Below are 72089 nucleotides of genomic sequence, written 5' to 3'. Positions count from 1 at the left end.
TCTCAAAGTGCTGTACAGAAACCCAGCCTAAAACCCCAAACAGCAAACAATGCAGGTGTAAAAGCACGGTGGCTAGGAAAAACTCCCTAGAAAGGCCAAAACCTAGGAAGAAACCTAGAGAGGAACCGGGCTATGTGGGGTGGCCAGTCCTCTTCTGGCTGTGCCGGGTAGAGATTATAACAGAACGTGGCCAAGATGTTCAAATGTTCATAAATGACGAGCATGGTTGAATAATAGTAAGGCAGAACAGTTGAAACTGGAGCAGGAGCATGGCCAGGTGGACTGGGGACAGCAAGGAGTCCTCATGTCAGGCAGTCCTGGGACATGGTCCTAGGGCCCGGGCCAGTTGAAACTGGAGCAGCAGCATGGCCAGTTGAAACTGGAGCAGCAGCATGGCCAGGTGGACTGGGGACAGCAAGGAGTCATCATGTCAGGTAGTCCTGGGGCATGGTCCTAGGGCTCAGGTCCTCCGAGAGAGAGAAAGAAAGAGAGGAGATAATTAGAGAATGCACACTTAGATTTACACAGGACACCGAATAGGACAGGAGAAGTACTCCAGATAAACAAACTGACCCTAGCCCCCCGACACATAAACTACTGCAGCATAAATACTGGAGGCTGAGACAGGAGGGGTCAGGAGACACTGTGGCCCCATCCGAGGACACCCCCGGACAGGGCCAAACAGGAAGGATATAACCCCACCCACTTTGCCAAAGCACAGCCCCCACACCACTAGAGGGAAATCTTCAACCACCAACTTACCATCCTGAGACAAGGCCGAGTATAGCCCACAAAGATCTCCGACACGGTACAACCCAAGGGGGGGGAGGAAACCCAGACAGGCCGACCACAACAGTGAATCAACCCACCCAGGTGACGCACCCCCCCCAGGGACGGCACGAGAGAGCCCCAGCAAGCCAGTGACTCAGCCCCCGTAACAGGGTTAGAGGCAGAGAATCCCAGTGGAAAAAGGGGAACCGGCCAGGCAGAGACAGCAAGGGCGGTTCGTTGCTCCAGAGCCTTTCCGTTCACCTTCCCACTCCTGGGCCAGACTACACTCAATCATATGACCCACTGAAGAGATGAGTCTTCAGTAAAGACTTAAAGGTTGAGACCGAGTTTGCGTCTCTGACATGGGTAGGCAGACCGTTCCATAAAATGGAGCTCTATAGGAGAAAGCCCTGCCTCCAGCTGTTTGCTTAGAAATTCTAGGGACAATTAGGAGGCCTGCGTCTTGTGACCGTAGCGTACGTGTAGGTATGTACGGCAGGACCAAATCAGAGAGGTAGGTAGGAGCAAGCCCATGTAATGCTTTGTAGGTTAGCAGTAAAACCTTGAAATCAGCCCTTGCTTTGACAGGAAGCCAGTGTAGTGAGGCTAGCACTGGAGTAATATGATCAAATTTTTTGGTTCTAGTCAGGATTCTAGCAGCCGTATTTAGCACTAACTGAAGTTTATTTAGTGCTTTATCCGGGTAGCCGGAAAATAGAGCATTGCAGTAGTCTAACCTAGAAGTGACAAAAGCATGGATTAATTTTTCTGCATCATTTTTGGACAGAAAGTTTCTGATTTTTGCAATGTTACGTAGATGGAAAAAGCTGTCCTCGAAATGGTCTTGATATGTTCTTCAAAAGAGAGATCAGGGTCCAGAGTAACGCCGAGGTCCTTCACAGTTTTATTTGAGACGACTGTACAACCATTAAGATTAATTGTCAGATTCAACAGAAGATCTCTTTGTTTCTTGGGACCTAGAACAAGCATCTCTGTTTTGTCCGAGTTTAATAGTAGAAAGTTTGCAGCCATCCACTTCCTTATGTCTGAAACACATGCTTCTAGCGAGGGCAATTTTGGTGCTTCACCATGTTTCATTGAAATGTACAGCTGTGTGTCATCCGCATAGCAGTGAAAGTTTACATTATGTTTTCGAATAACATCCCCAAGAGGTAAAATATATAGTGAAAACAATAGTGGTCCTAAAACAGAACCTTGAGGAACACCGAAATGTACAGTTGATTTGTCAGAGGACAAACCATTCACAGAGACAAACTGATATCTTTCCGACAGATAAGACCTAAACCAGGCCAGAACATGTCCGTGTAGACCAATTTGGGTTTCCAATCTCTCCAAAAGAATGTGGTGATCGATGGTATCAAAAGCAGCACTAAGGTCTAGGAGCACGAGGACAGATGCAGAGCCTCGGTCCGATGCCATCAAAATGTCATTTACCACCTTCACAAGTGCCGTCTCAGTGCTATGATGGGGTCTAAAACCAGACTGAAGCATTTCGTATACATTGTTTGTCTTCAGGAAGGCAGTGAGTTGCTGCGCAACAGCCTTCTCTAAAATCTTTGAGAGGAATGGAAGATTCGATATAGGCCGATAGTTTTTTATATTTTCTGGGTCAAGGTTTGGCTTTTTCAAGAGAGGCTTTATTACTGCCACTTTTAGTGAGTTTGGTACACATCCAGTGGATAGAGAGCCGTTTATTATGTTCAACATAGGAGGGCCAATATCTTTCCAGGATACCCGGGCCAGATCGATTCGAAAGGCCTGCTCACAGAAACGATCTTCTTCTTACTTAGATGAGGCTCTGGCTGTTAGTTTTTATATGTTTGGGACTGGAATGGGACTAATGTTTTACATATTGTATATCTATGAGTGGGACTGGGACTGGGACTAATGTTTACATATTGTATATCTATGAGTGGGACTGGGACTGGGACTAATGTTTACATATTGTATATATGTGAGTGGGACTGGGAATGGGACTAATGCTTTACATAGTGTATATCTATGATTGGGACTGGGACTAATGTTTTACATATTGTATATCTATGAGTGGGGCTGGGACTGGGACTAATGTTTACATATTGTATATCTATGAGTGGGACTGGGAATGGGACTAATGTTTACATATTGTATATCTATGAGTGGGACAGGGACTAATGTTTACATATTGTATATCTATGAGTGGGAATGGGACTAATGTTTACATATTGTATATCTATGAGTGGGACTGGGAATGGGAATAATGTTTACATATTGTATATCTATGAGTGGGACAGGGACTAATGTTTACATATTGTATATCTATGAGTGGGAATGGGACTAATGTTTACCATATTGTATATCTCCAGGCTCTGAGTGGGACTGGGACTGGGACTAATGTTTACATATTGTATATCTATGGTGGAGTGGGACTGGGACTGGGACTAATGTTTAAGGAACATATTGTATATCTATTGAGTGGGACTGGGAATGGGACTAATGCTTTACATATTGTATATCTATGAGTGGTACTGGGAATGGGACTAATGTTTACATATTGTATATCTATGAGTGGGACTGGAATGGGACTAATGTTTTACATATTGTATATCTATGAGTGGACTGGGAATGGGACTAATGTTTACATATTGTATATCTATGAGTGGGACTGGGAATGGGACTAATGCTTTACATATTGTATATCTATGATTGGGACTGGGAATGGGACTAATGCTTTACTGGGATATTGTATATCTATGAGTGGGAATGGGACTAATGTTTACATATTGTATATTACATATTGTATATCTATGAGTGGGACTGGGGGACTAATGTTTACATATTGTATATCTATGAGTGGGAATGGGACTAATGTTTACATATTGTATATCTATGAGTGGGACTGGGACTAATGTTTACATATTGTATATCTATGAGTGGGAATGGGACTAATGTTTACATATTGTATATCTATGAGTGGGACTCACCCTCTGTGCCATCTGGCTCAGCCTGCTCCTCACGCTGCTTCTGCTTGAATTTCAAGTTGCCATGGTGAAGTACAGCTCCTGTCAGCTTGTAGATGCTCATCTTCTCATCATTAGTGAAGCCCAGGATTGTAATGGCATCCTGGCATCCTGGCATTAGACAGGAAGTACAACAGTGATGAACTGAATGGTAGTTTGCTCACATACAGAACACTGCAGTTCTGTTCTCTCAGCAGAACAAATGGGATGGACATTTGACTGGCTTCTCAGATCCAAGTGATTACACTTGACCAACACAGGTAGATGACAGCACGAAATACATTTGACACAGTTCTACAGGGACTTAGTGACACTCTCTTGTGGATGTCTTACATGTACAGTATGGGCCTCAAGGTGAAGTGTGAAGGCATGTAGAGTTCATTGAGGCACATGCCTAACTAACAACAAGGCAGAATAAAACAAAACCAAATACATGAAAATTCCCAGCTGCCACCAAGTTGGAATTGCACAGTGTGGTCCTACCCATTGAGTGTGATGACGGTGGTCCTACCCATTCCATATATAGAATATGATGATGGTCCTACCCATTCCATATAGAATATGAGACTCAGTGTGTACGGTGGTCCTACCCATTCCATATATAGAATATGATGACTCAGTGTGTACGGTGGTCCTACCCATTCCATATATAGAATATGATGACTCAGTGTGTACGGTGGTCCTACCCATTCCATATATAGAATAGAATATGAATATGATGAGTCAGTGTGTACGGTGGTCCTACCCATTACCCATTCCATATATAGAATATGATGATGATTCCATATATAGAATATGTGTGTATGGTGGTCCTACCCATTCCATATATAGAATATGATGAACCCTTTGTTTGACTCACGTCTGTGGCATCCAGCTCTTCCTTGTCGTTGATGCTGGCCACAGTGATCTGACCCTGACTGCACATGGGGAAGTCGTAGGGGTTGGTGGTGATGAGTGACATTTCTATGGACAACAGAGGATGTCTTGTCAGTTAAATCTCTTAGAATTCTACTGTCCTACCTTTACAGTATCTCTCCTTTACTCAATAGATGGACTCAAGTATCTTATATCACTGTTAGGGTTTCAAAGCTATCGGCTGTAATTTACCAAAGTTTACCGTAAATCTTCAGTAATTTTGTCAAGTAACAGAAAATCTATGGCAACAATATTGTAACTTCGGTAATTAATTTTCTAATAACTTTTAAAAAATGTATTCATATATACAATTCTTCAAAATATTTACTTTTGTTTAACAACTTCCACCAGCTTGATGCCCAAACATTGACAACAAATACATCTTTTTTATTTATTTATTTTATTTCACCTTTATTTAAACAGGTAGGCAAGTTGAGAACAAGTTCTCATTTACAATTGTGACCTGGCCAAGATAAAGCAAAGCAGTTCGACACATACAACGACACAGAGTTACACATGGAGTAAAACAAACATACAGTCAATAATACAGTATAAACAAGTGTATATACAATGTGAGCAAATAAGGTGAGAAGGGAGGTAAAGGCAAAAAAGGCCATGGTGGCAAAGTAAATACAATATAGCAAGTAAAACACTGGAATGGTAGTTTAGATTTGCAGTGGAAGAATGTGCAAAGTAAAAATTAAAATAATGGGGTGCAAAGGAGCAAAATAAATAAAATAAATAGAGTAGAGAAAGAGGTAGTTGTTTAGGCTAAATTATAGATGTAAAGGTGCAGTAATCTGAGCTGGTGCTTAAAGCCCCACATATAATCAAATCAAATGTGTATAATAATAAAATAAATGATATTTCATGCTGAAACCCTCATATTAAACACCAATGCTAATCATTAAGTGTATGTTTTATGTCTAGGATACTGTTTTACAGATTTGTCTATAATCTACTTTACATTTTTAAATCATAGTATTACGTTATTTAATATATTTGACATGTGATAATGCCACACAGTAGGTCAGAGATAATTACAGACCCCTGGGATCATCTGAAATACCCCCAACGGGCCACTGGATGTCGTGTGATAGATTACATCAAATCCTTGAAAGATACATTCGCAACACTTGTCACAGTCCATTACTTGATAGATATTTCCCAAAGACCTGACCCATATCTAGATGCCTTGTTACCATGGATGTACTCATTGTAATAGTATTTATAATGGAGGAAGGAAACATTCCCCCTGAATCTCTACTTTGACTCACCAATAATGTCAGGTTTGTGATTGGTCATCATCTGGAAGAAGATGTGGTAACCTCTCTCATCGGGAAGCTGGAAGGACACTCTGGACTTCTCTAGCAGGTCTGAGAGAGAGAGAGCGAGAGAGAGAGAGAGAGAGAGAATATGAGATAAAATGATATGATATGATGATATGCTCTCCGAATAAGAATATGTGTGAATTTAGGAAATCATTGAGAAACAATGAAAATTAACTCACAGGTCTCAATGTCAGCTTTAGCCAGTTTGCTACCTTGGAAGTGAATCCTAATGAATTTACCCTAAAGTAGAGCATGGGGGTTAGAAAGAGGTTAACTAAATACATCTAACATTTTACTTTGATAGACCCCTTTAAATGTTACAGTTTGTTGGACATCTATTGTATTGATCGTGTGGACGATGATTTCCACAGACGGGGATCAGTTATCCTGTACCTCTATCCTGAACCTCTATCTATACCTCTATCCCGTACCTCTATCCTTTCTGCCTCCTCAACCCTCCTCTCCTCCCTTTCTGCATCCTTTGACTCTCTATGCCCCCTATCTTCCAGGCCGGCTCGGTCCTCCCCTCCCGCTCCGTGGCTCGACGACTCATTGCGAGCTCACAGAACAGGGCTCCGGGCAGCCGAGCGGAAATGGAGGAAAACTCGCCTCCCTGCGGACCTGGCATCCTTTCACTCCCTCCTCTCTACATTTTCATCTTCTGTCTCTGCTGCTAAAGCCACTTTCTACCACTCTAAATTCCAAGCATCTGCCTCTAACCCTAGGAAGCTCTTTGCCACCTTCTCCTCCCTCCTGAATCCTCCTCCCCCTCCCCCCTCCTCCCTCTCTGCAGATGACTTCGTCAACCATTTTGAAAAGAAGGTCGACGACATCCGATCCTCGTTTGCTAAGTCAAACGACACCGCTGGTTCTGCTCACACTGCCCTACCCTGTGCTCTGACCTCTTTCTCCCCTCTCTCTCCAGATGAAATCTTGCGTCTTGTGACGGCCGGCCGCCCAACAACCTGCCCGCTTGACCCTATCCCCTCCTCTCTTCTCCAGACCATTTCCGGAGACCTTCTCCCTTACCTCACCTCGCTCATCAACTCATCCCTGACCGCTGGCTACGTCCCTTCCGTCTTCAAGAGAGCGAGAGTTGCACCCCTTCTGAAAAAACCTACACTCGATCCCTCCGATGTCAACAACTACAACTTTCTTTTCTCTCCAAAACTCTTGAACGTGCCGTCCTTGGCCAGCTCTCCCGCTATCTCTCTCAGAATGACCTTCTTGATCCAAATCAGTCAGGTTTCAAGACTAGTCATTCAACTGAGACTGCTCTCCTCTGTATCACGGAGGCGCTCCGCACTGCTAAAGCTAACTCTCTCTCCTCTGCTCTCATCCTTCTAGACCTATCGGCTGCCTCCGATACTGTGAACCATCAGATCCTCCTCTCCACCCTCTCCGAGTTGGGCATCTCCGGCGCGGCCCACGCTTGGATTGCGTCCTACCTGACAGGTCGCTCCTACCAGGTGGCGTGGCGAGAATCTGTCTCCTCACCACGCGCTCTCACCACTGGTGTCCCCCAGGGCTCTGTTCTAGGCCCTCTCCTATTCTCGCTATACACCAAGTCACTTGGCTCTGTCATAACCTCACATGGTCTCTCCTATCATTGCTATGCCGACGACACACAATTAATCTTCTCCTTTCCCCCTTCTGATGACCAGGTGGCGAATCGCATCTCTGCATGTCTGGCAAACATATCAGTGTGGATGACGGATCACCACCTCAAGCTGAACCTCGGCAAGACGGAGCTGCTCTTCCTCCCGGGGAAGGACTGCCCGTTCCATGATCTCGCCATCACGGTTGACAACTCCATTGTGTACTCCTCCCAGAGCGCTAAGAACCTTGGCGTGATCCTGGACAACACCCTGTCGTTCTCAACTAACATCAAGGCGGTGGCCCGTTCCTGTAGGTTCATGCTCTACAACATCCGCAGAGTACGACCCTGCCTCAAACAGGAAGCGGCGCAGGTCCTAATCCAGGCACTTGTCATCTCCCGTCTGGATTACTGCAACTCGCTGTTGGCTGGGCTTCCTGCCTGTGCCATTAAACCCCTACAACTCATCCAGAACGCCGCAGCCCGTCTGGTGTTCAACCTTCCCAAGTTCTCTCACGTCACCCCGCTCCTCCGCTCTTTCCACTGGCTTCCAGTTGAAGCTCGCATCCGCTACAAGACCATGGTGCTTGCCTACGGAGCTGTGAGGGGAACGGCACCTCAGTACCTCCAGGCTCTGATCAGGCCCTACACCCAAACAAGGGCACTGCGTTCATCCACCTCTGGCCTGCTCGCCTCCCTACCACTGAGGAAGTACAGTTCCCGCTCAGCCCAGTCAAAACTGTTCGCTGCTCTGGCCCCCCAATGGTGGAACAAACGCCCTCACGACGCCAGGACAGCGGAGTCAATCACCACCTTCCGGAGACACCTGAAACCCCACCTCTTTAAGGAATACCTAGGATAGGATAAAGTAATCCTTCTCACCGCCCCCCTTAAAAGATTTAGATGCACTATTGTAAAGTGGCTGTTCCACTGGATGTCATAAGGTGAATGCACCAATTTGTAAGTCGCTCTGGATAAGAGCGTCTGCTAAATGACTTAAATGTAAATGTAAATGTATCCTGAACCTCTATCTGTACCTCTATCCTATACCTCTATCCTGTACCTCTATCCTGTACCTCTATCCGGTACCTCTATCCTGTACCTCTATCCCGTACCTCTATCCCGTACCTCTATCCTGAACCTCTATCCTGTACCTCTATCCTGTACCTCTATCCTCTATCCTGAACCTCTATTCTGTACCTCTATCCTGTACCCTTTATCCCATACCTCTATCCTGTACCTCCATCCTGTACCTCTATCCTGAACCTCTATTCTGTACCTCTATCCTGTACCTCTATCCTGTACCTCTCTCCTGTACCTCTATCCTGTACCTCTATCCTGTACCTCTCTCCTGTACATTTACATTTACATTTAAGTCATTTAGCAGACGCTCTTATCCAGAGCGACTTACAAATTGGTGCATTCACCTTATGACATCCAGTGGAACAGCCACTTTACAATAGTGCAACTAAATCGTATCTCTATCCTGTACCTCTATCCTGTACCTCTATCCTGTACCTCTATCCTGTACCTCTATCCTGTACCTCTATCCTGTACCTCTATCCTGTACCTCTATCCTGTAACTCTATCCTGTACCTCTATCCTGTACCTCTATCCTGTACCTCTATCCTGTACCTCTATCCTGTACCTCTATCCTGTACCTCTATCCTGTACCTCTCTCATTAACAAATATCCCCGCTCATCGACTCATTCCTATGCGGAGCCTAATCCATTCATAATGTAATATATCACATCAAAGTGACACAACATATTGCAGTGGAAACATTTTCTCAAGTGAGGTTTTAGTAAACAACTTACGTAATCAGGACGGACTGGTTCTCCTGGTCTGCAACAAAACAACATATTGATTATCATACTCAAGCAACATTATGGGGACATTATTGAATTCATAGCATCATCATGGTTCCAGCTATATTAATGTTCAATAGGGTGACGTTCAGACAGAAATGTATTGTGTAGAACATATATGATGACTGTCTGTCAGGTAGAATAGAGAATCACGTCAGCTCTATTCAATACATTTCTATCAGCAATGTTCAGAACATTTCACCTGAATACCTCCTGTTTGTTCAGTGTCCACCCAGCACATCAGTACAAGAAGCCCCATAGAGGGGAGCTGCTGGATGCACTAGTTGAGCAGATGCCACTAGACACAAGATATTTACTTGGTGTGTTTGTGGGTGGAGAGAACATCAACACCATGCAGACTAAGAGTTTATGACTTTCAAAGTTATTTTAATGTGCAAAGATCTGGCATGATATTCGACCTGTGTTTTGGTATCCGAGGGACATAGTGCTGGGGTGGAATAAGAACCTGCACACCATGTGGATGGGGGCTGTCCAGAACAGGAGTTTCTGGCTTCTGACACACTGTTAACTGGCAGATGTCATTAAACCATTGAGTAAACTGTCATTATAAAACTGTCATTGTACATAGTTAACATATTTTGGCAGGACCTTGGGAGGATCAGACAGTAACTCTTCATCCAATACATTTTAATGTCTCAGCCTCCAGTATTTATGCTGCAGTAGTTTATGTGTCGGGGGGCTAGGGTCAGTTTGTTTATCTGGAGTACTTCTCCTGTCCTATTCGGTGTCCTGTGTAAATCTAAGTGTGCGTTCTCTAATTCTCTCCTTCTCTCTTTCTTTCTCTCTCTCGGAGGACCTGAGCCCTAGAACCATGCCCCAGGACTACCTGACATGATGACTCCTTGCTGTCCCCAGTCCACCTGGCCATGCTGCTGCTCCAGTTTCAACTGGCCTGGGCCCTAGGACCATGTCCCAGGACTACCTGACATGAGGACTCCTTGCTGTCCCCAGTCCACCTGGCCATGCTCCTGCTCCAGTTTCAACTGACCTGAGCCCTAGGACCGTGCCCCAGGACTACCTGACATGATGGCTCCTTGCTGTCCCCAGTCCACCTGACTGTGCTGCTGCTCCAGTTTCAACTGTTCTGCCTTATTATTATTTGACCATGCTGGTCATTTATGAACATTTGAACATCTTGGTCATGTTCTGTTATAATCTCTACCCGGCACAGCCAGAAGAGGACTGGCCACCCCACATAGCCCGGTTCCTCTCTAGGTTTCTTCCTAGGTTTTGGCCTTTCTAGGGAGTTTTTCCTAGCCACCGTGCTTTTACACCTGCATTGTTTGCTGTTTGGGGTTTTAGGCTGGGTTTCTGTACAGCACTTTGAGATATCAGCTGATGTACGAAGGGCTATATAAATAAATTTGATTTGATTTGATTTGATTTGATTTAATGGTGCCTTCAACGACTTAGGCTCGCAAAGTAGTCGCAAAGTAATCACCACAGACAGGAGTTTGCCTGAGACAACTGAGACACCCAAGAGGCTCTGGCACTTTTAACATGATTCAGTCCATTAAAATGTCACAGTCAAAATGTACATCTGGATATGACATGTCACATGCTGTGGCGTCGATCCACAGAACAACCAAGCTGCATTCCTTCAGCTCTTATTCACATCTCAATTATCTCACTGTCCATCTGTTATGGTGGCCAGGACGTGGTCGACTAATAAGTCTAGATAATGACAGGACTCTCTGTGATCCACATTACAGGTTATGAGGTCTAGATAAGGTCTGAAGATCTCTCTGTGGTACATTACAGGTGTCTGATAATGTGCTGTTCTGAACCGGATCTCTCTGTGGTCCACATTACAGGTTATGAGGTCTAAATAATGTGCTGTTCTGAACCGGATCTCTCTGTGGTCCACATTACAGGTTATGAGGTCTAAATAATGCTGCTGTCTCTGAACCAGGGAGGTCTAGATAATGTCTGTTCTGTGATCCACATTACAGGTTATGAGGTCTTTTCAGCACGCAGTGTGAAGTCAATGGAGGGGAAAATGTAATATTCAACTCAGACATTTACAAGGAGAAACACATGGATCAATTAGCCGTTGTGTTTTTCTATCAAGCTTTACAGATCTTTAGACAAACATACAACATGTTACAAGAAGTTGTCCCCATGGTGACCCCCCCCTGTCAGTGTAGTTCCCATGGTGACCCCCCTGTCAGTGTAGTTCCCATGGTGACCCCCCCTGTCAGTGTAGTTCCCATGGTGACCCCCCCTGTCAGTGTAGTTCCCATGGTGACCCCCCCTGTCAGTGTAGTCCCCATGGTGACCCCCCCTGTCAGTGAACTTCTCCAGCCAATGGCCACGTTCTGAAACTGGGTGTCAGAATGACATGCAGACTAAAGTTGTTTTGGAATGTTACCCGCTGACACAGAGATGTCAAAGTATCAAACCCCAACTGCTGAGCTGTTGTTGACACTCAATTTCATCCCATACAGTCGACAGCAGAGTCACAAGAAGTAGAGTCTACCAAAGCAACAGATGAGTTTGAGCCCAATATGGCCATGTTTAGTGGTCAGAAATACATCCAGCTTCCACAGCAATCTCTAAGGTAATTTAGCATTGCTTCGTTGCTTTGTTGGCAGATCTGCTGCTATTTGAGCCGTGTTCCAGAGGATATGGCCTCCTTCTTCATGGACTGCCTTATTTTTAGACTCACCAACTTGTTCATGGAATTAGGATCAGTCCACACCGTCCCCTCTCTCATCCTCCCAGAGCAGGTCAACCTGTACACAGACACAGGGAAAATACTGCCCATTTAATGGTAAAATCCTGTCTGACTCTAACATCTAGCACCTGGAAATAATCACAGTAGGTGACCATGTCACACAGAGAACATACTTAAAACTGGGAATCCCCACACATAAGTGTCTGGGGGAGCAGGGGACTCGTCCTAGCCAAGCCTTTAGTAGAGTCTGGGGGAGTAGGGGACTCGTCCTAGCCAAGCCTTTAGTAGAGTCTGGGGGAGCAGGGGACTCGTCCTAGCCAAGCTTTTAGTAGAGTCTGGGGGAGCAGGGGACTCGTCCCAGCCAAGCCTTTAGTAGAGTCTGGGGGAGCAGGGGACTCGTCCTAGCCAAGCCTTTAGTAGAGTCTGGGGGAGCAGGGGACTCGTCCTAGCCAAGCCTTTAGTAGAGTCTGGGGGAGCAGGGGACTCGTCCTAGCCAAGCCTTTAGTAGAGTCTGGGGGAGCAGGGGACTCGTCCAAGCCAAGCCTTTAGTAGAGTCTGGGGGAGCAGGGGACTCGTCCTAGCCAAGCCTTTAGTAGAGTCTGGGGGAGCAGGGGACTCGTCCTAGCCAAGCCAATTGGTAGAGTCTGGGGGAGCAGGGGACTTGTCCTAGCCAAGCCTTTAGTAGAGTCTGGGGGAGCAGGGGACTCATCCTAGCCAAGCCTTTAGTAGAGTCTGGGGGAGCAGGGGACTCGTCCAAGCCAAGCCTTTAGTAGAGTCTGGGGGAGCAGGCGACTCGTCCTAGCGAAGCCTTTAGTAGAGTCTGGGGGAGCAGGGGACTCGTCCTAGCCAAGCCTTTAGTAGAGTCTGGGGGAGCAGGGGACTCGTCCAAGCCAAGCCTTTGGTAGAGTCTGGGGGAGCAGGGGACTCGTTCTAGCCAAGCCTTTAGTAGAGTCTGGGGGAGCAGGGGACTCGTCCTAGCCAAGACTTTAGTAGAGTCTGGGGGAGCAGGGGACTCGTCCTAGCCAAGCCTTTAGTAGAGTCTGGGGGAGCAGGGACTCGTCCTAGCCAAGCCTTTAGTAGAGTCTGGGGGAGCAGGGGACTCGTCCTAGCCAAGCCTTTAGTAGAGTCTGGGGGAGCAGGGGACTCGTCCTAGCCAAGCCTTTAGTAGAGTCTGGGGGAGCAGGGGACTCGTCCTAGCCAAGCCTTTAGTAGAGTCTGGGGGAGCAGGAGACTCGTCCTAGCCAAGCCTTTAGTAGAGTCTGGGGGAGCAGGGGACTCGTCCAAGCCAAGCCTTTAGTAGAGTCTGGGGGAGCAGGGGACTCGTCCTAGCCAAGCCTTTAGTAGAGTCTGGGGGAGCAGGGGACTCGTCCTAGCCAAGCCTTTAGTAGAGTCTGGGAGAGCAGGGGACTCGTCCAAGCCAAGCCTTTGGTAGAGTCTGGGGGAGCAGGGGGCTCGTTCTAGCCAAGCCTTTAGTAGAGTCTGGGGGAGCAGGGGACTCGTCCTAGCCAAGCCTTTAGTAGAGTCTGGGGGAGCAGGGGACTCGTCCTAGCCAAGCCTTTAGTAGAGTCTGGGGGAGCAGGGACTCGTCCTAGCCAAGCTTTTAGTAGAGTCTGGGGGAGCAGGGGACTCGTCCGAGCCAAGCCTTTGGTAGAGTCAGTGACAACCCAATCCACTAGATGGCCCGAGGCCAATGATCAATGTTTACAAGTGAAACACTTCACATCCAGTCACACTATTTGGAAGACTGATTTAAATAATGGGGGAAATGGAAAGTGTTCCTGTCTGCCTGTGAATGAGTTGAACAGAAGGAGTTGAACAGAAGGAGTTGAATAGAAGGAGTTGAACAGAAGGAGTTGAACAGAATGAGTTGAATAGAAGGAGTTGAACAGAAGGAGTTGAATAGAAGGAGTTGAATAAAAGGAGTTGAACAGAAGGAATCCCACAACACTATTTGGAAGTCTGATTTAAATAATGGGGGAAATGGAAACTTTTGACTGGTGCTGTATATCTTAAATGAGCACATTTTCATGAATAAGTCGATATAATCATCAAGCCCATTTAAAAGACAGGACCCGGAAGTATGACGCAGGACGACACCACTTGCACATCGTATTAAGAGCAGCTGTAATGGGGCTTGGGAGTCATGGGGCTTGGGCGTCATGGGGCTTGGGAGTCATGGGGCTTGGGCGTCATGGGGTTGGGCGTCATGGGGCTTGGGCGTCATGGGGCTTGGGCGTCATGGGGGGGTTGGGCGTCATGGGGCTTGGGAGTCATGGGGCTTGGGAGTCATGGGGCTTGGGAGTCATGGGGCTTGGGCGTCATGGGGCTTGGGAGTCATGGGGCTTGGGCGTCATGGGGCTTGGGAGTCATGGGGCTTGGGTGTCATGGGGCTTGGGAGTCATGGGGCTTGGGCGGGTGTCATGGGGCTTGGGCGTCATGGGGCTTGGGAGTCATGGGGCTTGGGCGTCATGGGGCTTGGGAGTCATGGGGCTTGGGAGTCATGGGGCTTGGGAGTCATGGGGCTTGGGCGTCATGGGGCTTGGGAGTCATGGGGCTTGGGCGTCATGGGGCTTGGGTGCAATGGGGCTTGGGAGTCATGGGGCTTGGGTGTCATGGAGCTTGGGTGTCATGGTGCTTGGGAGTCATGGGGCTTGGGTGTCATGGGGCTTGGGTGTCATGGGGCTTGGGTGTCATGGGGCTTGGGTGTCATGGGGCTTGGGCGTCATGGGGCTTGGGCGTCATGGCGGTGCTGAAGGGACGTCATGAATAGGTCTCGCATCGCCATCAGCACCCCCAAGAAATAATGTGTTTTTCACGCACAAACTCCATATACTGGAAACACCCAACGACTAAACCCTCAGTTACCCTGCTGCCGCCACTTCCTCACACACTCTCTGATCCTTTTAAAACACCAATGGTAATGTCTACAAATATTATCTGACCAAATGTAAATATGCACCGCCTTGTAACCAGAAGGTGTTGTTTACATAGCTAGCTCGTCTACTGGTGTGAAAACCTGACTGCAGGGTGTTAGCAAAGATACACATGTTTCCCCTATTCATCTGTGGTGAATGGTGTAGTCAAGAATCAATATCATGCTAGTTCATTTAAACACTGATTCATTCATTTAAACACTGAGTAATGCTATGCATTTCATGAAATATAGAGTTTCTCGTGCTGGTACAAATGTGCACTGCTCATGCTATTTAAGATACAAACATTTTGAAATATTTTTGATTGTGTTTCCTTCTCCACACACACCTGGGTCTACTGTGGAGATCCCCTGCCAGTTTCCTATAGAGCACACACACACACAGAAACACACACACACCACCGTAGTCTAGCCAGCCCATGGAGAAGCCTTTGCTGAGTCCTGCATTGATCCCTGTTTCCTAAAACACTAACACACTTTGTCTATAAATAGACTGGCCAACCACCTGTCAGGGGAAGCATTCCCTACATGTTGACTCACGGAGGTCAGGGTGGAGAGGTTAACTGTGTTGAATAGTTATACTACATGTTGACTCACAGAGGTCAGGGTGGAAAGGTTAACTGTGGTTATTTATCTGATTGTTTTGGACATTCTTCAGGCTCCTCCCATTTCCCTCCAGAATCTCTTTCAGGGATTCTACTAAGCTAACATATGGAATTGTTTTAATACGATGGTCATACTGTGGCTAATTTAGCTATTTCATTTTGAATTTTAGGAACCCTTTAGCTATACAAAATATATTTAAAAGTTGGCATCTACTACAGTACTACAGCCCATAGATGTGGAAGTGAGACATAGTCTGATGTTGTCCTCTACTACAGTACTACAGCCCATAGATGTGGAAGTGGGACATAGTCTGATGTTGTCCTCTACTACAGTACTACAGCCCATAGATGTGGAAGTGAGACATCGTCGGATGTTGTCCTCTACTACAGTACTACAGCCCATAGATGAGGAAGTGGGACATCGTCGGATGCGGAGGATTGAGACACGTCCAATGCAAAGAACCGGATATTTCTAGATTCAATTGACAGATTTTTATGGGTAGTTTTTGAATTATGCTAATTATATTTAATGTTGGGCAGGGACATCGACCTTAGGGTGTAAACAATCTAGTTCGCTAGCACATTTTCTTGCCAAACTGTCAACTGAGTAGCTAGCGCCCAACACGTAAGAGACACAAAACAAATGTTTGTTTTTTTTACATCAAGTTTAACCGTTCATGACCATGAATTTGATTTGTTCCTGATTTCAAACCACCTATGAATGTGGTTCAAATCTGATTTGAAAATGGTCTGTGATATCCAGCATCCTTGGGATGTCCCTAATCCCATTGAAGTTTACATTTGAAATGGTTTAAGTTAAGGGTTAAGGTTAGGGCTAGGTTTAGGGTAAGGATAAGGGTTAGGGTTAGGGTTAGAGTTTTAGGGTAAGGATAAGGGTTAGGGTTAGGGGTTAGGGGTTTGGGTTAGGGTTAAAGTTTAGGGTAAGGATAATGGTAGGGGTTAGAGTTAGGGTTAGGGGTTTGGGTTTGGGTTTGGGTTAGAGTTTAGGGTAAGGGTAGGGGTTAGGGTTAGGGTTAGAGTTTAGGGTAAGGATAAGGGTTAGGGTTAGGGTTTAGGGTAAGGATAAGGGTTAGGGTTAGGGGTTTGGGTTAGGGTTAGAGTTTAGGGTAAGGATAAGGGTAGGGGTTAGAGTTTAGGGTAAGGATAAGGGTAGGGGTTAGAGTTTAGTTTAGGGGTTAGGGTTAGGGTTGGAGTTTAGGATAAGGGTAGGGGTTAGGGTTAGGGTTAGGGTTGGAGTTTAGGGTAAGGATAAGGGTAGGGGTTAGAGTTAGGGTTAGAGTTTAGGGTAGGGTTAAGTGCCAGGGATCAATGCATGACTCAGCAAGTGCTTCTCCATGGGCTGGCTAGACTACGGGGGTGTGTGTGTGTGTGTGTGTGTGTGTGTGTGTGTGTGTGTGTGTGTGTATATCTGTGTGTGTGTGTGTGTGTGTGTATATCTGTGTGTGTGTGTGTGTGTGTGTGTGTGTGTGTGTGTGTGTGTGTGTGTGTGTGTGTGTGTGTGTGTGTGTGTGTGTGTGTGTGTGCTCTATTGGAAACTGGCAGGGGATCTCCACAGTAGACCCAGGTGTGTGTAGAAGGAAACACAATCAAAAATATTTCAAAATGTTTGTATCTTAAATAGCATGAGCAGTGCACATTTGTACCAGCACGAGAAACTCTATATTTCATGAAATGCATAGCATTACTCAGTGTTTAAATGAATGAATCAGTGTTTAAATGAACTAGCATGATATTGATTCTTGACTACACCATTAACCACAGATGAATAGGGGAAACATGTGTATCTTTGCTAACACCCTGCAGTCAGGTTTTCACACCAGTAGACGAGCTAGCTATGTAAACAACACCTTCTGGTTACAAGGCGGTGCATATTTACATTTGGTAAGATAATATTTTGTAGACATTACCATTGGTGTTTTAAAAGGATCAGAGAGTGTGTGAGGAAGTGGCGGCAGCAGGGTAACTGAGGGTTTAGTCGTTGGGTGTTTCCAGTATATGGAGTTTGTGCGTGAAAAACACATTATTTCTTGGGGGTGCTGATGGTGATGCGAGACCTATTCATGACGTCCCTTCAGCACCGCCATGACACCCAAGCCCCATGACACCCAAGCCCCATGACACCCAAGCCCCATGACACCCAAGCCCCATGACACCCAAGCCCCATGACACCCAAGCCCCATCAAATCAAATCAAATTTATTTATATAGCCCTTCGTACATCAGCTGATATCTCAAAGTGCTGTACAGAAACCCAGCCTAAAACCCCAAATCAAATCAAATCAAATCAGCCCTTCGTACATCCTGATATCTCAAACCCCAAACAGCAAACAATGCAGGTGTAAAAGCACGGTGGCTAGGAAAAACTCCCTAGAAAGGCCAAAACCTAGGAAGAAACCTAGAGAGGAACCGGGCTATGTGGGGTGGCCAGTCCTCTTCTGGCTGTGCCGGGTAGAGATTATAACAGAACATGACCAAGATGTTCAAATGTTCATAAATGACCAGCATGGTCAAATAATAATAAGGCAGAACAGTTGAAACTGGAGCAGCAGCACAGTCAGGTGGACTGGGGACAGCAAGGAGCTATCATGTCAGGTAGTCCTGGGGCACGGTCCTAGGGCTCAGGTCCTCCGAGAGAGAGAAAGAAAGAGAGAATTAGAGAGAGCATATGTGGGGTGGCCAGTCCTCTTCTGGCTGTGCCGGGTGGAGATTATAACATAACGTGGCCAAGATGTTCAAATGTTCATAAATGACCAGCATGGTTGAATAATAGTAAGGCAGAACAGTTGAAACTGGAGCAGGAGCATGGCCAGGTGGACTGGGGACAGCAAGGAGTCCTCATGTCAGGTAGTCCTGGGACATGGTCCTAGGGCCCAGGCCAGTTGAAACTGGAGCAGCAGCATGGCCAGGTGGACTGGGGACAGCAAGGAGTCATCATGTCAGGTAGTCCTGGGGCATGGTCCTAGGGCTCAGGTCCTCCGAGAGAGAAAAAGAAAGAGAGAAGGAGAGAATTAGAGAACACACACTTAGTTTCACACAGGACACCGAATAGGACAGGAGAAGTACTCCAGATAAACAAACTGACCCTAGCCCCCCGACACATAAACTACTGCAGCATAAATACTGGAGGCTGAGACAGGAGGGGTCAGGAGACACTGTGGCCCCATCCGAGGACACCCCCGGACAGGGCCAAACAGGAAGGATATAACCCCACCCACTTTGCCAAAGCACAGCCCCCACACCACTAGAGGGAAATCTTCAACCACCAACTTACCATCCTGAGACAAGGCCGAGTATAGCCCACAAAGATCCCCGACACGATCCCCATGACTCCCAAGCCCCATGACTCCCAAGCCCCATGACACCCAAGCCCCATTACACCCAAGCCCCATTACCCCCAAGCCCCATTACCCCCAAGCCCCATTACACCCAAGCCCCATTACACCCAAGCCCCATTACACCCAAGCCCTATGACTCCCAAACCCCATTACACCCAAGCCCCATTACACCCAAGCCCCATGACTCCCAAGCCCCATGACTCCCAAGCCCCATGACTCCCAAGCCCCATGACACCCAAGCCCCATTACACCCAGGCCCCATTACACCCAAGCCCCATTACTCCCAAGCCCCATGACTCCCAAGCCCCATGACACCCAAGCCCCATTACACCCAGGCCCCATTACACCCAAGCCCCATTAGCCCCACCCAAGCCCCATGACTCTCAAGCCCCATGACTCCCAAGCCCCATTACACCCAAGCCCCATTGACTCCCAGCCCCCCAAGCCCCATTGACACCCAACGCCCCATTACGCCCAAGCCCCATGACTCCCAAGCCCCATGACTCCCAAGCCCCATGACTCCCAAGCCCCATGACTCCCAAGCCCCATGACTCCCAAGCCCCATTACTCCCAAGCCCCATACACCCAAGCCCCACACCCAAAGCCCCATTACACCCAAGCCCCATGACTCCCAAGCCCCATGACTCCCAAGCCCCATGACGCCCAAGCCCCATGACTCCCAAGCCCCATTACACCCAAGCCCCATTACACCCAAGCCCCATTACACCCAAGCCCCATGACGCCCAAGCCCCATGACCCCAAGCCCCATGACTCCCAAGCCCCCTCCCAAGCCCCATGACTCCCAAGCCCCATTACACCCAAGCCCCATGACACCCAAGCCCCATGACACCCAAGCCCCATGACGCCCAAGCCCCATGACGCCCAAGCCCCAAGCCACCCAAGCCCCATGACACCCAAGCCCCATGACGCCCAAGCCCCATGACTCCCAAGCCCCATGACTCCCAAGCCCCATGACGCCCAAGCCCCATGACACCAAAAGCCCAAGCCCCATGACGCCCAAGCCCCAAGCCCCAAGCCCCATGACGCCCAAGCCCCACGCCCAAGCCCCATGACTCCCAAGCCCCACGACGCCCAAGCCCCACGCCCCACGACCCAAGCCCCACGACGCCCAAGCCCCACGACGCCCAAGCCCCACGACGCCCAAGCCGCACGACGCCCAAGCCCCACGACGCCCAAGCCCCACGACGCCCAAGCCCCATGACGCCCAAGCCCCATGCCGCCCAAGCCCCATGACACCCAAGCCCCATGACACCCAAGCCCCATGACACCCAAGCCCCATGACACCCAAGCCCCATGACTCCCAAGCCCCATGACTCCCAAGCCCCATTACAGCTGCTCTTAATACGATGTGCAAGTGGTGTCGTCCTGCGTCATACTTCCGGGTCCTGTCTTTTAAATGGGCTTGATGATTATATCGACTTATTCATGAAAATGTACTCATTTAAGATATACAGCACCAGTCAAAAGTTTCCATTTCCCCCATTATTTAAATCAGTCTTCCAAATAGTGTGTTTGGGATTCCTTCTATTCAACTCCTTCTAATCAACTCCTTCTATTCAACTCCTTCTATTCAACTCCTTCTATTCAACTCCTTCTATTCAACTCCTTCTATTCAACTCCTTCTATTCAACTCCTTCTATTCAACTCCTTCTATTCAACTCCTTCTATTCAACTCCTTCTATTCAACTCCTTCTATTCAACTCCTTCTGTTCAACTCCTTCTATTCAACTCATTCACAGGCAGACAGAGACACTAACCATTTCCCCCATTATTTAAATCGGTCTTCCAAATAGTGTGACTGGATGTGAAGTGTTTCACTTGAAAACATTTACATTTACATTTAAGTCATTTAGCAGACACTCTTATCCAGAGCGACTTACAAATTGGTGCATGCACCTTATGACATCCAGTAGAACAGTCACTTTACAATAATGCATCTAAATCTTAAAGGGGGGGGGTGAGAAGGATTACTTTATCCTATCCTAGGTATTCCTTAAAGAGGTGGGGTTTCAGGTGTCTCCGGAAGGTGGTGATTGACTCCGCTGTCCTGGCGTCGTGAGGGAGTTTGTTCCACCATTGGGGGGCCAGAGCAGCGAACAGTTTTGACTGGGCTGAGCGGGAACTGTACTTCCTCAGTGGTAGGGAGGCGAGCAGGCCAGAGGTGGATGAACGCAGTGCAGGGTGTAGGGCCTGATCAGAGCCTGGAGGTACTGAGGTGCCGTTCCCCTCACAGCTCCGTAGGCAAGCACCATGGTCTTGTAGCGGATGCGAGCTTCAACTGGAAGCTCAACTGGAAGTAAACATTGATCATTGGCCTCGGGCCATCTAGTGGATTGGGTTGTCACTGACTCTACTAAAGGCTTGGCTCGGACGAGTCCCCTGCTCCCCCAGACTCTACTAAATGCTTGGCTAGGACGAGTCCCCTGCTCCCCCAGACTCTACTAAAGGCTTGGCTAGAACGAGTACCCTGCTCCCCCAGACTCTACTAAAGGCTTGGCTAGGACGAGTCCCCTGCTCCCCCAGACTCTACTAAATGCTTGGCTAGGACGAGTCCCCTGCTCCCCCAGACTCTACTAAAGGCTTGGCTAGGACGAGTCCCCTGCTCCCCCAGACTCTACCAAAGGCTTGGCTAGGACGAGTCCCCTGCTCCCCCAGACTCTACTAAAGGCTTGGCTAGGACGAGTCCCCTGCTCCCCCAGACTCTACTAAAGGCTTGGCTAGGCCTGGCTAGGGCCAGAGTACCCTGCTCCCCCAGACTCTACCAAAGGCTTGGCTTGGACGAGTGTCCTGCTCCCCCAGACTCTACTAAAGGCTTGGCTAGGACGAGTCCCCTGCTCCCCCAGACTCTACTAAAGGCTTGGCTGGGACGAGTCCCCTGCTCCCCAGACTCTACTAAAGGCTTGGCTGGGACGAGTCCCCTGCTCCCCCAGACTCTACTAAAGGCTTGGCTAGGACGAGTCCCCTGCTCCCCCAGACTCTACTAAAGGCTTGGCTGGGACGAGTCCCCTGCTCCCCCAGACTCTACTAAAGGCTTGGCTGGGACGAGTCCCCTGCTCCCCCAGACCCTGCTCCAATTCCCCTGCTCCCCCAGACTCTACTAAAGGCTTGGCTAGGATGATTCCCCTGCTCCCCCAGACTCTACGAAAGGCTTGGCTAGGACGATTCCCCTGCTCCCCCAGACTCTACTAAAGGCTTGGCTAGGGATGAGTCCCCTGCTCCCCCAGACTCTACCAAAGGCTTGGCTAGGATGAGTCCCATGCTGCCCCAGACTCTACTAAAGGCTTGGCTAGGACGAGTCCCATGCTCCCCCAGACACTACTAAAGGCTTGGCTAGGACTGCTCCCCCAGTCCCCTGCTCCCCCAGACTCTTATGTGTGTGGGATTCCCAGTTTTATGTATGTTTGCTGTGTGACATGCGTCACCTACTGTGATTATTTCCAGGTGCTAGATGTTAGAGTCAGACAGGGTTTTACCATTAAATGGGCAGTATTTTCCCTGTGTCTCTGTACAGGTTGACCTGCTCTGGGAGGATGAGAGAGGGGACAGTGTGGACTGATCCTAATTCCATGAACAAGTTGGTGAGTCTAAAAATAAGGCAGTCCATGAAGAAGGAGGCCATATCCTCTGGAACACGGCTCAAATAGCAGCAGATCTGCCAACAAAGCAACGAAGCAATGCTAAATTACCTTAGAGATTGCTGTGGAAGCTGGATGTATTTCTGACCACTGAACATGGCCATATTGGGCTCGTAACTCATCTGTTGCTTTGGTAGACTCTACTTCTTGTGACTCTGCTGTGGACTGTATGGGATGAAATTGGAGTGTCAACAACAGCTCAGCAGTTGGGGTTTGATACTTTGACATTTCTGTGTCAGCGGGTAACATTCCAAAACAACTTTAGTCTGCATGTCATTCTGACACCCAGTTTCAGAACGTGGCCATTGGCTGGAGAAGTTCACTGACAGGGGGGGTCACCATGGGAACTACACTGACAGGGGGGGTCACCATGGGAACTACACTGACAGGGGGGTCACCATGGGAACTGGGTCACCATGGGAACTACACTGACAGGGGGTCACCATGGGAACTACACTGACAGGGGGGGTCATCATGGGAGCTACACTGACAGGGGGGGGGTCACCATGGGAACTACACTGACAGGGGGGGGTCACCATGGGGACAACTTCTTGTAACATGTTGTATGTTTGTCTAAAGATCTGTAAAGCTTGATAGAAAAACACAACGGCTAATTGATCCATGTGTTTCTCCTTGTAAATGTCTGAGTTGAATATTACATTCAGCCCTCCATTGACTTCACACTGCGTGCTGAAAAGACTTCATAACCTGTAATGTGGACCACAGAGAGTTCCGGTTCAGAACAGCACATTATCTAGACCTCATAACCTGTAATGTGGACCACAGAGAGATCCGGTTCAGAACAGCACATTATTTAGACCTCATAACCTGTAATGGATCACAGAGAGATCCGGTTCAGAACAGCACATTATCTAGACCTCATAACCTGTAATGTGGACCACAGAGAGATCCGGTTCAGAACAGCACATTATCTAGACCTCATAACCTGTAATGTGGACCACAGAGAGATCCGGTTCAGAACAGCACATTATCTAGACCTCATAACCTGTAATGTGGACCACAGAGAGATCCGGTTCAGAACAGCACATTATCTAGACCTCATAACCTGTAATGTGGACCACAGAGAGATCCGGTTCAGAACAGCACATTATCTAGACCTCATAACCTGTAATGTGGACCACAGAGAGATCCGGTTCAGAACAGCACATTATCTAGACCTTATTAGTCGACCACGAGGTCCTGTCATTGCTGACGTTGGCCACCATAACAGATGGACAGTGAGATAATTGAGATGTGAATAAGAGCTGAAGGAATGCAGCTTGGTTGTTCTGTGGATCGACGCCACAGCATGTGACATGTCATATCCAGATGTACATTTTGACTGTGACATTTTACTGGACTGAATCATGTTAAAAGTGCCAGAGCCTCTTGGGTGTCTCAGTTGTCTCAGGCAAACTCCTGTCTGTGGTGATTACTTTGCGACTACTTTGCGAGCCTAAGTCGTTGAAGGCACCATTAAAATGTCTTGGATCAAGAGTTACTGTCTGATCCTCCCAAGGTCCTGCCAAAATATGTTAACTATGTACAATGACAGTTTTATAATGCCAGTTTACTCAATGGTTTAATGACATCTGGCAGTTAACAGTGTGTCAGAAGCCAGAAACTCCTGTTCTGGACAGCCCCCATCCACATGGTGTGCAGGTTCTTATTCCACCCCAGCACTATGTCCCTCGGATACCAAAACACAGGTCGAATATCATGCCAGATCTTTGCACATTAAAATAACTTTGAAAGTCATAAACTCTTAGTCTGCATGGTGTTGATGTTCTCTCCACCCACATTCACGCCAAGTAAATATCTTGTGTCTAATAACAGTGGCATCTGCTCAACTAGTGCATCCAGCAGCTGCCCTCTATGGGGCTTCTTGTACTGATGTGCTGGGTGGACACTGAACAAACAGGAGGTATTCAGGTGAAATGTTCTGAACATTGCTGATAGAAATGTATTGAATAGAGCTGACGTGATTCTCTATTCTACCTGACAGGCAGTCATATCTGTTCTACACAATACATTTCTGTCTGAACGTCACCCTATTGAACATTAATATAGCTGGAACCACATTAGACACAAAGAACATTTAAACGACTATTAAATGCAGAGGTTTTGAAACACAAAAGATTTGATAGAGTTTGAAGAATGTCAAATGCCTGTCCATAAAGAAGACCTTGATCAAATACATGTACCAAAAATGATTTAAAGCAATGCCTCTGCTGATGGTGTCTCCTTCACAAGTTGCATTGAGGTATATGTTGTCAAATTGTTAGATATTACTTGTTAGATATTGTTGCACTGTCGGAACTAGAAGCACAAGCATTTCGCTACACCAGCAACAACACCATCTGTTAACTCCATCTGTTGAATACGTGTACAGTATATGACCAATACAATTGGATTTGCTAGAGCTGTCTGTTAGAAAGATATTAAAACTGTATTGTAAAGGATTCATTAAAATGTCATAGAAATGGAAAGGAATCTGTTACTTTATAGTAACTACATAGTCATTTTAAAGCAGTTTTAAAGAAGCCAGCTGCTAAACGGTTTACCTCAGAGTGTAATAAAAGTTTGAGGCAGCTACTTGGCTGTCAGAAATATGAGTGGATAAGATGATTTAAATACTGTACTGATGTTATGTAAGCCTGAAGAATCCTCCTGGACCGTTTTAGACAACTGACATGTGAGACAAAAAAAAAGCTCCTGCAGCATCTTCAATAGATCATACTGTAAATAAATAACTACACCGTTGATTTAACACTTTTATAGCTTTTAAATATGTATTTTATAAATAAATAATAAATAATAATAATAAATAATAATAATAAATATTTTAATATGATAGATCACAAGTATGAGGTGACTGAGGAGACAGTTCAGATTTGTTTGCAAGCAAAATATAAAACAATTGGTCAAAAAACACATTATGTTGCTGATAAAGATGAATGTAACTAAAATTGAATGAAATAAGGTCAGATTATTGTGAAATGTTTTTATTGGTATTGGGTTAACAGGAACTCCATTTCAGTACTTGAGGTGCTATGGTAGAAACATTGGAGTCAATCTGATACCGCAAACTTTTGATACTGTCATAATTATTATTCATTATTAACTATTATTATCTCTTATTGATGTTAACTCAATTCAATTTGGAGACTCATATTACATTAAAAAACTAATGTAATGGGAGTGTGGCGCTCCTGGGAGTTGGTGGCGCTAGTGAGACACAGAAATACAGAGGTCTCTCAGTCAATCCATGTCCTTTACCAGAGTGGTCCATAATTAACTTTTGCCTGGTTGTCAGTTCCAACCAGATATAAACAGGCTGAGACCCCAGCATCCATAAGACAGACACCTTCTTCCTCTGTGGTAAGACTCTCTCCACCTCTTCACATGTTTACATTTGTGTCATCTTAGCACTCAGCATGTGAGGCAGTGAGGCAGTGAGGCAGTGAGGCAGTGAGGCAGTGAGGCAGTGAGGCAGTGAGGCAGTGAGGCAGTGGCTAAATGGCCTGTTTCAGTTTACTTCTGCATTTAGTTATTTACATTATTTCTGCATTGTCAGATTTTACAATATGCAATCAACTGGAATTAATTTTAAATGTTTTTACATTAAATGTGTTTAACTTGAAACATGTAGCTTTTATTTACTGCCAAACATGGTTCTCCTGCTGTTTATAAATGGAAGGGTTGGTTTATAATGTAACTGGGTTTTCAGGGGTATTTATTTGAATTCTTGTCAGAATGTGTAGTTAAGTGAGTTGTCACCAGGACAATGAAAGTTACCAGTTGCACCTGTAGTTTAATTGGACAAGGTTGTCATGATTGAGTTGAATGAAGGTTGTAATGTGTTGAATTACACCGTTCTAAATGTTTTCTACCTCTTCGGGGGGCTAAATGATTATGCTTTAGACTTGTGCGTGTTTACAACAACCTAATGTTTCCCAGGGTTCTCCAAGAAGTACACATTCATCTGTAGAAGGGGGAAAAGAAGGTGAGACATAGTTTGAGTCTTCATAAGAAAAGTGACAAATGTTCTGTGAGAGAAACCACTCACAACTCTGTTGACTGTGGAGGAAGCACCACAGAGTCAATCATGTTTCTTGTTTCGCCTCTTTCCTAGTGATCCGTCACCATGAGTACGGACGCGGAGATGCAAATCTACGGCAAGGCTGCCATATACCTCCGTAAGCCTGAGAAGGAGAGGATGGAGGCACAAACCGCACCCTTTGATTCAAAGAACGCCTGCTATGTCGCAGACACCAAGGAGCTTTACCTTAAGGGTTTGGTCACTGCCAGGGCTGAAGGAAAGTGTACTGTGACAGTCGCGCATCCGGACGGCACTAAGGAGGTAAAAGCCTGATTTGAAAACTATTCAAATTACTCCATATCTTGAAATAAACATCAACATGATCAAAACATGCCAATAGACTAAACGAAATAAGTAACAACAGCAGAATATAACCTTCAAACACTTTTTATCGCTGCTATTTAAAAATTAGCATGACATTTTCTGTGCTGACTAGTTACTAATCACCATGTGTGTCAGTGGTTGATGACAAAGTCGTTGGATTGGATGGGCTTGTGCAGATTTTCTTTTTAAATGTAAAGATTGAACTTGTATTTAATGAGCAAACAGAATTCAGTCCTGTCCAGTTTGATCTGCATATAATCTATATTTCTGACTGTTTCAGGCAGGAAAAGAGTTCAAGGAAGCGGACGTCTACCAGATGAACCCCCCGAAGTACGACAAGATTGAGGACATGGCCATGATGACCTACCTGAATGAAGCCTCTGTGTTGTATAACCTCAAAGAGCGTTATGCAGCATGGATGATCTATGTAAGATACCTGTATAAACATACACACACATACAGTACTACACATAAAGTCATGGTAAAAACCAAAACAGACCAATACAGTAGACCTACATTACTATACCATAGTACACCCACATCCTCACATAAATCCAGGTAAACTTCAATCTGATTGTTCTAATCCCCTAATTGGATTTATTCTCGTTCATCCAGACCTACTCTGGGCTGTTCTGTGCCACGGTGAACCCCTACAAGTGGCTTCCTGTGTACGACATGGAGGTTGTTAACGCCTACAGAGGGAAGAAGAGGATGGAGGCTCCACCCCATATCTTCTCCGTCTCTGACAACGCCTTTCAGTTCATGCAGATTGGTATGACCTCTAATGGATGGATGGATGGATGGATGGATGGATGGATGGATGGATGGATGGATGGATGGATGGATGGATGGATGGATGGATGGATGGATGGATGGGTATATGAATGGATGGATGGGTGGATGGCTGGATGGATGGATGGATGGATGGATGGATGGGTATATGAATGGATGGATGGGTGGATGGCTTGATGGATGGATGGATGGAAGTTAAAATATGCTTTAGAGATGTATCTACTGTTTTCTAGTCTACGTTAGAACAGTTTGCTGGTAATATCTGATTTCACTGGCCTTGAATGGAAAAGGTTCCTAATTTAAATCCATGATGATGCTATGAATTCAATAATGTCCCCATAATGTTGCTTGAGTATGATAATCAATATGTTGTTTTGTTACAGACCAGGAGAACCAGTCCGTCCTGATTACGTAAGTTGTTTACTAAAATCTCACTTGAGAAAATGTTTCCACTGCAATATGTTGCGTCACTTGGGTGTGATATATTACATTATGAATGGATTAGGCTCCGCATAGGAATGAGTCGATGAGCGGGGATATTTGTTAATGAGAGAGGTACAGGATAGAGGTACAGGATAGAGGTACAGGATAGAGGTACAGGATAGAGGTACAGGATAGAGGTACAGGATAGAGGTACAGGATAGAGGTACAGGATAGAGGTACAGGATATTTGTTAATGAGAGAGGTACAGGATAGAGGTACAGGATATTTGTTAATGAGAGAGGTACAGGATAGAGGTACAGGATAGAGATACAGGATATTTGTTAATGAGAGAGGTACAGGATAGAGGTACAGGATATTTGTTAATGAGAGAGGTACAGGATAGAGGTACAGGATAGAGGTACAGGATAGAGGTACAGGATAGAGGTACAGGATAGAGGTACAGGATAGAGGTACAGGATAGAGGTACAGGATATTTGTTAATGAGAGAGGTACAGGATAGAGGTACAGGATATTTGTTAATGAGAGAGGTACAGGATAGAGGTACAGGATATTTGTTAATGAGAGAGGTACAGGATAGAGGTACAGGATAGAGGTACAGGATAGAGGTACAGGATAGAGGTACAGGATAGAGGTACAGGATAGAGGTACAGTATAGAGGTACAGGATATTTGTTAATGAGAGAGGTACAGGATAGAGGTACAGGATATTTGTTAATGAGAGAGGTACAGGATAGAGGTACAGGATATTTGTTAATGAGAGAGGTACAGGATAGAGGTACAGGATATTTGTTAATGAGAGAGGTACAGGATAGAGGTACAGGATATTTGTTAATGAGAGAGGTACAGGATAGAGGTACAGGATATTTGTTAATGAGAGAGGTACAGGATAGAGGTACAGGATAGAGGTACAGGATAGAGGTACAGGATAGAGGTACAGGATAGAGGTACAGGATGGAGGAACAGGATAGAGGTACAGGATAGAGGTACAGGATGGAGGTACAGGATACAGGTACAGGATACAGGTACAGGATAGAGGTACAGGATATTTGTTAATGAGGATACAGGATAGAGGTACAGGATAGAGGTACAGGATATTTGTTAATGAGAGAGGTACAGGATAGAGGTACAGGATATTTGTTAATGAGAGAGGTACAGGATAGAGGTACAGGATAGAGGTACAGGATATTTGTTAATGAGAGAGGTACAGGATAGAGGTACAGGATATTTGTTAATGAGAGAGGTACAGGATAGAGGTACAGGATATTTGTTAATGAGAGAGGTACAGGATAGAGGTACAGGATAGAGGTACAGGATATTTGTTAATGAGAGAGGTACAGGATAGAGGTACAGGATATTTGTTAATGAGAGAGGTACAGGATAGAGGTACAGGATAGAGGTACAGGATATTTGTTAATGAGAGAGGTACAGGATAGAGGTACAGGATATTTGTTAATGAGAGAGGTACAGGATAGAGGTACAGGATATTTGTTAATGAGAGAGGTACAGGATAGAGGTACAGGATAGAGGTACAGGATATTTGTTAATGAGAGAGGTACAGGATAGAGGTACAGGATATTTGTTAATGAGAGAGGTACAGGATAGAGGTACAGGATAGAGGTACAGGATATTTGTTAATGAGAGAGGTACAGGATAGAGGTACAGGATAGAGGTACAGGATATTTGTTAATGAGAGAGGTACAGGATAGAGGTACAGGATAGAGGTACAGGATATTTGTTAATGAGAGAGGTACAGGATAGAGGTACAGGATATTTGTTAATGAGAGAGGTACAGGATATTTGTTAATGAGAGAGGTACAGGATAGAGGTACAGGATATTTGTTAATGAGAGAGGTACAGGATAGAGGTACAGGATATTTGTTAATGAGAGAGGTACAGGATAGAGGTACAGGATATTTGTTAATGAGAGAGGTACAGGATATTTGTTAATGAGAGAGGTACAGGATGGAGGAACAGGATAGAGGTACAGGATAGAGGTACAGGATGGAGGTACAGGATACAGGTACAGGATACAGGTACAGGATAGAGGTACAGGATATTTGTTAATGAGAGAGGTACAGGATAGAGGTACAGGATAGAGGTACAGGATAGAGGTACAGGATATTTGTTAATGAGAGAGGTACAGGATAGAGGTACAGGATATTTGTTAATGAGAGAGGTACAGGATAGAGGTACAGGATAGAGGTACAGGATATTTGTTAATGAGAGAGGTACAGGATAGAGGTACAGGATATTTGTTAATGAGAGAGGTACAGGATAGAGGTACAGGATATTTGTTAATGAGAGAGGTACAGGAGGATGGAGGAACAGGATAGAGGTACAGGATATTTGTTAGGATGGAGGAGGAGGTACAGGATACAGGTACAGGATACAGTACAGGATATTTGTTAATGAGAGAGGTACAGGATAGAGGTACAGGATAGAGGTACAGGATAGAGGTACAGGATATTTGTTAATGAGAGAGGTACAGGATAGAGGTACAGGATATTTGTTAATGAGAGGAGGTACAGGATAGAGGTACAGGTACAGGATATTTGTTAATGAGAGAGGTACAGGATAGAGGTACAGGATATTTGTTAATGAGAGAGGTACAGGATAGAGGTACAGGATATTTGTTAATGAGAGAGGTACAGGATAGAGGTACAGGATAGAGGTACAGGATATTTGTTAATGAGAGAGGTACAGGATAGAGGTACAGGATAGAGGTACAGGATAGAGGTACAGGATAGAGGTACAGGATATTTGTTAATGAGAGAGGTACAGGATAGAGGTACAGGATATTTGTTAATGAGAGAGGTACAGGATAGAGGTACAGGATATTTGTTAATGAGAGAGGTACAGGATAGAGGTACAGGATATTTGTTAATGAGAGAGGTACAGGATAGAGGTACAGGATAGAGGTACAGGATATTTGTTAATGAGAGAGGTACAGGATAGAGGTACAGGATATTTGTTAATGAGAGAGGTACAGGATAGAGGTACAGGATATTTGTTAATGAGAGAGGTACAGGATAGAGGTACAGGATAGAGGTACAGGATATTTGTTAATGAGAGAGGTACAGGATAGAGGTACAGGATATTTGTTAATGAGGTACAGGATAGAGGTACAGGATAGAGGTACAGGATATTTGTTAATGAGAGAGGTACAGGATAGAGGTACAGGATATTTGTTAATGAGAGAGGTACAGGATATTTGTTAATGAGAGAGGTACAGGATAGAGGTACAGGATATTTGTTAATGAGAGAGGTACAGGATAGAGGTACAGGATATTTGTTAATGAGAGAGGTACAGGATAGAGGTACAGGATAGAGGTACAGGATAGAGGTACAGGATAGAGGTACAGGATGGAGGAACAGGATAGAGGTACAGGATAGAGGTACAGGATGGAGGTACAGGATACAGGTACAGGATACAGGTACAGGATAGAGGTACAGGATATTTGTTAATGAGAGAGGTACAGGATAGAGGTACAGGATAGAGGTACAGGATATTTGTTAATGAGAGAGGTACAGGATAGAGGTACAGGATATTTGTTAATGAGAGAGGTACAGGATAGAGGTACAGGATAGAGGTACAGGATATTTGTTAATGAGAGAGGTACAGGATAGAGGTACAGGATATTTGTTAATGAGAGAGGTACAGGATAGAGGTACAGGATATTTGTTAATGAGAGAGGTACAGGATAGAGGTACAGGATAGAGGTACAGGATATTTGTTAATGAGAGAGGTACAGGATAGAGGTACAGGATATTTGTTAATGAGAGAGGTACAGGATAGAGGTACAGGATAGAGGTACAGGATATTTGTTAATGAGAGAGGTACAGGATAGAGGTACAGGATATTTGTTAATGAGAGAGGTACAGGATAGAGGTACAGGATATTTGTTAATGAGAGAGGTACAGGATAGAGGTACAGGATAGAGGTACAGGATATTTGTTAATGAGAGAGGTACAGGATAGAGGTACAGGATATTTGTTAATGAGAGAGGTACAGGATAGAGGTACAGGATAGAGGTACAGGATATTTGTTAATGAGAGAGGTACAGGGATACAGGATAGAGGTACAGGATATTTGTTAATGAGAGAGGTACAGGATAGAGGTACAGGATAGAGGTACAGGATATTTGTTAATGAGAGAGGTACAGGATAGAGGTACAGGATATTTGTTAATGAGAGAGGTACAGGATAGAGGTACAGGATATTTGTTAATGAGAGAGGTACAGGATATTTGTTAATGAGAGAGGTACAGGATAGAGGTACAGGATATTTGTTAATGAGAGAGGTACAGGATAGAGGTACAGGATATTTGTTAATGAGAGAGGTACAGGATAGAGGTACAGGATATTTGTTAATGAGAGAGGTACAGGATATTTGTTAATGAGAGAGGTACAGGATGGAGGAACAGGATAGAGGTACAGGATAGAGGTACAGGATACAGGTACAGGATACAGGTACAGGATAGAGGTACAGGATATTTGTTAATGAGAGAGGTACAGGATAGAGGTACAGGATAGAGGTACAGGATAGAGGTACAGGATATTTGTTAATGAGAGAGGTACAGGATAGAGGTACAGGATATTTGTTAATGAGAGAGGTACAGGATAGAGGTACAGGATAGAGGTACAGGATATTTGTTAATGAGAGAGGTACAGGATAGAGGTACAGGATATTTGTTAATGAGAGAGGTACAGGATAGAGGTACAGGATATTTGTTAATGAGAGAGGTACAGGATAGAGGTACAGGATAGAGGTACAGGATATTTGTTAATGAGAGAGGTACAGGATAGAGGTACAGGATATTTGTTAATGAGAGAGGTACAGGATAGAGGTACAGGATAGAGGTACAGGATATTTGTTAATGAGAGAGGTACAGGATAGAGGTACAGGATATTTGTTAATGAGAGAGGTACAGGATAGAGGTACAGGATATTTGTTAATGAGAGAGGTACAGGATAGAGGTACAGGATATTTGTTAATGAGAGAGGTACAGGATAGAGGTACAGGATAGAGGTACAGGATATTTGTTAATGAGAGAGGTACAGGATAGAGGTACAGGATATTTGTTAATGAGAGAGGTACAGGATAGAGGTACAGGATAGAGGTACAGGATATTTGTTAATGAGAGAGGTACAGGATAGAGGTACAGGATATTTGTTAATGAGAGAGGTACAGGATAGAGGTACAGGATAGAGGTACAGGATATTTGTTAATGAGAGAGGTACAGGATAGAGGTACAGGATATTTGTTAATGAGAGAGGTACAGGATTTGTTAAGAGGTACAGGATAGAGGTACAGGATATTTGTTAATGAGAGAGGTACAGGATAGAGGTACAGGATATTTGTTAATGAGAGAGGTACAGGATATTTGTTAATGAGAGAGGTACAGGATAGAGGTACAGGATATTTGTTAATGAGAGAGGTACAGGATAGAGGTACAGGATATTTGTTAATGAGAGAGGTACAGGATAGAGGTACAGGATATTTGTTAATGAGAGAGGTACAGGATAGAGGTACAGGATATTTGTTAATAAGGTACAGGATAGAGGTACAGGATAGAGGTACAGGATATTTGTTAATGAGAGAGGTACAGGATAGAGGTACAGGATATTTGTTAATGAGAGAGGTACAGGATAGAGGTATTTGTTAATGAGAGAGGTACAGGATAGAGGTACAGGATATTTGTTAATGAGAGAGGTACAGGATAGAGGTACAGGATATTTGTTAATGAGAGAGGTACAGGATAGAGGTACAGGATATTTGTTAATGAGAGAGGTACAGGATAGAGGTACAGGATATTTGTTAATGAGAGAGGTACAGGATAGAGGTACAGGATACAGGATATTTGTTAATGAGAGAGGTACAGGATAGAGGTACAGGATATTTGTTAATGAGAGAGGTACAGGATAGAGGTACAGGATATTTGTTAATGAGAGAGGTACAGGATAGAGGTACAGGATAGAGGTACAGGATATTTGTTAATGAGAGAGGTACAGGATATTTGTTAATGAGAGAGGTACAGGATAGAGGTACAGGATATTTGTTAATGAGAGAGGTACAGGATAGAGGTACAGGATATTTGTTAATAATACAGGATAGAGGTACAGGATATTTGTTAATGAGAGAGGTACAGGATAGAGGTACAGGATATTTGTTAATGAGAGAGGTACAGGATAGAGGTACAGGATAGAGGTACAGGATATTTGTTAATGAGAGAGGTACAGGATAGAGGTACAGGATATTTGTTAATGAGAGAGGTACAGGATAGAGGTACAGGATAGAGGTACAGGATATTTGTTAATGAGAGAGGTACAGGATAGAGGTACAGGATAGAGGTACAGGATATTTGTTAATGAGAGAGGTACAGGATAGAGGTACAGGATATTTGTTAATGAGAGAGGTACAGGATAGAGGTACAGGATATTTGTTAATGAGAGAGGTACAGGATAGAGGTACAGGATATTTGTTAATGAGAGAGGTACAGGATAGAGGTACAGGATATTTGTTAATGAGAGAGGTACAGGATAGAGGTACAGGATATTTGTTAATGAGAGAGGTACAGGATAGAGGTACAGGATAGAGGTACAGGATAGAGGTACAGGATATTTGTTAATGAGAGAGGTACAGGATAGAGGTACAGGATATTTGTTAATGAGAGAGGTACAGGATAGAGGTACAGGATAGAGGTACAGGATATTTGTTAATGAGAGAGGTACAGGATAGAGGTACAGGATATTTGTTAATGAGAGAGGTACAGGATAGAGGTACAGGATATTTGTTAATGAGAGAGGTACAGGATAGAGGTACAGGATAGAGGTACAGGATATTTGTTAATGAGAGAGGTACAGGATAGAGGTACAGGATAGAGGTACAGGATAGAGGTACAGGATAGAGGTACAGGATATTTGTTAATGAGAGAGGTACAGGATAGAGGTACAGGATATTTGTTAATGAGAGAGGTACAGGATAGAGGTACAGGATATTTGTTAATGAGAGAGGTACAGGATAGAGGTACAGGATATTTGTTAATGAGAGAGGTACAGGATAGAGGTACAGGATAGAGGTACAGGATATTTGTTAATGAGAGAGGTACAGGATAGAGGTACAGGATATTTGTTAATGAGAGAGGTACAGGATAGAGGTACAGGATAGAGGTACAGGATATTTGTTAATGAGAGAGGTACAGGATAGAGGTACAGGATATTTGTTAATGAGAGAGGTACAGAATAGAGGTACAGGATAGAGGTACAGGATATTTGTTAATGAGAGAGGTACAGGATAGAGGTACAGGATATTTGTTAATGAGAGAGGTACAGGATAGAGGTACAGGATAGAGGTACAGGATATTTGTTAATGAGAGAGGTACAGGATAGAGGTACAGGATATTTGTTAATGAGAGAGGTACAGGATAGAGGTACAGGATATTTGTTAATGAGAGAGGTACAGGATAGAGGTACAGGATAGAGGTACAGGATATTTGTTAATGAGAGAGGTACAGGATAGAGGTACAGGATATTTGTTAATGAGAGAGGTACAGGATAGAGGTACAGGATAGAGGTACAGGATATTTGTTAATGAGAGAGGTACAGGATAGAGGTACAGGATATTTGTTAATGAGAGAGGTACAGGATAGAGGTACAGGATATTTGTTAATGAGAGAGGTACAGGATAGAGGTACAGGATAGAGGTACAGGATATTTGTTAATGAGAGAGGTACAGGATAGAGGTACAGGATATTTGTTAATGAGAGAGGTACAGGATAGAGGTACAGGATATTTGTTAATGAGAGAGGTACAGGATAGAGGTACAGGATATTTGTTAATGAGAGAGGTACAGGATAGAGGTACAGGATAGAGGTACAGGATATTTGTTAATGAGAGAGGTACAGGATAGAGGTACAGGATATTTGTTAATGAGAGAGGTACAGGATATTTGTTAATGAGAGAGGTACAGGATAGAGGTACAGGATATTTGTTAATGAGAGAGGTACAGGATAGAGGTACAGGATATTTGTTAATGAGAGAGGTACAGGATAGAGGTACAGGATATTTGTTAATGAGAGAGGTACAGGATATTTGTTAATGAGAGAGGTACAGGATAGAGGTACAGGATATTTGTTAATGAGAGAGGTACAGGATAGAGGTACAGGATATTTGTTAATGAGAGAGGTACAGGATATTTGTTAATGAGAGAGGTACAGGATAGAGGTACAGGATATTTGTTAATGAGAGAGGTACAGGATAGAGGTACAGGATATTTGTTAATGAGAGAGGTACAGGATAGAGGTACAGGATATTTGTTAATGAGAGAGGTACAGGATATTTGTTAATGAGAGAGGTACAGGATAGAGGTACAGGATATTTGTTAATGAGAGAGGTACAGGATAGAGGTACAGGATATTTGTTAATGAGAGAGGTACAGGATAGAGGTACAGGATATTTGTTAATGAGAGAGGTACAGGATATTTGTTAATGAGAGAGGTACAGGATAGAGGTACAGGATATTTGTTAATGAGAGAGGTACAGGATAGAGGTACAGGATATTTGTTAATGAGAGAGGTACAGGATAGAGGTACAGGATATTTGTTAATGAGAGAGGTACAGGATAGAGGTACAGGATATTTGTTAATGAGAGAGGTACAGGATAGAGGTACAGGATATTTGTTAATGAGAGAGGTACAGGATAGAGGTACAGGATATTTGTTAATGAGAGAGGTACAGGATAGAGGTACAGGATATTTGTTAATGAGAGAGGTACAGGATAGAGGTACAGGATATTTGTTAATGAGAGAGGTACAGGATAGAGGTACAGGATATTTGTTAATGAGAGAGGTACAGGATAGAGGTACAGGATATTTGTTAATGAGAGAGGTACAGGATAGAGGTACAGGATATTTGTTAATGAGAGAGGTACAGGATAGAGGTACAGGATATTTGTTAATGAGAGAGGTACAGGATAGAGGTACAGGATATTTGTTAATGAGAGAGGTACAGGATAGAGGTACAGGATATTTGTTAATGAGAGGTACAGGATAGAGGGACAGGATATTTGTTAATGAGAGAGGTACAGGATAGAGGTACAGGATATTTGTTAATGAGAGAGGTACAGGATAGAGGTACAGGATATTTGTTAATGAGAGAGGTACAGGATAGAGGTACAGGATAGAGGTACAGGATATTTGTTAATGAGAGAGGTACAGGATAGAGGTACAGGATATTTGTTAATGAGAGAGGTACAGGATAGAGGTACAGGATATTTGTTAATGAGAGAGGTACAGGATAGAGGTATAGGATATTTGTTAATGAGAGAGGTACAGGATAGAGGTACAGGATATTTGTTAATGAGAGAGGTACAGGATAGAGGTACAGGATATTTGTTAATGAGAGAGGTACAGGATAGAGGTACAGGATATTTGTTAATGAGAGAGGTACAGGATACAGGTACAGGATAGAGGTACAGGATGGAGGTACAGGATATTTGTTAATGAGAGAGGTACAGGATATTTGTTAATGAGAGAGGTACAGGATAGAGGTATAGGATATTTGTTAATGAGACAGGTACAGGATAGAGGTACAGGATATTTGTTAATGAGAGAGGTACAGGATAGAGGTACAGGATATTTGTTAATGAGAGAGGTACAGGATAGAGGTACAGGATATTTGTTAATGAGAGAGGTACAGGATAGAGGTACAGGATAGAGGTACAGGATAGAGGTACAGGATATTTGTTAATGAGAGAGGTACAGGATAGAGGTACAGGATATTTGTTAATGATTTACTTATGAATTAAAACACGTCAACAGTGTATTTTTCAATGTTATTTCTTAGTTAAAGCCAATCTGACATTCAAACATGTGACTAAAACCCCTGTTTCTCTGTCATATTAACCAGCGGAGAATCCGGTGCAGGAAAGACTGTCAACACCAAGCGTGTCATCCAGTACTTTGCCACCATTGCAGTGTCTGGTGCCAAGAAGGAAGCAGAACCAGGCAAAATGCAGGTAGGTTGAACCTTTCTAACACATTTCAGTTTGGTGGGCTGTGATCAAGCAATTGAGAATAACTAATTTAACCAGTTTCTGAGCAACTTGTGTTTGTCTCAATCAGGGATCTCTTGAGGATCAGATCATTGCTGCTAACCCTCTGCTGGAGGCTTACGGTAATGCCAAGACAGTGAGGAACGACAACTCGTCTCGCTTCGTAAGTATGAAGGGCACACTGGGAAAGTGATCTAATATTGGACCAATGTATTTCAGTATTTCCCTTCTGACATCAATAGATGTCCAACAAACTGTAACATTTAAAGGGGTCTATCAAAGTAAAATGTTAGATGTATTTAGTTAACCTCTTTCTAACCCCCATGCTCTACTTTAGGGTAAATTCATTAGGATTCACTTCCAAGGTAGCAAACTGGCTAAAGCTGACATTGAGACCTGTGAGTTGATATGGATTATTTCTCAATGATTTCCTAAATTCACACAGACTTTTTGGGGAGATAAGCTTTATCCAATGCTCTCTCTCTCCTCTCTTCTCTCTTCTCTCTTTTGCTCTCTCTCTCAGACCTGCTAGAGAAGTCCAGAGTGTCCTTCCAGCTTCCCGATGAGAGAGGTTACCACATCTTCTTCCAGATGATGACCAATCACAAACCTGACATTATTGGTGAGGCAAAGTAGAGGTTCAGGGGGAATGTTTCCTACCTCTATTATAAATACTATTACAATGAGTACATCCATGGTAACAAGGCATCTAGATATGGGTCAGGTCTTTGGGAAATATCTATCAAGTAATGGACTGTGATGCACTAGTCCACGAGTCTCAGTTGATGCTATTTATTTTATACTACATCCTTGAGTCCATCTATTGAGTAAAGGAGAGATACTGTAAAGGTAGGACAGTAGAATTCTAAGAGATTTAACTGACAAGACATCCTCTGTTGTCCATAGAAATGTCACTCATCACCACCAACCCCTACGACTTCCCCATGTGCAGTCAGGGTCAGATCACTGTGGCCAGCATCAACGACAAGGAAGAGCTGGATGCCACAGACGTGAGTCAAACAAAGGGTTCATCATATTCTATATATGGAATGGATAGGACCACCATACACACTGAATGCACTGTGCAATTCCAACCTGGTGGCTGCTGGGAATTTTAATGTATTTGTTTGTTTGATTCTAAATGCCTTGAGTTCGTGTTAGGAATTGTATGAATAATGACTAAACAATAACTACATTTTAAATAGAACTATAACTAATTAAACTCTACTCTGTTTTATTATATCCGATTAATAATGTTAATTCATAAGGAAGGGATTATGTAGCATGAAACAGGGGGTAATTAAACATAATAAATACCATTCCTACCAGGTTGGGGAGGACTGGATTGTGGGTTTTAAATAGGCAAAAAGGATCGTTAACCTGTGGTTGAACCGACTCAACTTAGCTCTGGGATGTTTAGATAAGGCAGAGAGTGTTTTCCTGGGTTTTCCATCATCTGGAACTGTCTTCTAAATAGTGATGGATGAAGGTGAAGATTGCAGAAGTGAATCTAGATAAGTGTGTCTAGAGTGAAGGAGCGAGGGGGTGGGAATAAACTATTGAACCTGTTCTGTCCTGGCCGATAGGAGTGAAGGAGCGAGGGGTGGGAATAAACTATTGAACCTGTTCTGTCCTGGCCGATAGGAGTGAAGGAGCGAGGGGGTGGGAATAAACTATTGAACCTGTTCTGTCCTGGCCGATAGGAGTGAAGGAGCGAGGAGGTGGGAATAAACTATTGAACCTGTTCTGTCCTGGCCGATAGGAGTGAAGGAGCGAGGGGGTGGGAATAAACTATTGAACCTGTTCTGTCCTGGCCGATAGGAGTGAAGGAGCGAGGAGGTGGGAATAAACTATTGAACCTGTTCTGTCCTGGCCGATAGGAGTGAAAGCGAGGGGTGGGAATAAACTATTGAACCTGTTCTGTCCTGGCCGATAGGAGTGAAGGAGCGAGGGGGTGGGAATAAACTATTGAACCTGTTCTGTCCTGGCCGATAGGAGTGAAGGAGCGAGGGGGTGGGAATAAACTATTGAACCTGTTCTGTCCTGGCCGATAGGAGTGAAGGAGCGAGGGGGTGGGAATAAACTATTGAACCTGTTCTGTCCTGGCCGATAGGAGTGAAGGAGCGAGGGGGTGGGAATAAACTATTGAACCTGTTCTGTCCTGGCCGATAGGAGTGAAGGAGCGAGGGGTGGGAATAAACTATTGAACCTGTTCTGTCCTGGCCGATAGGAGTGAAGGAGCGAGGGGTGGGAATAAACTATTGAACCTGTTCTGTCCTGGCCGATAGGAGTGAAGGAGCGAGGGGTGGGAATAAACTATTGAACCTGTTCTGTCCTGGCCGATAGGAGTGAAGGAGCGAGGGGGTGGGAATAAACTATTGAACCTGTTCTGTCCTGGCCGATAGGAGTGAAGGAGCGAGGGGTGGGAATAAACTATTGAACCTGTTCTGTCCTGGCCGATAGGAGTGAAGGAGCGAGGGGTGGGAATAAACTATTGAACCTGTTCTGTCCTGGCCGATAGGAGTGAAGGAGCGAGGGGTGGGAATAAACTATTGAACCTGTTCTGTCCTGGCCGATAGGAGTGAAGGAGCGAGGGGGTGGGAATAAACTATTGAACCTGTTCTGTCCTGGCCGATAGGAGTGAAGGAGCGAGGGGGTGGGAATAAACTATTGAACCTGTTCTGTCCTGGTCGATAGGAGTGAAGGAGCGAGGGGGTGGGAATAAACTATTGAACCTGTTCTGTCCTGGCCGATAGGAGTGAAGGAGCGAGGGGGTGGGAATAAACTATTGAACCTGTTCTGTCCATTAACCCGACTATAGATAGTGAAAGCGAGGGGTGGGAATAAACTATTGAACCTGTTCTGTCCTGGCCGATAGGAGTGAAGGAGCGAGGGGGTGGGAATAAACTATTGAACCTGTTCTGTCCTGGCCGATAGGAGTGAAGGAGCGAGGGGGTGGGAATAAACTATTGAACCTGTTCTGTCCTGGCCGATAGGAGGAAGGACATTTTATAACCTATGACGTCATATTTTGTACATAAACTGTTGTTGGTGGTTTCATGGCAGCGCGCTCCGAGTATAAACACTATTATCTCATTTTGATAAGACTGGTCTCTGTCTATTTTATGCAAATAAGAATCTTACAAATTCTCATAAAACTAAGTGAATTTAATTAATGAAATTATGACATTTCGATGACAGTTAGTTAGGCCTGTGCCTCAATGAACTCTTCATGCCTTCACACTTCACCTTGAGGCCCATACTGTACATGTAAGACATCCACAAGAGAGTGTCGCTAAGTTCCTATGGAACTGTGTCAAATGTATGTTGTGCTGTCATCTACCTGTGTTGGTCAAGTGTAATCACGTGGATCTGAGAAGCCAGTCAAATGTCCATCCCATTTGTTCTGCTGAGAGAACAGAACTGCAGTTCATCACTGTTGTACTTCCTGTCTAATGCCAGGATGCCATTACAATCCTGGGCTTCACCAATGATGAGAAAAATAGCATCTACAAGCTGACAGGAGCTGTACTGCACCATGGCAACTTGAAATTCAAGCAGAAGCAGCGTGAGGAGCAGGCTGAGCCAGACGGCACAGAGGGTGAGTCCCACTCATAGATATACACTATGTAAACATTAGTCCCTGTCCCACTCATAGATATACAATATGTAAACATTAGTCCCATTCCCAGTCCCACTCATAGATATACAATATGTAAAGCATTAGTCCCATTCCCAGTCCCACTCATAGATATACAATATGTAAACATTAGTCCCTGTCCCACTCATAGATATACAATATGTAAACATTAGTCCCATTCCCAGTCCCACTCATAGATATACAATATGTAAACATTAGTCCCATTCCCATTCCCACTCATAGATATACAATATGTAAACATTAGTCCCATTCCCATTCCCACTCATAGATATACAATATGTAAACATTAGTCCCATTCCCATTCCCACTCATAGATATACAATATGTAAAACATTAGTCCCATTCCCATTCCCACTCATAGATATACAATATGTAAACATTAGTCCCATTCCCATTCCCACTCATAGATATACAATATGTAAAACATTAGTCCCATTCCCATTCCCACTCATAGATATACAATATGTAAAACATTAGTCCCATTCCCAGTCCCACTCATAGATATACAATATGTAAACATTAGTCCCATTCCCATTCCCACTCATAGATATACAATATGTAAACATTAGTCCCATTCCCAGTCCCACTCATAGATATACAATATGTAAACATTAGTCCCTGTCCCACTCATAGATATACAATATGTAAACATTAGTCCCATTCCCAGTCCCACTCATAGATATACAATATGTAAACATTAGTCCCATTCCCAGTCCCACTCATAGATATACAATATGTAAACATTAGTCCCATTCCCAGTCCCACTCATAGATATACAATATGTAAACATTAGTCCCATTCCCACTCATAGATATACAATATGTAAACATTAGTCCCATTCCCATTCCCACTCATAGATATACAATATGTAAACATTAGTCCCATTCCCAGTCCCACTCATAGATATACAATATGTAAACATTAGTCCCATTCCCAGTCCCACTCATAGATATACAATATGTAAACATTAGTCCCAGTCCCACTCATAGATATACAATATGTAAACATTAGTCCCATTCCCAGTCCCACTCATAGATATACAATATGTAAACATTAGTCCCATTCCCAGTCCCACTCATAGATATACAATATGTAAACATTAGTCCCATTCCCACTCATAGATATACAATATGTAAACATTAGTCCCATTCCCAGTCCCACTCATAGATATACAATATGTAAACATTAGTCCCAGTCCCACTCATAGATATACAATATGTAAACATTAGTCCCAGTCCCACTCATAGATATACAATATGTAAACATTAGTCCCATTCCCAGTCCCACTCATAGATATACAATATGTAAACATTAGTCCCAGTCCCAGTCATAGATATACAATATGTAAACATTATTCCCAGTCCCACTCATAGATATACAATATGTAAACATTAGTCCCATTTCCACTCATAGATATACAATATGTAAACATTAGTCCCATTCCCAGTCCCACTCATAGATATACAATATGTAAACATTAGTCCCAGTCCCACTCATAGATATACAATATGTAAACATTAGTCCCAGTCCCACTCATAGATATACAATATGTAAACATTAGTCCCATTCCCAGTCCCACTCATAGATATACAATATGTAAACATTAGTCCCTGTCCCACTCATAGATATACAATATGTAAACATTAGTCCCATTCCCAGTCCCACTCATAGATATACAATATGTAAACATTAGTCCCATTCCCAGTCCCACTCATAGATATACAATATGTAAACATTAGTCCCATTCCCAGTCCCACTCATAGATATACAATATGTAAACATTAGTCCCATTCCCACTCATAGATATACAATATGTAAACATTAGTCCCATTCCCATTCCCACTCATAGATATACAATATGTAAACATTAGTCCCATTCCCAGTCCCACTCATAGATATACAATATGTAAACATTAGTCCCATTCCCAGTCCCACTCATAGATATACAATATGTAAACATTAGTCCCAGTCCCACTCATAGATATACAATATGTAAACATTAGTCCCATTCCCAGTCCCACTCATAGATATACAATATGTAAACATTAGTCCCATTCCCAGTCCCACTCATAGATATACAATATGTAAACATTAGTCCCATTTCCACTCATAGATATACAATATGTAAACATTAGTCCCATTCCCAGTCCCACTCATAGATATACAATATGTAAACATTAGTCCCAGTCCCACTCATAGATATACAATATGTAAACATTAGTCCCAGTCCCACTCATAGATATACAATATGTAAACATTAGTCCCATTCCCAGTCCCACTCATAGATATACAATATGTAAACATTAGTCCCAGTCCCAGTCATAGATATACAATATGTAAACATTATTCCCAGTCCCACTCATAGATATACAATATGTAAACATTAGTCCCATTTCCACTCATAGATATACAATATGTAAACATTAGTCCCATTCCCAGTCCCACTCATAGATATACAATATGTAAACATTAGTCCCAGTCCCACTCATAGATATACAACAATATCCCAGTAAACATTAGTCCCATTCCCAGTCCCACTCATAGATATACAATATGTAAACATTAGTCCCAGTCCCAGTCATAGATATACAATATGTAAACATTAGTCCCAGTCCCACTCATAGATATACAATATGTAAACATTAGTCCCATTCCCAGTCCCACTCATAGATATACAATATGTAAACATTAGTCCCAGTCCCAGTCATAGATATACAATATGTAAAGCATTAGTCCCATTCCCAGTCCCAGTCATAGATATACAATATGTAAACATTAGTCTCATTCCCAGTCCCACTCATAGATATACAATATGTAAACATTAGTCCCATTACCAGTCCCACTCATAGATATACAATATGTAAACATTAGTCCCATTCCCAGTCCCACTCATAGATATACAATATGTAAACATTAGTCCCAGTCCCACTCACAGATATACAATATGTAAACATTAGTCCCATTCCCAGTCCCACTCATAGATATACAATATGTAAACATTAGTCCCATTCCCAGTCCCACTCATAGATATACACTATGTAAACATTAGTCCCTGTCCCACTCATAGGTATACAATATGTAAACATTAGTCCCATTCCCATTCCCACTCATAGATATACAATATGTAAACATTAGTCCCATTCCCAGTCCCACTCATAGATATACAATATGTAAACATTAGTCCCTGTCCCACTCATAGGTATACAATATGTAAACATTAGTCCCATTCCCAGTCCCACTCATAGATATACAATATGTAAACATTAGTCCCATTCCCAGTCCCACTCATAGATATACAATATGTAAACATTAGTCCCATTCCCAGTCCCACTCATAGATATACAATATGTAAACATTAGTCCCATTCCCAGTCCCACTCATAGATATACAATATGTAAACATTAGTCCCAGTCCCACTCATAGATATACAATATGTAAACATTAGTCCCATTCCCAGTCCCACTCATAGATATACAATATGTAAACATTAGTCCCAGTCCCACTCATAGATATACAATATGTAAACATTAGTCCCATTTCCACTCATAGATATACAATATGTAAACATTAGTCCCATTCCCAGTCCCACTCATAGATATACAATATGTAAACATTAGTCCCAGTCCCACTCATAGATATACAATATGTAAACATTAGTCCCATTCCCAGTCCCACTCATAGATATACAATATGTAAACATTAGTCCCATTCCCAGTCCCACTCATAGATATACAATATGTAAACATTAGTCCCAGTCCCAGTCATAGATATACAATATGTAAACATTAGTCCCAGTCCCACTCATAGATATACAATATGTAAACATTAGTCCCAGTCCCACTCATAGATATACAATATGTAAACATTAGTCTCATTCCCAGTCCCACTCATAGATATACAATATGTAAACATTAGTCCCATTACCAGTCCCACTCATAGATATACAATATGTAAACATTAGTCCCATTCCCAGTCCCACTCATAGATATACAATATGTAAACATTAGTCCCAGTCCCAGTCCCACTCATAGATATACAATATGTAAACATTAGTCCCAGTCCCACTCATAGATATACAATATGTAAACATTAGTCCCATTCCCAGTCCCACTCATAGATATACAATATGTAAACATTAGTCCCAGTCCCACTCATAGATATACAATATGTAAACATTAGTCCCATTCCCAGTCCCACTCATAGATATACAATATGTAAACATTAGTCCCATTCCCAGTCCCACTCATAGATATACAATATGTAAACATTAGTCCCATTCCCAGTCCCACTCATAGATATACATTATGTAAACATTAGTCCCATTCCCAGTCCCACTCATAGATATACAATATGTAAACATTAGTCCCAGTCCCAGTCCCAGTCATAGATATACAATATGTAAACATTAGTCCCAGTCCCAGTCATAGATATACACTATGTAAACATTAGTCCCAGTCCCAGTCCCAGTCATAGATATACAATATGTAAACATTAGTCCCAGTCCCAGTCCCAGTCATAGATATACAATATGTAAAACATTAGTCCCATTCCCAGTCCCACTCATAGATATACAATATGTAAAACATTAGTCCCAGTCCCACTCATAGATATACAATATGTAAACATTAGTCCCAGTCCCACTCATAGATATACAATATGTAAACATTAGTCCCATTCCCAGTCCCACTCATAGATATACAATATGTAAACATTAGTCCCAGTCCCAGTCCCAGTCATAGATATACACTATGTAAACATTAGTCCCAGTCCCAGTCCCAGTCATAGATATACACTATGTAAACATTAGTCCCAGTCCCAGTCCCAGTCATAGATATACAATATGTAAACATTAGTCCCAGTCCCAGTCCCAGTCATAGATATACAATATGTAAAACATTAGTCCCATTCCCAGTCCCACTCATAGATATACAATATGTAAAACATTAGTCCCATTCCCAGTCCCACTCATAGATATACAATATGTAAACATTAGTCCCTGTCCCACTCATAGATATACACTATGTAAAACATTAGTCCCAGTCCCAGTCCCACTCATAGATATACAATATGTAAAACATTAGTCCCAGTCCCATTCCCACTCATAGATATATAATATGTAAACATTAGTCCCAGTCCCACTCATAGATATACTATATGTCAGATAGACAGAGCCTCCTCAAAGCCCGGCAGGAGATCATTTATGGAGTCCAATTTACAACCTCCAGATATGATTTAAAATTATAGATGTGGGTTCAAATCAAAACCAAACCCTTTTGTCAGGGTGACATCAGAATCAAGTGATCTTGTGTTTCTGAGTCTGTTGTTGTTGGTTCTCTCTCCAGTGGCTGATAAAATCGGCTACCTGCTGGGCCTGAACTCAGCTGAGATGCTGAAGGCTCTGTGCTACCCCAAAGTGAAGGTCGGCAACGAGTATGTGACCAAGGGACAGACTGTGCCTCAGGTAAGGCGGCCAAACACAGCGTCTACCATTTTCTGAGCACCAGAAATATTTTGGTGATGAGTATATTGATGGTTTTGAATAGTGATGATGTTTTCCACAAGCTCTTTTCACCTTGTCACTAGACATGGTCAATATCTCATCTATTCATTTGAGCTATTATCATTGCAGGTTAATAACTCAGTCTCGGCTCTGGCCAAGTCCATCTACGAGAGGATGTTCTTGTGGATGGTCATCCGTATCAACGAGATGTTGGACACCAAGAATCCAAGGCAGTTCTACATCGGTGTGCTCGACATTGCCGGGTTTGAGATCTTTGATGTGAGTCTGAGACCAGAACAAGACAATTAGTTGTGATTGAGATGGATTACAGCCTTGTATGATGATGAAATGATCCCTTCTGAAATTCCATTAACAGTACAACAGCATGGAGCAGCTGTGCATCAACTTCACCAATGAGAAACTGCAACAGTTTTTCAACCACACCATGTTCGTCTTGGAACAAGAGGAGTACAAGAAGGAGGGAATCATCTGGGCCTTCATTGACTTCGGCATGGACTTGGCTGCCTGCATTGAGCTTATTGAGAAGGTAAGCTGTCTGTCAGGATTATAATGGACCTCAACAGCAAAGCTCATTTATGATCCTAATGTAAATATCACTAATTTGATGTACATCTCTTTTCGTAAAGCCATTGGGCATCTTCTCCATCCTTGAAGAGGAGTGCATGTTCCCCAAGGCTTCAGACACTTCCTTCAAGAACAAGCTGTATGACCAGCATCTTGGAAAAAACAAGGCGTTTGAGAAGCCCAAGCCAGCCAAAGGCAAGGCAGAGGCCCACTTCTCCCTGGTTCACTATGCCGGCACTGTGGACTACAACATCACTGGCTGGCTGGACAAGAACAAGGACCCCCTGAACGACTCAGTTCTTCAGCTGTACGGGAAGTCTTCAGTCAAACTGATGGCGACCCTGTATGTCGCTGCCCCACCTGAGGGTAAGTCTAGCAGAACATCAAAAGACTTCATGAAGAACTAGTTACAAATCAGTCCCATTTTCTTTAAAGGGTCAATCTGCAGTTGCTACATCCATTTGTGGACTTACAAGATATGTACCCATTCGTTCTTGAACATTTTTTGTTGAAGAACATCGGCTTGGTTCACCTGTCATACCCCATCAGAACCCAAAATATGAGCTTGTTTAAATGTTTGTTAGCAAAGTAAATGGAAACATTTACTGCCTCAAAACATTATCAATACTATCATTTTGATATCATGGATGGTCAGTCCTTTAATTCATAGCTCTGTTTATGCATTTGAGTGGTTACATTTCTCCAGACCATCTCAGTGTTATATTGAAACAGTGGCAGGGAGCATATTTTGTTATTGTTTCAACTGCTGATTGCTGCTTTAAATGTATCACCATTTGTCAGGGTGATTTACTGGGTTAATGTACTCATACAATAGGTGTTATTTTACACAATCTCATTGGCAGCATTAAGATGTGTGTGAAGAACCTGAGATTCTCTCATTTATATTGAACTTTTCTCCATTATAACAGATACAACCAAGAAAGGAGGCAAGAAGAAGGGTGGTTCCATGCAGACTGTGTCCTCCCAGTTCAGGGTGAGCTTTTAAAATGTGGATATTCAGCTGTAGTGATTATCAGAAATGATTTCTGAGAACATGGTTTGTAACCCTCTTACAGGAGAACTTGGGCAAGCTGATGACCAACTTGAGGAGCACTCATCCTCACTTTGTGCGCTGCCTGATCCCCAACGAGTCAAAGACTCCAGGTACAATAGATGTTGAGTTAAATATGACATCTTGTCAGTACAGTATCAGTAACATTAACAAACCAGTCTTTAACCTGTTTATGAGTATTTAAAGAGACTTGGTTTGTGTTTCCAGGTCTGATGGAGAACTTCCTGGTTATCCACCAGCTCAGGTGTAATGGTGTTCTGGAGGGCATCAGGATCTGCAGGAAGGGCTTCCCCAGTAGAATCATCTATGCTGACTTCAAGCAGAGGTACACGCACGCGCGCGCTCACACTAATCTCCTCTAAGAGTTTTCCCAACATCAGAATAGCCTTATTATTTTACGTAATATAACTATTACAACTTGACATTTCTCCTGAATCAGGTACAAAGTACTGAATGCCAGTGTCATCCCTGAGGGCCAGTTCATGGACAACAAGAAGGCTTCTGAGAAGCTGCTTGGGTCCATTGATGTGAATCACGAGGACTACAAGTTTGGACACACCAAGGTCAGTCAAATACCCCGCAAGCAAAAACTAATTTCTATGTAAAAAAATGTATGAGGTGAAGAAAAGTTAAGTAAAGAAATAAAAACAACAGCAAAAATACTTTCTATCTCTTTCCACTTGACTGGTTCTATAATTCACCATGTCAACCTGTGTCAGGTGTTCTTCAAAGCCGGTCTGCTGGGTGTCCTGGAGGAGATGAGAGATGAGAAGCTGGCCTCTCTGGTCGGCATGGTCCAGGCTCTCAGCCGTGGATTCCTCATGAGGAGAGAGTTCACCAAGATGATGGAGAGGAGGTGAGGAAGAGTAGACATCTTGGCAAACAATTCTGTCAGCCTCCTGTATGTAATGTATAATGATTGTGTCCTGAATATGCTGTGAGTTGTTCAGGATGAGAAGGTACATGTTATAATATTCTATTAAAGCAACAGGTTGGGATTTAGCAAGCTGTTCAATTGTTATTTAACTTAGTAATATTTACCCATTAATTCTGGAATAATATGAAATGCCTCATGATCTTAGGGTTACTTGTCAGTCATTCCCTATGTAGCGCTATCTATACATGTAAGAGTGGTTTCATTTCCCTAGCCCCATTCCTCAGCTGTATACAAAACATGTCAGGGTCCCTGTTTTGTTATTTTTCAAATCCCAGAATGTAGTTTTAAAGTCCTCCTCTTACTGTAATTTAATTATACCAATGTGTTTTCATTAATTGAATTCCCTTAATCTATTTTAATGAGAATTTGTAAGATTCTTGTTTGCATAAAATAGACGGAGACCAGTCTTATCAATAATAGGTAACAGAATATATTCTCGGAGCGCGCTGCCACGTTACCACGAGCAACAGTTTATATACAATAACATGACGTCATTTCACTGCTCCTAAAATGAATCTCCTCCTCTCGACCGAGACAAAGGGAACTTTAAAAGTTAATTCAAAGTTCATTCTGACCCTCCAACACATACACAGGACACACAGCACAACTGAATTAACTTTTGACTCCTCACCATTATCGATCACCACGTAGCTGACAGCTCTAACTAACAGAAAACCTAGGAATGCACTCACAGCCTTATCTAAAACACACCAGAGCTCATTTCTTCGGTTCAACCATAGGTTAACTACCGTATCTGTTTACTTAATCCACAACCCATTCCTTTCTTCCTAGTTGGAATGGTGTTCATTAACTTTAATTACTCCTTGTCCGTGTCACACAATCCCTTCTTATTACCTCATATTGTTAATCAGATATAATAAAACAGAGTATAAGTTTACTAAGTTACAGTTTCATTTAAAATGAGAAATTTGTTCAGTCATTTAATCATAATTTGTGTAACAATCTTTCTTTAAACATGTCACTCACCATGTCACCATGTCACTCACCATGTCACTCACCATGTCACTCACCATGTCACTCACCATGTCACTCACCATGTCACTCACCATGTCACTCACCATGTCACTCACCATGTCACTCACCATGTCACTCACCATGTCACTCACCATGTCACTCACCATGTCACTCACCATGTCACTCACCATGTCACTCACCATGTCACTCACCATGTCACTCACCATGTCACTCTATCCTTTCTGTGGACCAGAGATTCCGTCTTCACCATCCAGTACAACATCCGTTCATTCATGAATGTGAAAACCTGGCCGTGGATGAAGTTGTACTTCAAGATCAAGCCCCTGCTGCAGAGCGCTGAGACTGAGAAGGAGCTGGCCAACATGAAGGAGAACTATGAGAAGATGACGTCGGACCTGGCCAAGGCTCTGGCCAAGAAGAAGGAGTTGGAGGAGAAGATGGTGGCCATGGTGCAGGAGAAGAATGACCTGGCGCTTCAAGTCGCATCTGTGAGTGAGCAACAACCCTCATCAGAGCACATTTAGACACACAAGTACACAGACACAATCACTATGTGACTAACTCAAGAAAATGCCCATGGTAAATTTAAAACATTTAAATTGATTTGCTCTGACTTATTTGACTAAATGAAGTCTATATTTTGATACACAAAGTGAAAACACAGTTAAAAAAAATCTTGTTCTGAAACCAGGATTCAGAGAATCTGAACGATGCTGAGGAAAGGTGTGAGGGGCTCATCAAGAGCAAGATCCAGCTGGAGGCCAAACTCAAAGAGACGACTGAGAGGCTGGAGGATGAGGAGGAGATGAATGCTGAGTTGACTGCCAAGAAGAGGAAGCTGGAGGATGAGTGCTCTGAGCTGAAGAAGGACATTGATGACCTGGAGCTCACCTTGGCCAAAGTGGAGAAGGAGAAGCACGCCACTGAAAACAAGGTCTTGTAAACAGTCCAAGCAAACAATAATCCAAAGAATGATCAACTCAAAACAGAAATGTAATTCAAGTCTTTTTGTGAGTGCAGTAAAAATTAAGACACAAAATAGTGGAATATGGTGTACTCCCCACATGGGAGTATACCTGGGGTGGCAGGTAGTCAAGAGGTTAGAGTGTTGGACTAGTAATTGAAAGTTAGCAAGATCGAATCTCAGAGCTGACAAGGTAAAATATCTGTCATTCTTTCCCTGAACAAGACAGTTAACCCACTGTTCCTAGGCTATCATTGTAAATAAGAATTTGTTATTAACTGACTTTCCGAGTTAAATAAAGGTAGAAAAAAAACATTCATTGCATGTTCTGCTACCCGCTTGTTACTGCTACTTCACTTATGGTGAATTGACCAAAAACTGTTTGTTGTGGCCGTTTTCAGGTTAAAAACCTGACAGAGGAGATGGCGTCTATGGATGAGAGTGTTGCCAAGCTGACCAAGGAGAAGAAAGCCCTCCAAGAGGCCCACCAGCAGACACTGGACGACCTGCAGGCAGAGGAGGACAAAGTCAACACTCTGACCAAGGCCAAGACCAAGCTGGAACAGCAAGTGGACGACGTGAGTGGAGTTTGACATTCTGGCCATGATATTATGCAAGATGATATAATCTACAGTTGTTTAGATTTGACCAACACATGTCTGTTTATATCTTGTAGCTTGAGGGTTCTCTGGAGCAAGAGAAGAAGCTTCGTATGGACCTTGAGAGAGCCAAGAGAAAGCTGGAGGGAGATCTGAAACTGGCCCAGGAGTCCATAATGGACCTGGAGAATGACAAGCAGCAGTCTGATGAGAAAATCAAGAAGTAAACACAAATAAATGACAACAGTTTTCCCTGCCTTCTTGATCAACATAATGGTTCTTCTTGGCTCATTGTTGTAATCATGAAATTGTCTTTGTATGTGATTCTTAAAAGCAGAGTGAATGGTAGCTTAGGCTCCCTTTACACTGTCTAACCTAAACAAACTTTACAATCAACGTGTTTGTGTTTGTTAGGAAGGAGTTTGAGACCACCCAGCTCCTCAGCAAGATAGAGGATGAACAGTCTCTGGGAGCTCAGCTGCAGAAGAAGATCAAGGAACTCCAGGTACAGTACAGGATCTAAGCTCCAGTACAGGAAAATAACCAATGCATTTCTTCTGGTAGTGTAACAGTATAACTTTAGACTGTCCCCTCGCCCATAACCGGGCGCGAACACATCAACAAGTCACCCACGAAGCATCGTTACCCATCGCTCCACAAAAGCTGCGGCCCTTGCAGAGCAAGGGGAACAACTACTTCAAGGTCTCAGAGCAAGAGACGTCACAGATTGAAACGCTATTTAGAGCGCACCACCACTAACTAGCTAGCCGTTTCACATCCGATACACTAGTTGTCAGTATCTGGCCAGGGTTGTTCCGGTTTTTGGTCACTAGATGCCCCAATTGTGCCTTTTGACCTTTTTCTGTCAGGACCCGGTTACGAACCCGGGTCTCCGGAGTGAGAAACAGTCACTTAACCAACTGAGCCACGAATAGCCGGCAGAACCCAGAAGATGAGGCAGACACAGCAGTACTTGAGACTGTGTATGAAGTAAAAAGTGAAGTTCTTCAGGAAAACATGTACAACCTCAAAAGGAATCCTACAAGAACAAAGGTAATCCTCCAAGACAAGAAAGGTAAATCCACAAGGTGGAAGGTAAAGCACAAAAAGCCTCAAAAGATACTCAAAAAACAAACAAACAAACAAACAAACAAACAAGAACAAAAAACAGAATTCCACAAGAGAGTCCACCGGGATCAACAAGAGTTCTCAGAGTACTAGGGCTGGGTGCTAACATACAAACACAGAGCAAAGAACAGAGGAAAACAAAGGGTTTAAATACAATCAGGGGAAACGAGGCACAGGTGCAAATAATCATGGGGATCAAGGGAAAACAAAAGGTCAAAAGGCACAATGGGGGCATCTAGTGACCAAAAACCGGAACAACCCTGGCCAAATCCTGGTTCCTGCATGGGACAATGTCTAATGAATATAGTAAATATGTTAGTGTAGCTGGCTATGTATAAACACATTTATGCTAAATATACAGTACATGCTATTATTATGTAGTGAGGTTCAATTATTTCAACTGTATTGTAGTGTTCATTCCCCCTGCTCCTGCCCCTTTTTCTAGGCCCGTATTGAGGAGCTGGAGGAGGAAATTGAGGCTGAGCGTGCTGCCAGGGCCAAGGTTGAGAAGCAGAGAGCCGATCTCTCCAGGGAACTTGAGGAGATCAGCGAGAGACTGGAGGAGGCCGGAGGCGCCACTGCTGCTCAGATTGAGATGAACAAGAAGCGCGAGGCTGAGTTCCAGAAGCTGCGTCGTGATCTTGAAGAGTCCACCCTGCAGCATGAGGCCACAGCCGCCGCTCTGCGCAAGAAGCAGGCCGACAGTGTGGCTGAGCTCGGGGAGCAGATCGACAACCTGCAGCGCGTCAAGCAGAAGCTGGAGAAGGAGAAGAGCGAGTACAAGATGGAGATTGATGACCTCTCCAGCAACATGGAGGCTGTCGCCAAGGCTAAGGTGAGTAGTGATGTTTTGGTCAAGCAGTGTTGAGGATGGTCAGCTGAATTACCATTCAATAAACTGAAGTTGACAGTCCCATATGTTTCACTAACAGGGCAATCTGGAGAAGATGTGCCGTACTCTTGAGGACCAGCTGAGTGAGATCAAGACTAAGAATGATGAGAATGTTCGCCAGGTCAATGACATCAGCGGACAGAGGGCCAGACTCCTTACAGAAAATGGTACCATCAACAATGAACAACAAACCAATATAGTTCACCTCAGTAGCACAAAATAACATGTGTCGGGGGCTGTAAATTCAGTCCACACAGTTTCTGCACTACGATTCCTCAAAATACATTTTCAATCTAGAAAGAATGACTCATTAACTTGAGGTCCCTCATTCCCTGCAGGTGAGTTTGGTCGCCAGCTGGAGGAGAAGGAAGGCCTGGTGTCTCAGCTGACCAGAGGCAAACAGGCCTTCACCCAGCAGGTGGAGGAGCTGAAGAGACTGATTGAGGAGGAGGTCAAGGTAAGGCATCCTAAATGGGAACCACCTTCCAGTTTAGAGCTTTATCTACACATAGACTGTTTCTACGCCTCCCTCAGACACTCCTACTGTCATCTGTTTTACTCTCCCTCTCTAATCTCTCTTTGTCTTTCTTTATCTCTCAGGCTAAAAACGCACTGGCCCATGGTGTCCAGTCTGCCCGCCATGACTGTGATCTCCTGAGAGAGCAGTTTGAGGAGGAGCAGGAGGCCAAGGCAGAGCTGCAGCGCGGCATGTCCAAGGCCAACAGTGAGGTGTCTCAGTGGAGGACTAAGTATGAAACTGATGCCATCCAACGCACAGAGGAGCTGGAGGAGGCCAAGTGAGTTGCACTCAATAGCAAAGACTAAAATAAATGGTGTGGATGGTGAGGCTGGTTGGAGATCTGAGAAAATGTTACTTCAATATGTAGTGCAATATTTGTTTCACAACAAGTTACTCACCATGACACCACCCGCTGTTGTCCAACAGGAAGAAGCTGGCCCAGCGTCTGCAGGAGGCTGAGGAGACCATTGAGGCGACCAACTCAAAGTGTGCCTCCCTGGAGAAGACCAAGCAGAGACTGCAGGGAGAGGTGGAGGACCTCATGATTGACGTTGAGAGAGCCAACGCCATGGCCGCCAACCTTGACAAGAAGCAGAGGAACTTTGACAAGGTGAACATTTATAAACCTCACTCTTGGGTGATATTTTCTGTCTGCTATTTGATCAGTTGTATTATAATTGTAACATATTTACGATTGAAAACTCTCTTTCAATGAGTTGTAATGAAAATCCCATGGATTTCGCCAGGTTCTGGCAGAGTGGAAGCAGAAGTATGAGGAGGGCCAGGCTGAGCTGGAAGGAGCTCAGAAGGAGGCTCGCTCAATGAGCACTGAACTCTTCAAGATGAAGAACTCCTACGAGGAGGCTCTGGATCATCTGGAGACTCTGAAGAGAGAGAACAAGAACCTGCAACGTGAGCATTTGACAGCAGTTATTTTTGCATGATGTTTGACCAGTGTTATGAAAATGGAATCAACTGTAATCATCAACATTATATCAAATTGCTATTACACAATCTCAGAATGTTTACATACATTTTAGAATATATATATTTTTGGAACTTGTAATTGGTATTCTTTTGAACAACCCAATGATGTGGTGTGGCAATTAGATTTGCAAGACAGTATGAAGTGCTGTTCATTAATTATCTGTTATTATGATTCATTATAAACTTCAGTGCATTGGTGATAGCCACTGGAAATCTCCCAAGTCTAAACAGCTTCTGTGTTTGTGTGTGCAGAGGAGATCTCTGACCTGACTGAGCAGATCGGAGAGACTGGCAAGAGCATCCATGAGCTGGAGAAGGCCAAGAAGACCGTGGAGACAGAGAAGTCTGAGATCCAGACCGCTCTGGAGGAGGCTGAGGTACAAACTACAGCTGTTTGATATGAAAAGCAGTGTTACACTTGGCAATGCCAGTTACAATCAAATGCTCCCTTTTATTGGTGTTTATTGTAGTCATATATATGCAATTCCTTGTGTTTTGCACATCCAAACGTCCTGACCCTTCGCTAAGCTCCGCCCTAACATTTGTGGGCAACCAATCGCTGTTCTCCAATGGATAGCAACTAACGTCGAGTCGGACACATCGAACAAGCTCTTGTTTCAAACACATGAAAACCAGTAGAAAAGAAAACAGAAACACAGAGTTTTCTTAAAATAAAATTCAAGTTTAATAATTGAACAGTTCAGCAGTACTTTCTAATGTGATTCCTGAAAGACAGAGCCTGTTGATGGACTGAATCCGATATTATACTTTTGTTGCATTGTTTGCTAGCTCAGCTGGTTAGCTAGCTCTGTCTCATAGACCACCAAACGTTGCTAGCTAGCCATATAACTTGTTTTCTCAAAATATATGATCATGTACATTGGCTAGTTCAGTTAGTCTTGTTATGAATACATCTCACATCTGCTTTAAACTTCAGGATACGATTTGAGACCACTAGTTAGTTCCAAAAGTAGTTATAGCTTTGACTGAATTCAGAGCCATTCAGTGGCCACACTACAAACATGACTTGACCAGGATGCCCTTTAAAGCAGCTGTAATGACAGTCCAACACAACATACCTGAGGGGTTGTGTTTCATTTCATTGTGTAGTTAAAAACACAGTTTGATATTATTGTAAGGGGTTTATTATTCCAGTGGTCTGAATGTGGAATTGGGCTTCCCAGGAAAATGTTGTCTGAGGTTGCAACAGTAACCAAGGGGGGCGGAGCTGAGTGAAGGGTTGATTTGACTGACTGCTTCTGTTCCTTCAGGGCACACTGGAGCACGAGGAATCCAAGATTCTGCGTGTTCAGCTGGAGCTGAATCAGATCAAGGGTGAGGTGGACAGGAAGATCGCTGAGAAGGACGAGGAGATGGAGCAGATCAAGAGGAACAGCCAGAGGGTGGTTGACTCCATGCAGAGCACCCTGGACTCTGAGGTCAGGAGCAGGAATGACGCCCTGAGGGTGAAGAAGAAGATGGAGGGAGACCTGAATGAGATGGAGATTCAGCTGAGCCACGCCAACAGGCAGGCCGCTGAGGCCCAGAAACAGCTGAGGAACGTCCAGGGACAGTTCAAGGTAAAGGGACTTGGACATCAGGCTCAACAACCTGAACATGGGGAGGGATTTGTTTGTGAATCAGTAGAAAATAATAGATCAGAGGAATGTAATAGACTGGACTACATTACATTTACATTTACATTTAAGTCATTTAGCAGACGCTCTTATCCAGAGCGACTTACAAATTGGTGCATTCACCTTATGACATCCAGTGGAACAGCCACTTTACAATAGTGCATCTAAATATTTTAAGGGGGGGAGGGGGGGGGGTGAGAAGGATTACTTTATCCTATCCTAGGTATTCCTTAAAGAGGTGGACTAATATACTGTAGGAAGGTAGGGATATTAGAGTGGACTAATATACTGTATCGGGGACATTTTTACCAATGAACATGCCTATTACCCACTGGGGTGGCAGGTAGCCTAGTGGTTAGAGCATTGGGCCAGTAACCAGCAGGTAGCCTAGTGGTTAGAGCATTGGGCCAGTAACCAACAGGGTAGCCTAGTGGTGAGAGCGTTGGGCCAGTAACCAACAGGGTAGCCTAGTGGTTAGAGCATTGGGCCAGTAACCAACAGGGTAGCCTAGTGGTTAGAGCGTTGGGCCAGTAACCAACAGGGTAGCCTAGTGGTTAGAGCGTTGGGCCAGTAACCAACAGGGTAGCCTAGTGGTTAGAGCGTTGGGCCAGTATCCAACAGGGTAGCCTAGTGGTTAGAGCGTTGGGCCAGTAACCAACAGGGTAGCCTAGTGGTTAGAGCGTTGGGCCAGTAACCAACAGGGTAGCCTAGTGGTTAGAGCGTTGGGCCAGTAACCAACAGGGTAGCCTAGTGGTTAGAGCGTTGGGCCAGTAACCAACAGGGTAGCCTAGTGGTGAGAGCGTTGGGCCAGTAACCAACAGGGTAGCCTAGTGGTGAGAGCGTTGGGCCAGTAACCAACAGGTTGCTGGATCTGTCATTCTGCCCCTGAGTAAGGCAGTTAACCCACTGTTCCCTGGGCGCCGATGACGTGAATGTCGATTAAGGCAGACCCCTTCACCTCTCTGTTTCAGAGGGTTAATTGCGGAAGACACATTTCAGTTGAAGGCATTCAGTTGTACGACTGACTAGTTATCCCCCTTTCCCCTTTAATACCAATCCTATCGCGCCCACTTCCACAAGTCTAATGATGCTATGACATTGTGAACACCAGGATGCCCAATTGCACCTTGATGATGCCGTCCGCGCTGCAGAGGACATGAAGGAGCAGGCAGCCATGGTGGAGCGCAGAAACGGTCTGATGGTGGCTGAAATCGAGGAGCTGAGAGTTGCTCTGGAGCAGACTGAGAGAGGCCGCAAAGTGGCTGAGACTGAGCTGGTGGACGCCAGCGAGCGTGTCGGACTGCTGCACTCCCAGGTACGGGTCAAAAACCATTTCTAATGAAACTCAACCAAGCATAACGTTTAAATTTTCATGATTTCAGCCTTGTGACTTTCTCTTTCTCACTTGTAAGTTCTCTTGAGAGTCAAACAAATCACCTTGTTTCCTCCTTCAGAACACCAGCCTTGCGAACACCAAGAAGAAGCTGGAGACTGACCTGGTTCAGGTGCAGGGAGAGGTGGACGACATCGTCCAGGAGGCCAGGAATGCAGAGGAGAAGGCTAAGAAGGCCATCACTGACGTGAGTCCTTGAATTACATCAACTTGATTTGTCCCCAAAGGTCAGCAGTCGCTGTGCTGGTTTAACCACACCAAAGATCCCAAAAGAGCTTTATGATTGGTGCCAGTTGGTGCATAAATGAAACTAACTACCATTCCAGGCGGCCATGATGGCTGAGGAGCTGAAGAAGGAGCAGGACACCAGCTCTCACCTGGAGAGGATGAAGAAGAACCTGGAGGTCACAGTCAAGGACCTGCAGCACCGTCTGGATGAGGCTGAGAACCTGGCCATGAAGGGAGGCAAGAAGCAGCTCCAGAAGCTGGAGTCCAGGGTGAGTTAACAGCAGGGTGGATTGAAAAACAGATTGCTGGAAGTGTATTTGATCATATGAAAATAAACAGGGGCATTGTGTAATGGCTTTTTCTCTCAATAACCCACCTACATCATGAAAAGTAGTTGTTTTCATTATAGACCCCTTTAATTAAAATCGTAAAAGTACATAGGAGCAGACAACATTTCTTGACCAGAAGAAGATTCCTCTGTTTTACAAACATTTGTTACGTCTGACTTTCAGCACCTCACATAAATGCCGACGTTTATTTCTTCCACAAAGGTGCGTGAGCTCGAGACTGAGGTGGAGGCCGAGCAGAGAAGAGGTGTAGACGCGGTCAAGGGAGTCCGCAAATATGAGCGCAGAGTCAAGGAGCTCACTTACCAGGTAAGAGAAAGTGCATTCTGCACACACTAAAGCACACTGGTTTGTGTGTTAAACTATAGACTATTGATCCTTGTAACTTCTCCCACAGACTGAGGAGGATAAGAAGAACGTTGGCAGACTTCAGGACCTGGTAGATAAGCTGCAGATGAAAGTGAAGGCCTACAAGAGGCAGGCTGAGGAAGCGGTGAGTCACAGACTTAGTCAAAATACTCTGAAAGCTTACAGTCCCTAGTAGAAATTACAAAACATTTTGTGAGATTAGTTGAAGTGTTGTTACTGCACAACCGTCAACATTGACTCAGCTGATAGTGCAAGTCATTTCTGAAGAAATGTATGTGACTCCTCTTCCTATGTGTAACATTTTAAAGTAGAGAGGGTTGAATATTATTTAGCTTTGTGCCGGGGGCTGGTCTGGAGGTGGTGCTGACTCTCCTGGATCACATGGCCCTGGAAGCAGCAGATTGATCCTCTGTTCCACCACTCACTATCTCCCTATATATACTGTACAATGCTATCCTACATCTTTTTAAAATACCTTTAAAATAATTATATGAATAAAAAAATTAAAAGTAATATGAGGCTTCAAACTTTCAATACTGATGTTATGCTCTCGTCTCTTTTCCTCACCCAGGAGGAAGCATCCAACCAGCACATGTCTAAGTTCCGGAAGGTTCAGAATGAGCTGGAAGAGGCTGAGGAGCGTGCTGACATCGCTGAGACTCAGGTCAACAAGCTCAGAGCCAAGACCCGTGACTCTGGAAAGGTACAGAACTGCTGCTAAACCTACACCTGACTTCACAGTAGACAATTCTGACATTTTACACTCACTCAAATGTATTTAAGATTTCTGAGAAACACATTTCAGGACAGGATAAATAAAATAACCAATCCAAATTTAGTTGGTACAAGGTGTTTACTGAGTCTTAAATGCTTGATCCATTCTGTTATTACCAAGTATTGATATATTTATCATATTCATTATTAATACTGATCCATTCTGTTATTACCAAGTGTTGAAATATTTATCATATTCATTATTAATACTGATCCATTCTGTTATTTCATTCTTCTTACAGGGAAAAGAGGCTGAATAAACAAGACCAAAGTCTTAGCAATTTCCTGTGTTTCATAAAATATGATTTTCATGGTAAAATGTTGAGTATTGATTAAAAACATGTCGGCCTACATACACTTTGTGACTGTGGACTTATTTCTCAGAAAACAGCTTTTCATACCATAAAAATACTGTACTTTAACTAAAGGAGCAATCTGGGGTTTAAACCACATCAAAGCGGACACCTCAACAAAGAGGTCACTTGTTTTGGTAACCAGCTGAGGGATGAGGATGGAGAAATGTAACTACACAATTCATACACTAAGCTATTATAATCATCCATGATAGTTTTAACCCTTTACACTCAGGGGAAGTGGCCTATATGAACACGCCCAAATTGAAATGTTTCCATAAGAAACAAATAGGAGAAGCAAGATGGTCACATAAACATGGCAGCACTTGAGAGAGAGAGAACACTTTGGTGATTGGGCCGGAAATTCTCCGAACAAAGTTCTCAGGATACAACGTTTTTTTCAGTTGAATTTTGTCCCAGATAATTCGCACAATAATCTAATGTGGCCAGACGACGTGAAAACAAATGGTAATCGATTATCTGACCAAATTACACAAGATTTTAGTCCTGGGTTATCCGAGATTATGCAAATATATACATAAAAGTAAAGAGAACATGATATTGATTTATCATTAGCCAATTGGCATCCCCCCCTAAAGACATGCAGATATACACTTCCATAATGATTAGTGTTCCTTGCCCCATCTAGTGGTGAAATTACAATAATTCACATGACAAACACGCTACCAGACAGTATAAACACAGTACCAGACAGTATAAACACGCTACCAGACAGTATAAACACAGCTACCAGACATTATAAACACGCTACCAGACATTATAAACACGCTACCAGACAGTATAAACACGGTACCAGACATTATAAACACGGTACCAGACATTATAAACACAGTACCAGACATTATAAACACAGTACCAGACAGTATAAACACGCTACCAGACAGTATAAACACGCTACCAGACAGTATAAACACAGTACCAGACAGTATAAACACAGTACCAGACAGTATAAACACAGTACCAGACAGTATAAACACGTACCAGACATTATAAACACAGTACCAGACAGTATAAACAGACCAGACATTATAAACACGGTACCAGACAGTATAAACACGCTACCAGACATTATAAACACGCTACCAGACATTATAAACACTGTACCAGACAGTATAAACACGGTACCAGACAGTATAAACACGGTACCAGACAGTATAAACACGCTACCAGACATTATAAACACGCTACCAGACATTATAAACACGGTACCAGACAGTATAAACACGCTACCAGACATTATAAACACAGTACCAGACATTATAAACACAGTACCAGACATTATAAACACGGTACCAGACATTATAAACACGGTACCAGACATTATAAACACGGTACCAGACAGTATAAACACAGTACCAGACATTATAAACACGGTACCAGACATTATAAACACGCTACCAGACATTATAAACCAGACAGTATAAACACGGTACCAGACAGTATAAACACGGTACCAGACATTATAAACACGATAGACATTATAAACACGGTACCAGACATTATAAACACGGTACCAGACATTATAAACACGGTACCAGACATTATAAACACGGTACCAGACATTATAAACACGCTACCAGACATTATAAACACGCTACCAGACATTATAAACACGGTACCAGACATTATAAACACGGTACCAGACATTATAAACACGGTACCAGACATTATAAACACGGTACCAGACATTATAAACACGGTACCAGACATTATAAACACGGTACCAGACATTATAAACACGGTACATTATAAACAGACATTATAAACACAGTACCAGACATTATAAACACGGTACCAGACATTATAAACACGCTACCAGACATTATAAACACGCTACCAGACAGTATAAACACGCTACCAGACATTATAAACACAGTACCAGACATTATAAACACAGTACCAGACATTATAAACACGGTACCAGACATTATAAACACAGTACCAGACATTATAAACACGGTACCAGACAGTATAAACACGGTACCAGACATTATAAACACGGTACCAGACATTATAAACACGGCACCAGACATTATAAACACGGCACCAGACAGTATAAACACGGTACCAGACAGTATAAACACAGTACCAGACATTATAAACACGATAGACATTATAAACACGGTACCAGACATTATAAACACGGTACCAGACATTATAAACACGGTACCAGACATTATAAACACGGTACCAGACATTATAAACACAGTACCAGACATTATAAACACAGTACCAGACATTATAAACACGGTACCAGACATTATAAACACGGTACCAGACATTATAAACACGGTACCAGACATTATAAACACGGTACCAGACATTATAAACACGGTACCAGACATTATAAACACGGTACCAGACATTATAAACACAGTACCAGACATTATAAACACGGTACCAGACATTATAAACACGGTACCAGACATTATAAACACGGTACCAGACATTATAAACACGGTACCAGACATTATAAACACAGTACCAGACATTATAAACACGTACCAGACATTATAAACACGGACATTATACCAGACATTATAAACACGGTACCAGACATTATAAACACGGTACCAGACATTATAAACACGGTACCAGACATTATAAACACGGTACCAGACATTATAAACACGGTACCAGACATTATAAACACGGTACCAGACATTATAAACACGGTACCAGACATTATAAACACGGTACCAGACATTATAAAACAGTACCAGACATTATAAACACAGACATTATAAACACGGTACCAGACATTATAAACACGGTACCAGACATTATAAACACGGTACCAGACATTATAAACACGCTACCAGACATTATAAACACGGTACCAGACATTATAAACACGGTACCAGACATTATAAACACGGTACCAGACATTATAAACACGGTACCAGACATTATAAACACGGTACCAGACATTATAAACACGGTACCAGACATTATAAACACGGTACCAGACATTATAAACACGGTACCAGACATTATAAACACGGTACCAGACATTATAAACACGGTACCAGACATTATAAACACGGTACCAGACATTATAAACACGGTACCAGACATTATAAACACGGTACCAGACATTATAAACACGGTACCAGACATTATAAACACGGTACCAGACATTATAAACACGGTACCAGACATTATAAACACGGTACCAGACATTATAAACACGGTACCAGACATTATAAACACGGTACCAGACATTATAAACACAGTACCAGACATTATAAACACGGTACCAGACATTATAAACACGTACCAGACATTATAAACCAGACATTATAAACACGGTACCAGACATTATAAACACAGTACCAGACATTATAAACACGGTACCAGACATTATAAACACGGTACCAGACATTATAAACACGCTACCAGACATTATAAACACGCTACCAGACATTATAAACACAGTACCAGACATTATAAACACAGTACCAGACATTATAAACACAGTACCAGACATTATAAACACGGTACCAGACATTATAAACACAGTACCAGACATTATAAACACGCTACCAGACATTATAAACACGCTACCAGACATTATAAACACGATAGACATTATAAACACAGTACCAGACATTATAAACACGATAGACATTATAAACACGGTACCAGACATTATAAACACGGTACCAGACATTTTAAGTCATAGACTGTTTTCTCTGCTACCGCCCGGCAAGCGGTACCAGAGCGCCAAGTCTCGGTCCAAAAGGCTCCTTAACACCTTCTACCCCCAAGTCCTAAGACTGCTGAACCATCTGATGTTTGTTTTAGCACTGCTGCTACTCGCTGTTTATTATCTACACATAGTCACTTTACAAATGACCTCGACTAACCTTTACCCCCGCACATTGACTCAGTACTTTTATTGGTTTTATTTGTAATTAGTTAATTTAGGGGGTAATGGTGTCGACGCGGGCCATACTCAAGTCCTCATCAAACTCGAGGTCGATGTAGAAGAGTTCTACCTGCAACTAAAGAGGGTTATTGAAGGGGTTTTCCTATGGGGACGGACAAAGAACCTTTTTAGGTTCTAGATAGCACACTTTTTTTTCTAATGTGGAGACTGAAGGGCAACATAGGATGAGATGAACTCAACGTTGTTGACCGCAGTTCCAAAAGCTGCCGGAGACTAGGAATTCCATGTGGGTTGTGCATGCTGGGTACAAGAACACGCCCTCCATTTACCTTCTATGGTGGCAATAATGCCCTTTATTTAATGTATAATTGGGCACTATTGGAATTAAGCCACAGCAGTTTGTAAAAGAAAAAGCACTGACATATTTGATCACATTTCTGTAAATGTTCTAGCAGAATGTTTTAGCAGAATGTTTGTGCAGAATGTTCTAGCAGAATGTTTGGGCAGAATGTTCTAGCAGAATGTTTGTGCAGAAGGTTTGGGCAGAAGGTTTGGGCAGAAGGTTTGTGCAGAAGGTTTGTGCAGAAGGTTTGTGCAGAAGGTTTTGGCAGAAGGTTTGTGCAGAAGGTTTGTGCAGAAGGTTTGGGCAGAAGGTTTGGGCAGAAGGTTTGGGCAGAATGTTTTAGCAGAAGGTTTGTGCAGAAGGTTTGGGCAGAATGTTTTAGCAGAATGTTTGTGCAGAAGGTTTGGGCAGAATGTTTTAGCAGAATGTTTGGGCAGAATGTTTTAGCAGAAGGTTTGGGCAGAAGGTTTGGGCAGAATGTTTTAGCAGAATGTTTGTGCAGAAGGTTTGGGCAGAATGTTTTAGCAGAATGTTTGTGCAGAAGGTTTGGGCAGAATGTTTTAGCAGAATGTTTGGGCAGAATGTTTTAGCAGAAGGTTTGGGCAGAAGGTTTGGGCAGAATGTTTTAGCAGAATGTTTGTGCAGAAGGTTTGGGCAGAATGTTTTAGCAGAATGTTTGGGCAGAAGGTTTGGGCAGAATGTTTTAGCAGAATGTTTGGGCAGAAGGTTTTAGCAGAATGTTTGTGCAGAAGGTTTGGGCAGAAGGTTGATATTTTCCAGTGATTTGTATGCTGCCTATAGTGAGTGCCTGTCTGCGCATTCTGCAAGATTGATCGTATTGTAATGACCTGACTAGATCATAAATGAACAATTGTCCAGACAGAGGCTTGAGTTTGCGAATTGACGGTTTATTAAACCAACTTTACACAGGCTACCGTTTGGGCCGTAGCACACGCCAAATAGATGACAGATAACCCACAAGCCAATCGTGACCTTCTCTTGTGAAGCCCAGACGTAAGAGAGAGAGAACAAAGGCTGAACCTGGTCTTAACTTCCAATGCTCCACCCCCCTGCCCAACCCCCCTCCACGCCACTCCGCCAACCACCAGGATGCCCGGCATCAGAACATTCCAGGCATTCCCGTGATTGGCAGATAGCAGGTTGATTGACATGTCGGACCCCGCGAACACCGGGTACTGGTCAGTACAACACAACCACCTCCTAGCCTAACACATAACACACAGCTGTCTGTGCGGGTCGCTACAGTATGTTGTCTACACAGACCAGATTTACATACTGGACTGTGGAGGCGTACTGGAGGTCTGGTGTGTAGAGCTGACACAACCCATCCTGGCTGGATGTTTATTTTTGCCCTGCAAATGCGGGGCGCTGGCACAGGACGTACTGGGCTGTGTAGACTCACCGGAAACACAGTTCGCAAAGCCGGCGCAGGATATCCTGGTCCAAGGAGGTACACTGGAGACCAGGAGCGCTGAGCCGGCACCCTCCTTCCTGGCTGGATGCCCATTCTAGCCCGGCCAATCCGAGGAGCTGGAATAGAGCGCACGGGCTAGATTAGCGCACTGGAGACACCATGCGCTCTACCGCATAACACTGTGCCTGACTAGTAACACGCTCCCCACAGAAAGCACAGGAGTTGGCTCAGGTCTTTTACCTGACTCAGCCAATCTCCTCGTGTGCCACCCCCCCAAAAAAATCTTGGGGCTGCCTCTCGGGCTTCCGTGCTAGCCGTGTACCTTCATATCGTCACCGTTCCTCTATTCTCCGGTATTTATACTCGTAGTATCGCCGTTCCACTTTCGCTGCCTCTAACTCCTCCTTAGGACGACGATACTCCCCCGGCTGTGTCCAGGGTCCTGCTTCATCTAATATCTCCTCCCAGGTCCATCTCCCCATTAAGCGCTGTTCCTCCTTTTCACGCTGCTTGGTCCTGGTAGTGTGGGTTGTTCTGTCACGGTCGTCATAATGAGGAGACCAAGGCGCAGCGTGATTCGCGTACATAACTATTTTAATGAAAAGAACGAACACTGAACAAAACAACAAAACGAACCGTGAAGCTAACTGACTAGTGCAAACAGGTAACTAAACATAGAATATCAACCCACAAACTATCCATTGAATATGTCTACCTAAATATGGTCCCCAATCAGAGACAACGATAAACAGCTGCCTCTGATTGAGAACCAATCTAGGCAACCATAGACATATAAACACCTAGACCAGTTAAACCCCATAAATAAACCAAAACCACTAGACAATTCAAAACTACACAAACCACCCTTGTCACACCCTGACCAAACCAACTAATAAAGAAAACAAAGATAACTAAGGTCAGGGCGTGACACTTAGTCATATCTCAGCTTCCTCACTGACTTATGGAGCTGCCTACTCCTGATGATTCGTTTTTTCAAATCATATGAGCAAAAAATATTTAGATTTATCTGGGATGCTAATCCAGACAAAATAAAGCGTGCCTGTCTATATAATGAATATGAATTGGGTGGGTTGACATATAAAAGCACTAAACCTCTCTCTAAATGCTTCACTTATACAACTGGAGGAATAAAAATAGCATAAATAGGAAATGATACCAGTTTCAAATATTGAAGTAACATTTTCTCAGATCCCCAACCAGCCTCACCATCCACATCGTTTATTTTAGTCTTTGCTATTGAGTGCAACTCACTTGGCCTCCTCCAGCTCCTCTGTGCGTTGGATGGCATCAGTTTCATACTTAGTCCTCCACTGAGCCACCTCACTGTTGGCCTTGGACATGCCGCGCTGCAGCTCTGCCTTGGCCTCCTGCTCCTCCTCAAACTGCTCTCTCAGGAGATCACAGTCATGGCGGGCAGACTGGACACCATGGGCCAGTGCGTTTTTAGCCTGAGAGAGAAAGAAAGACAAAGAGAGGTTAGAGAGGGAGAGTAAAACAAATGACAGTAGGAGTCTCTGAGGGAGGTGTAGAAACAGTCTATGTGTAGATAAAGCTCTAAACTGGAAGGTGGTTCCCATTTAGGATGCCTTACCTTGACCTCCTCCTCAATCAGTCTCTTCAGCTCCTCCACCTGCTGGGTGAAGGCCTGTTTGCCTCTGGTCAGCTGAGACACCAGGGCTTCCTTCTCCTCCAGCTGGCGGCCAAACTCACCTGCAGGGAAAGAGGGACCTCTTATTAATGAGTCATTCTTTCTAGATTGACATTTTATTTTGAGGAATCGTAGTGCAGAAACTGTGTGGACTGAATTTACAGCCCCCAACACATGTTATTGTGTGCTACTGAGGTGAACTATATTGGTTTGTTGTTCATTGTTGATGGTACCATTTTCTGTCAGGAGTCTGGCCCTCTGTCCACTGATGTCGTTGACCTGGCGAACATTCTCATCATTCTTAGTCTTGATCTCACTCAGCTGGTCCTCAAGAGTACGGCACATCTTCTCCAGATTGCCCTGTTAGTGAAACATATGGGACTGTCAACTTCAGTTTATTCAATGGTAATGTAGTTGGCCCTCCTCAACAATGCTTGACCAAAACATCACTACTCACCTTAGCCTTGGCGACAGCCTCCATGTTGCTGGAGAGGTCATCAATCTCCATCTTGTACTCGCTCTTCTCCTTCTCCAGCTTCTGCTTGACACGCTGCAGGTTGTCGATCTGCTCCCCGAGCTCAGCCACACTGTCGGCCTGCTTCTTGCGCAGAGCGGCGGCTGTGGCCTCATGCTGCAGGGTGGACTCTTCAAGATCACGACGCAGCTTCTGGAACTCAGCCTCGCGCTTCTTGTTCATCTCAATCTGAGCAGCAGTGGCGCCTCCGGCCTCCTCCAGTCTCTCGCTGATCTCCTCAAGTTCCCTGGAGAGATCGGCCCTCTGCTTCTCAACCTTGGCCCTGGCAGCACGCTCAGCCTCAATTTCCTCCTCCAGCTCCTCTATACGGGCCTAGAAAAAGGGGCAGGAGCAGGGGGAATGAACACTACAATACAGTTGAAATAATTGAACCTCACTACATAATAATAGCATGTACTGTATATTTAGCATAAATGTGTTTATACATAGCCAGCTACACTAACATATTTACTATATTCATTAGACATTGTCCCATGCAGGAACCAAACTAACAACGGTAAGAAGCAACATCTTTGCACAGATTAGAAGCACCAGCAAGAAGCACCATCTTCCATCTTACTGAGCCATCAGAATCCACCAGAAAGAATGTGTGCTACCAGAAGAAACGTGTCAGTTATTTTCCTGTACTGGAGCTTAGATCCTGTACTGTACCTGGAGTTCCTTGATCTTCTTCTGCAGCTGAGCTCCCAGAGACTGTTCATCCTCTATCTTGCTGAGGAGCTGGGTGGTCTCAAACTCCTTCCTAACAAACACAAACACATTTGTTTTGGTTAGACAGTGTAAAGGGAGCCTACATTACCATTCACTTTGCTTGTAAGAATCACATAAGTCTATTTCATGATTACAACAATGAGCCAAGAAGAACCATTATGTTGATCAAGAAGGCAGGGAAAACTGTTGTCATTTATTTGTGTTTACTTCTTGATTTTCTCATCAGACTGCTGCTTGTCATTCTCCAGGTCCATTATGGACTCCTGGGCCAGTTTCAGATCTCCCTCCAGCTTTCTCTTGGCTCTCTCAAGGTCCATACGGAGCTTCTTCTCTTGCTCCAGAGAACCCTCAAGCTACAAGATATAAACAGACATGTGTTGGTCAAATCTAAACAACTGAAGATAAAATCATCTTGCATACTATCATGGCCAGAATGTCAAACTCCACTCACGTCGTCCACTTGCTGTTCCAGCTTGGTCTTGGCCTTGGTCAGAGTGTTGACTTTGTCCTCCTCTGCCTGCAGGTCGTCCAGTGTCTGCTGGTGGGCCTCTTGGAGGGCTTTCTTCTCCTTGGTCAGCTTGGCAACACTCTCATCCATAGACACCATCTCCTCTGTCAGGTTTTTAACCTGAAAACGGCCACAACAAAATTTGTTTTTGGTCACTTCACCATAAGTGGTTAAATGGATAATAGAAATGTGTCAACAAGTAGTGTACTATAGATTCAACACTAGATGGCGCTGTACTCCATGCCAGTGGACTGAATGGAAATCATAAACGAGGGGGGAGCAGAACATGTAATGAATGTGGGGAGTCCACCACAACTGAAATTCCACTATTTTGTGTCTTAATTTTTACTGCACTCAAAAAAAGACTTGAATTACATTTCTGTTTTGAGTTGATTATTCTTTGGATTATTGTTTGCTTGGACTGTTTACAAGACCTTGTTTTCAGTGGCGTGCTTCTCCTTCTCCACTTTGGCCAAGGTGAGCTCCAGGTCATCAATGTCCTTCTTCAGCTCAGAGCACTCATCCTCCAGCTTCCTCTTCTTGGCAGTCAACTCAGCATTCATCTCCTCCTCATCCTCCAGCCTCTCAGTCGTCTCTTTGAGTTTGGCCTCCAGTTGGATCTTGCTCTTGATGAGCCCCTCACACCTTTCCTCAGCATCGTTCAGATTCTCTGAATCCTGGTTTCAGAACAAGAGAAAAAACCTGTGTTCTCACTTTGTGTATCAAAATATAGACTTCATTTAGTCAAATAAGTCAAATCAATTTAAATGCATGACATATATAAATATATATCACATGCCAAAAAGATCATCAAGGACTTCAACCGCCTGTTCACCCCACTACCATCCAGAAGGTGAGGTCAGTACAGGTGCATCATCACCACCCGAGCCACTTCCTGTTCACCCCGCTACCATCCAGAAGGTGAGGTCAGTACAGGTGCATCATCACCACCCGAGCCACTTCCTGATCACCCCGCTACCATCCAGAAGGTGAGGTCAGTACAGGTGCATCATCACCACCCGAGCCACTTCCTGTTCACCCCGCTACCTAGATAGTCCAGATAGTGAAGTCAGTACAGGTGAGTCAAAGCAGGGACAGAGAGACTGAAAGACAGACAGCTTACCTTCTCAATAAGCTCAATGCAGGCAGACAAGTCCATGCCGAAGTCAATGAAGGCCCAGACGATTCCCTCCTTCTTGTACTCGTCTTGTACTCCTCTCAGCCACTGGAGAGAGAACCAACAACAACGGACTCAGAAACACAAGATCACTTGATTCTGATGTCACATTGGCCAAGTTTTTGTGGGTTAGGTTTTGATTTGAACCAACTTCCATCATTTTATATCAAGTAGAGATACTGGGGTGCAAAAGAGCAAGAAAATAAATAACAATATGGGGATGATGTAGTTGGTGTGCTGTTTACAGATTGGCTATGTACAGGTGCAGTGATCTGTAAGCTGCTCTGACAGCTGATGCTTAAAGTTAGAGAGGGAGATTAGAGTCTCCAGCTTCAGCGATTTTTGCAAGTCGTTCCAGTCATTGTTAGCAGAGAACTGGAAGGAAAGGCGGCCAAA

At 43.7% G+C, this 72089-nt stretch overlaps 3 protein-coding genes across 3 annotated transcripts in view; 1 reads left to right on the top strand and 2 right to left on the bottom strand.

Annotated features, from left to right (window-relative positions):
* The window catches only part of LOC124025868 (myosin heavy chain, fast skeletal muscle-like), a gene marked incomplete at its 3' end in the record, with an annotated part of 14178 nt that extends 1938 nt beyond the window's left edge, over window positions 1-12240 (bottom strand). The window contains exons 1-5 of the mRNA XM_046339183.1: window positions 12193-12240; window positions 6217-6277; window positions 5984-6082; window positions 4651-4754; window positions 3756-3894 (exon numbers count right to left, since the gene is read on the bottom strand). Of these exons, the coding sequence (XP_046195139.1) occupies window positions 3756-3894; window positions 4651-4754; window positions 5984-6082; window positions 6217-6277; window positions 12193-12240 (451 nt within the window). The remainder of the gene's footprint in view (window positions 1-3755; window positions 3895-4650; window positions 4755-5983; window positions 6083-6216; window positions 6278-12192) is intronic.
* Window positions 12241-26884: 14644 nt separating this feature from the next.
* Window positions 26885-61406, top strand: LOC124025869 (myosin heavy chain, fast skeletal muscle-like). The gene is made up of 39 exons (XM_046339184.1): window positions 26885-27112; window positions 27456-27602; window positions 27791-27947; window positions 28351-28378; window positions 38316-38424; window positions 38531-38623; window positions 38798-38858; window positions 38984-39082; window positions 39367-39470; window positions 41923-42061; window positions 47464-47582; window positions 47751-47900; window positions 47998-48168; window positions 48269-48572; window positions 49136-49200; window positions 49283-49370; window positions 49486-49603; window positions 49718-49841; window positions 49998-50134; window positions 51444-51699; window positions 51903-52145; window positions 52577-52753; window positions 52852-52997; window positions 53189-53279; window positions 54348-54737; window positions 54835-54961; window positions 55133-55251; window positions 55395-55591; window positions 55741-55924; window positions 56061-56226; window positions 56554-56678; window positions 57573-57881; window positions 59050-59253; window positions 59393-59518; window positions 59658-59828; window positions 60111-60215; window positions 60304-60399; window positions 60847-60978; window positions 61292-61406. Exons 1-39 carry the CDS (start codon window positions 26897-26899, stop codon window positions 61307-61309), a joined length of 5811 nt encoding a protein of 1936 aa, XP_046195140.1. The 5' UTR covers window positions 26885-26896; the 3' UTR covers window positions 61310-61406.
* A 6940-nt stretch (window positions 61407-68346) lies between these two features.
* On the bottom strand, window positions 68347-71741 carry LOC124025870 (myosin heavy chain, fast skeletal muscle-like; the record flags this gene model as incomplete). The annotated part of the gene is made up of 9 exons (XM_046339185.1): window positions 68347-68562; window positions 68706-68824; window positions 68996-69122; window positions 69220-69609; window positions 69949-70039; window positions 70216-70361; window positions 70460-70636; window positions 70951-71193; window positions 71640-71741. Coding segments are annotated over 9 exons (1596 nt in total), but the record flags the coding sequence as incomplete, so codon positions are not given.
* Between the last annotated feature and the right edge of the window lie 348 nt (window positions 71742-72089).

The sequence above is a fragment of the Oncorhynchus gorbuscha genome, unplaced genomic scaffold (assembly GCF_021184085.1).
Source record: "Oncorhynchus gorbuscha isolate QuinsamMale2020 ecotype Even-year unplaced genomic scaffold, OgorEven_v1.0 Un_scaffold_2494, whole genome shotgun sequence".
In the NCBI taxonomy this organism is placed as follows: domain Eukaryota; kingdom Metazoa; phylum Chordata; class Actinopteri; order Salmoniformes; family Salmonidae; genus Oncorhynchus; species Oncorhynchus gorbuscha.
This window is presented reverse-complemented; position numbering and strand designations above follow the sequence as displayed.

Excerpts from the sequence above, each read along its gene's own strand:
- LOC124025869 (XM_046339184.1), top strand. The coding sequence starts at position 26,897 with ATGAGTACGGACGCGGAGATGCAAATCTACGGCAAGGCTGCCATATAC. Across the intron at positions 38,624-38,797 it reads ACGACAACTCGTCTCGCTTC|GGTAAATTCATTAGGATTCA; the intron begins GTAAGTATGAAG and ends GCTCTACTTTAG. Across the intron at positions 49,371-49,485 it reads CAACGAGTCAAAGACTCCAG|GTCTGATGGAGAACTTCCTG; the intron begins GTACAATAGATG and ends TTGTGTTTCCAG.